The 72,089-nt window shown below is 42.3% G+C and overlaps 1 protein-coding gene across 3 annotated transcripts; it reads right to left on the bottom strand.

Moving 5' to 3' along the window:
* Positions 1-27,736: 27,736 nt before the first annotated feature.
* On the bottom strand, positions 27,737-68,994 carry LOC308307113 (uncharacterized protein). Of its 3 annotated transcripts, none has more exons than XM_080752258.1 (9): positions 68,651-68,994; positions 68,016-68,223; positions 51,559-51,692; positions 50,190-50,307; positions 49,595-49,665; positions 47,476-47,551; positions 41,018-41,080; positions 39,179-39,248; positions 27,737-29,589 (listed from the first exon to the last, which is right to left on the bottom strand). In XM_080752258.1, the coding sequence occupies exons 2-9, from the start codon at positions 68,145-68,147 to the stop codon at positions 29,507-29,509; spliced, it is 747 nt and encodes a 248-aa protein (XP_080608384.1). In that variant the 5' UTR covers positions 68,148-68,223; positions 68,651-68,994; the 3' UTR covers positions 27,737-29,506. The 3 variants fall into 3 exon arrangements, with proteins under 3 accessions (XP_080608384.1, XP_080608385.1, XP_080608386.1); XM_080752259.1 differs by having other exon boundaries at positions 68,016-68,220; XM_080752260.1 differs by lacking the exons at positions 27,737-29,589; positions 39,179-39,248; positions 41,018-41,080 and adding an exon at positions 43,707-44,182.
* Between the last annotated feature and the right edge of the window lie 3,095 nt (positions 68,995-72,089).

The raw sequence follows: 72,089 nt of genomic DNA, 5'->3' as shown, positions 1-72,089 counted from the left end.
ACTCATCCTACTGTGCATGTGTGTCCTGAAGTGAGAACTGATAGGGTAACTAGGCCCAGTAGCTCGGCCAATGCGGGCGGACTGATGCCATCACTAACCAATGAGGGCCCACTGGAGTGGAGGGGCGGCCTTTATAAGTAGAGCCTGAATCATTCTGTGAGAAAAAACGGCGAGGGGGACAGACGTGTGAGCAGAGCGGACCGAATGATGTGAGCGCAGCCGAAGGGCGAGACAAGCAGCCGGCTAGAAGTGCGAGCATGGGAACCGATTGAACTGAACTGAACCTTAAGTGTGCGAACGAGTACTTTGTACAGAGCGACACGATTGAATCCAGACAACGGAGTATCGGCGAGACCGGGCGGTGATCCGGGCCAACTCCAGGGAACCGAATCCAGTGAGCGGCGACGGGGTCCAGTCCAGGCCGTTCCAGCCAGACGAAAGAGAGGGGTCCGCCGTGACTTCAGTGGTGCGCATGCGCCGTGCGTAATCCACGCAGCGGCAGCCACTCGGCTGCCCGGGTGTGAGTAAAACTTCTGTGCACCACTGTCACCTAGTCACCGACCTGCAGTTTTGGCAATGCTTTAGAAGAGAACAAAGACACTGGTCATTTGTTCTGTGTCCGCAGATGTGGGGCCAGAAGACGTAGCTGTTACCGAAGATTGACCGGGTCCTTCTGCACGCACCACACTGCTGTCTATATATACTGTATATCTGAATTCTATATAGAATTGTCCTGCTCTCGATTTATTAATTATTATTAGAATATCGCCTTAGATTATAACTGGTTATTTATAAGTCCTCCTAAATTGCATTTTGCACTTTAACCACCAAGTGTTAACGTTAAGGGAGGGGAGTCAATATCCGGATTTTATTGTTATATTTGGTTTTGAAGTTTTAGATTAGAGGCGCCGTAGGAGGGATAGGGTTTTCTTTCTTTTATTTTTGGACTCTGTTTTTATTGGCGTGATAGAAGCCCTTGTAATTAGCAAATAAAGTTGTTATACTTTTCTATGGTGTCGTGGTCCAGTCTCTCCAAGGGTTATATTGCTCTGGTTTCCCCGTGTACGAACCTGTGGGTCCTTACAAAAGGTATTGCTTATTCAGTGAACCTTTTCCTCTTTAATAGAGGTGGCGTTGTCGGAAAGTTCTATAATTATATGTGGTATGCTAATGGTAATACATAAATACTACACTTTGACAAAGAGGTGTAACCTTAATTATTTATTAGCACAACTCAGTAATTCCATTGAAGTGTTGACAAAGGTACCAGTTTTAATACTGGCTGTTAATGTGAGTCGGGCCAGCCTTACACATAGAATGGGTTTATTTGCCGATCTGCAAGCTCAAAACCTGAGCGTCCGCGTCGCGTCGCTCTTGACTGTTTAATAAGAAAGGGAGTATGGACATAACATGAGGCACTTAAGCCAACTTACTTTTATCAAGTGATCTGACATGTTGTTCGTTGTGGAGTGGTACAGTAGGTCATAGTCAGATCGCAGATCCTGCATCTTACTTTAGTTGTGTCCTCTACTTGTTCAAAGTGTTTCCACACTTGAGACATCTTTTTTGCAGGCATTGAGAGCGATCAGCGATTTTTATTTTGCAGCAAAACACAACAGATTATTGACGGTCAGGACGGAGCCAGATTGAGTGCTCACACTCACACAGCACAGCTGTGCAGGTTCTGGGGCAACACACACACCCAGACAGGGCTGTGCCTCATTGATTGATTGAAAGCAGCCAGTAGGCTATGCATGTATTATTGGGAGAAACCAAGCAAGTATATGTTAAATCATCAGAATTAAGCACCCCCCACAGCCGCCCCCAAAGTAATACCTTTCAGGACGGGAACCCCTATTGGGGTTCTTGTTGCTATGAAAAGTATATAGCGACATATCGTACTGTTGTCAGGCAGAAACCTCGTATCTCCAGGTTTCAAATGTGCATGTTTTTCATAAAGTAAAGCCCTGCTTCATCATAAAAGACAGTCGCACAAAACTAGTGGAAATAGCAGACCTACAAGCACACAACGCCTCGCGATGCGAGTAAATGGTTCTAAGCATTGTGTTCAGATTTTTGTGAGGCCTGGCCTGGTACTCTCTAATATAGTATATTTGTAATTCAATAAGGCTAAGATATCTTACATTATAAATGATGTAAATGCTTTCCTATACAGTACATGATGAAAACATGCTAGTTTATAATCATAGAATGATGGCCCACCTCATCCAGTTGGACTGAGTCTCGTCTTTTCCATCAATGTAGTCATAACACTCTGCCTTCCTGTGGATCTAAAGAAAAAGAAAGACCCTTTATCTTTGTTTACAAAACATCAAACTATTCCTTTATCTTTGTTTACATAAAATGATTTCTCTATATTAACCTACAGTATATATGGTGAGGTGTGTTTGAAAAACCAGCACGATTGAAAAAGGAGCACTCGTTTTCCATGACGGACTATGGCGGAGGCGCACCGTCTCAGGCGACCTTGATCCACGCGAGACACCGCCGAGCGAGCTAAAGTGAGCGCCGTTAGAAGTTGTAAACCAGGGTAAACCAATCGTACTGGTTTTTCAAACATACTGGAACATACTGTATACGTCATGTGTCTATATGATATAAATAAATATAATCTATTTACCATTAACAAAAATCATTATTATATATCTGACAAAGTAAATTAATATACATTCAGTGGCAGCAGGGCTCGAAGGATGGCCAGGTCTGTCTGTTGGTCCATCACTTCTTTCCCCAAGCAGTAAATCTATGGCCGCATACACACATTTAAGGCACATGCTTTATGCTTTACCTGGGGGAGGCTGTCCTTAAGCCACAGAGCAAGCTTGCCTCTTCAAAACATGTGACTTCCATACGGAATTGAATGCTGCTTTAAAAGCATGTGCTTTAAATTACAATTTCAGTGACGCATTACAGTCTCCAGTTGAGAGAAGCGTTTAGGTCAACATATCCAGTTGGGTACGAGGTCTCATTTTGTTTTATTTCAAGGACCCCCAGTTTGGTACGCATTAGGCGACGGACCCCTAGCTCTGAGTGTTCAAATGGAATTTAGCTAGCACCAAATCTTTGTGTTATAGAAACTTTTTTTCTCCTCTTTTATATGAACCCTAGTGTCCTCACTCTGAGAACTTAAGCCAATAAGTAGCAGATCTACAAGCTCACAACGCCTCGCGCAGCGAGGTGTTGTGAGCTTGTAGATCGGCTATTTTAGGCGAAGAGGTTTGGTGTAGAGGGGAAAAAGAGCAGACCAATTACAGAGTGAAAGGTCAAGTTTATTAAGTATTGATGGTTAGTGGTTACATATCTGAAAACACAAATTGACATGAATCCAAAATATACTGATGATCGTGCTGTCAAACAATGAAGGTTACTGGTTGTGGGGTTCCCTGCTTCATCTTTCTCTCAACTAAGGGGTCCTTGGCCTGAAAATGTTGAAGACCCCTGCTTTAGACAATTACTTTTGTTGATATGGACAAGACATGCCACACGCACATACGCACGCACCCACACCCACACACACACACTCACCGCCCAGGTGTAGCTGCTCTCTACGGCTTCCTCTTTGTCGGTCTTCACTCCTTCAAACGGACCAAAGTGGATCCCGGCAGGAAGCTCCGTGTCTCCACAGTAGAACACTCCTAGACCTGCATTAGGAATGCCTGACCGTTTGATCTGAAAACGCACACACACACGCACGCATGTATGCATCATCGCACGCACACAGAGATAGATGATGTCAGCCAGAGAGACGGAGACCGATATCAAGATGTTAATACATGTAATGTGAAGTTATTAGATGTGTAATGTATATATCGTCATGTTATAAAAGCACACACCAAGTATTTCCAAAAATAGCACAAAACAAAAATGGCAGGTCCAAAAGCTCGGAGCGCGTCACATTGTGGCACGTTGTGAGCTTGTTTGGGCTATTTTTGCTACTTTTGTGGGAAACTGTAGTATGATGAAGTCAGGCACTCATGTATGGAAAAAAAACATTCAAGTTGAAATATTGAGATACAAGGTTTCTGCATACGATATGTATGTATGTATGTATGTATGTATGTATGTATGTATGTATGTAAGTACGACGTACGTACGTATGTACTGTATGTATGTATGTATGTATATATGTATGTATGTATGTATGTATGTATGTATGTATGTATGTATGTATGTATGTACTGTATGTATGTATGTATGTATGTATGTAAGTATGACGTACGTACGTACGTATGTACTGTATATGTATTATGTATATGTATGTATGTATGTATGTATGCATGTACTGTATGTAGTTTTACCTTAAATCTAGGAGGAAGGGTCTTCTTGGCTCGGTCAGTCTCCCCCAAAGGTACTTTAGGGCCCACCCAGAACACGGGAAGTCCGTGTTTCTCACATCGAATTAAGAACTGCTTACACTGTTCACAGTCTGGAGACACACACACACACACACACACACGCACGCACGCACGCACGCACGCACACAAGCGTTAACTCTCTTTAACTACAAAGTGACATGGAAAGAAAAGATGGGATACACAAATGGAATACAGAAAAATACAACGTGAAGCCCCCCCATTCATTACTGTAAATCGATCTTAATCCAGAGCGATTTACAGTAAGCAAGGTAATGTGTGCCTTGAATAGAATGAAAGCTGACTGTCCAGAATAACACCAAGGTTCTTAGCCGTTGGAACCGAAGCGTGGTGTATAAATTAGGCATGACAGAGAGAGAAGAAGATAGATTGATGTAAACAGAGACAGAGAGTATAGTGATGTGGCTTACAGAAATACTGTTCCTCTTCGGGCACATACATCTTCAGAACAACTCTGGGTTGTTTTTGGAGCTTTCTGTCACTGGAACCCACAGCTGATTCTGTACGACTACCTGAAAGACACACATGCATGTGTTTATTTTTTACTTGAGTTGTGTTTATATTTTACTTGAGTTGTGTTCATTTTTTACTCGAGTCGTTTTTATATATATATATTTTTTTAAATTTTTATACCACGATTTTTGTAACCCATTTTTTCACCCGGTGCCAATTGCCTAAGCTGTAATCCTGGGCTCTACTCTCCCTCTGCCAACCTGGGGAGGGCCCCGAACTGAACTCATGCTTCCTTCAATGCATGAGGAGTGAGCAGGCCGCTTCTGATCACCTGACAGGGGGAGCTTCCCCGGTTGGACGTAGCGCGTGGAAGGAACACGTTATTCCAACCAGTTCCATTCCCCTCCATCAGGCGCCCCGGCTGGCCAGGGGGAGGCATTATAGAGACCAGGATTACTGCATGTTTTTGTGAGGGTATCTACCCTAGGAGACACGGGGAGAACATGCAAACTCCACACAGAAAGGCCCTTTTGCCAACCCCACCTAGGGTGTAGGCACTGATATTTTGAGTTGGAACAGCACAGTTACCGAGAGCGCAGCTGGGGTGAAATGTGACTCAAACGCTCTAGAAGCATGTTACAAATTGCCACACCGATTGTGACAATATAAAATTGGCTTAAAAGGACAACTTTGTTTTTTTACAACAAGGGTTCATATTTTAGATTGTAATTAGAGAAAAGAAAAGATGTGTGTTAAAATGTTTTCATTTACTGCTTTCTATTGGTTTAGCGATTTAAATATTTTGATTTCAGCGGGTGGGGGCATGCGTACAAGTGGCTAATTATGTCTTTTTAGACACAATAAGCTGGCAAAGTCTTTGTTACTATTTACACCAGCCCCCATACATCACCTCTGTCCACTGAAGATTGCGGTGCATCTTGGAAATGGGCTTATTGTGTCTAAAAAGACATATTTAGCCACTTGCATGCAAATCAAGTGTTGAAAATCACTAAAATGATAGAAAGAAGTAAAGGAAAACATTTTAACACTCATCTTTTCTTTTCTCTAATGACTATCTAAAATATGAACCCTTGTTGTAAAAAAACTAGACCAGGTCAACCTGGTTGTGCCAGACCCCCTGTCTGTCATCATCATTTATGACATCATGCCTTTTGTAGGCATGTCATCATCATATCATCATCATATATACCCTTTATATAGAAAACCCGGACAGACCGACATTTGCTTATGTAGGTCTACCCATTTCATGGGTCTGGCAACAAAGTTGTCCTTTAAGGGAGGACAGGCCTTGCCATCAGACTCATGTCAAACTTGACTCAGCCATAACCATATTAAGGAGTTCCCAAAGCAACGTCCAAATTATGTGTCATCATATGGCATCAGGCACAAACAAATCACTCAGCTCCATATATGGCGACAAAAGGGGCCATGCCCATATATGGACATATACTAATGACATCAGGCATCTTGATTTATGCCCATAAACGGGACACGGACAGACAGACAGAGATCTCCATATGAGGCCATATCAGTCGGATCTGCGGTGCAACGTAGGAGTGGGGGCAGAGTAGCGGCCCGAACTCTAGACGTTTGAACCTCTAGTGCAGGGGTGCCCACACTTTTTTGAGCGGTGCTAACCGCTCCTATAGACCGCTTTTTTACCAAAACTATGATGTCACAAATGATGATGACATGAGTTCGCTAGACCAATGAAACACTTCGATTCTGTTGATCTGTCCATGATGTCATAGTCACAGAGGCACCCGATTGGTTCACCCTGATTTAGAACGCGTTTAGGCCGCGTAAAATACGTCATAACGCGTTTAGGCCGCGTAAAATACGTCATAAAAAATTATTGGGCGGTGCTAACCTTGAATTTCAAAATTATATTAGATGAATATCACTTATAAGCGATAAAATAACCACACTTTTAGACAGACTGTGGAAAATCGTACAGGTTATAAATGATAGGCAGCTAATACAAGTTTAAAATACAAATGAACAGACTTTGAAAAACTAAAATATTCATCTTCTGGCCTCTTCTCGCCTCTCTGGAGGCCTCTCTGGAGGTAAATAAGGTCACTTATCATTACACTATGACACTTTTACAAGTTACAATCCGTAGCTTGGTCAACTAACTGATGAGAAATGACGATAAAGACTTATATAGTCTGAGCAGACCTCTAGACTGACATCATACACAACAAAAAGAATATTGCCATGCATGCCTATCAACACTGATTTGCGCAGGAATTAGTTTGCACCGCTCACTTCGCACTGGTGCGATTTTTTACTTGAGAGCTACTTTTAAAATGACCAGCTCGACAAGGTCTACTCACCCCAATAAAGATGTAACACAGGGGTTTCTTTGGAATAGCGGCAGTGGCGTTACATAAGACAAACGTACTTGAAATGGGAAATAGTGGGGAAAAAGGTCATACCGTTCTGTATGGAAGTAGTATGTTTTGGGGTTATTTGTAATGCTACTGACTCTTGAAAACAAAGCATTGCTTTCCGTGGTTTGCTTACTTTAGAAGCCATGAAGGGAGCTGACAGGCCCCTTTTTATGTCAATCAATCAGCCACCTTAATTCAAGTGACAGATGTGACAGAATTTTTCATGAATATTTTTCTTTACATTTTAATTATATATTTTTAGGACATGTCATGTGATCTACCTGCACAGCCTTTGTGATCTGCAGGTAGATCACAATCTACCTTTTGGGCACCCCTGCTCTAGTATTTCTAATAGTCAATAACAACATCATAAGTGTCCTGTTCTTCAAGAAATAATGGATAATACTGCTCCAATGCGGGGCTGCTAATCAGCGTACCCGGAAATACCTTGCACTGTGGTGGTCCCGGACGAGGAGGGTGTGGCCTCCACACCCTCTGCTGGTGATCCTTGGAGGGTCTCGTCTCCAGCCTCCCCCACCAGCTCTGTGGGGGCGTCTGTGTGGGTGACAGAGACGGGGATGAACTCCTCTGCCCCCCGCGCACCGCCAGCCAGGCTCGCTCTCACCTCCTCCGACGCGCTGCCCCGCGGCTGACAGTCGAAGGAGTCTGCCAGGCTGCATTCTGTCATACCTGGAGAGAGAGACCGTGCTATGTGTGTTACTGACACTAGGGCAGGGTTTCTCAAGAGTGGGTGCCGCAGAGTATTTGTCACATCGGTTTAACCACGGTGCTTTTTAACACTTGGGATGCGATTATTTTGGGAATTATTTGGCTATAGAGTGCCACCATTCACTTGCGCTTTATTTTGAAGAGCCCCGGAAGACACAATCAAGTCCATGTTGTGGAAATCCGGTGCCATGGCATTGGTCAGAAAGCTCATTAGTCAGAAAGCTCATTAGTCAGAATTTGGTGATGTTAACCTGGTGAAAAATACTATGCCTAAACCTAACCCTAACCTCAGTAAAACTATGCCTAAACCTAACCCTAAAATCTAACCCTAACTAAATTCTGAGTAATGAGCTTTCTGACTAATGAGCTTTCTGACTTATGGGCAGTCCCCGGAAATTCACGGTCTAAAATGGCGGCTGAGTATGTTTATTTTCACACGGAAAAGAAAAATCCTAACCGCGGCTGATCCTCACGGCCCAGTGCCCCGAAAAAAAGCAGTTCACAGCGTTTTTGGAAGTAGATTCCGAGATAAATCTGTTTCTTTGCATCAGCAATGAATAGGAGCCTATATAGATTAGACACTTACTGATGCTGGCGGCCGAGTTGCATCATGGGATATTTAGTGTATGTTTTCGCTCACCAGTGGCCGCAGCAGTGCCTGTTTACCTGGTAACCATGGTAACCAGGTAACACGTCCCTGGACGAGATAACAGGGCCGTGGCGCCACATTTTATCTTTGGGCAACATCATCCCACGATAGCCAATCAAATTCACGTGTTGCTTTGTTTACCCAATGGGAGGACGTACGGTAATGACGTCAGGAAAGTCCACTACGGGATTTTCATTGCCCAGAGTCGCCGGCTGTTGCCCGCTGTTCAAATGTCGGGTCAGGTATAGAGGGTCTGAGTTGCACTGTACTTGGTGCAATATTTTTCAGCCTACAGTACTCTAAAGCCTCGATCAGAGTCGGGTCTGCGGTGGATAGCCACGGTGTAGTGCGGTTTGAGTCATAAAACTACAACGTTAACGCTCAAAAAGACTACACCGCACTACCGCGGACCCGACTCTGATCGAGGCTTTAGTCTCTCCACCTAAAATAGCACATCTACAAGCTCACTTGTAGATCTTTTGGTTGAATGTTCCCCCAGAATAGGGATGCTGGGAATTAGTCGCCAGGTATAAAAGTTATTTTCAGTCTGTCCATGGAAATGGATATTCTCTCAGGTTTTCCTTGTGACATAATACTGTATCTTAGGGGGAAATAGTTAACACATTTGACATAAATGTAAGGTACTGTAAAGTAAGGGTTGCTGTGGATGAAAGGATTATTTACAGGGGTGCCCTGAGCCAAAACACCACTGCACTATGGGGTGGTGAGACAGTTAATCGTACTAATCAATTTAATCAATTATAAATCATAATCAATAATCGATAACTTAATGAAATAATTGATTCGTATTCCTTTTTGGGGCATATCATTATTAGGCAAAAAGTAAAGGAAAAAAAAGGGGGGGAAAAAAGTGTCAATCTACAAGCTCACAACATGCGACACGTGAACTTGTAGATTCGTTATTTTCAGTAATTTTGCATGACACTGTTATGCGATTAAGTATAAGGTGGTTATAACGGATTTGTGATAAAAACAATTATTGTTATTATTCGACTAATCAAAAAAGGTTTACAAACAGAACATAATGAAAAGTTACAGCCCTAATTGACACACAGACCTATGACCATTTATCAACTGAATTCTTTCAACCTGCCATCCATGTTTTCAGCATGTCATTATCGGCGAACATTTTCACACGTTTTCATTTCTTTGAAGCTTGTGCTCTTCTGCTGTTATCAACGATGTCCCACTTCAGATAATAGCTGACCTGCTATATTCAGCACAGTGTATAAATTAGGCGTGAGAGAGAGAGAGAGAAGATAGCTTGATATAAACAGAGACAGAAGAGTGAAGTGATGTGGCTTACAGAGATACTGTTCCTCTTCTGGCACATACATCTTCAGAACAACTCTGGGTTGTCTTTGGAGCTTTCTGTCGCTGAAACCCACAGCTGATTCTGTACGACTACCTGCGCGCGCACACACACACACACACACACACACACACACACACACACACACACACATACACACAGAAGGACAGTCTTCAACTACAGAAGGACGTGAAAAGATTAGACAAATACATACAAAGACAGAATAAAGCTCCATTCATTACAATCTAGTCTAAACAGTATAATTATTAAAAAAATATGTCTGTACATTGAAACTATACAAACTATAGGATTCAAGGTCAACAAATGAACCTGGCATATGTCTACTCTACATAAATTGCTATCTAAAGGGAGAAGAAGGGAGAAGAGTCTGGGACGTGTGGAGTGTTGTCCCAGATGTTTTAGGGAAGGTTCTGACAGCTTCCCTGTGTTGGCTGATTTGAGTGAGCAGGAGTTGGACCAGGTTTTGGAGATACGGGGTGCCATACTGTACCTTTGGTTGCTCGTCAAACAACTATGTCTCACTTTGGAAATAGCTAACCTGATAATTTCGGCAGTGTATAAATTAGGCATGACAGAGACAGAAGAATGGATGTAAACAGAGACAGAGTCGTATGAGGTAGCTTACAGAGATACTGTTCCTCTTCTGGCACGTACATCTTCAGAACAACTCTGGGTTCTTTTTTGAGCTTTCTGTCACTGGAAACCACAGATGGTTCTGTACGACCATGACCACCTGAAAGGCATGCGCGCGCACGCACGCACACACACACACACACACACACACACACACACACACACACACACACACACACACACACACACACACACACACACACACACACACACACACACACACACACACACACGTCAAAATGTATTTAGAAAAATCATGAAAATGTTATCTTAAATCTTAAAAAGATAAAATAGCACCAATTTTCAAACTTATCCTCATATAATGTGGTCCCACTAATGCTCATTATAATATGTAATTTGGGGCTGTAGACAGTTTAGAATCCAGTGACTTCATTGTTTTTTTTTTAAAATACATTTCTTTATTACTTTTTGACACCTGTACAATTTATGCTGTGGTATTTTACTTAAGATGTCAAAAGGTTTTTCTCCCCCCCCCCCCCCCTTGTGCACGCCTATAGTTTCTATTAACTTGAAATGTTGACACGATATTCATATAATTATATTATATATGCTTAGCCTGTGAGCTCCAGGCAGGAATAACCCCACAGTACTGAGATCTCTAAGCACCCATATGTCACCTCAGGACCTCAGGAGGGACCCATTGCCTCCCCAGAGGAGCCTATTGTGGGTTATAGAGTAGGAGAGGCCTTGGCCAGGAGGAGGAGATGGGCTGTGATTTGGCACATTGTGTATTTCAATTACTTTTTGTCATTTATTTGTAATATATATTATTTCAAATGAATAAGAAAAAGTACAATTACAAAAATGAAAATTAATTAATGAAAAAAGGTTATAGAAAAAACATGGGCAGTATGAGTCACCAGAAAAGAAAAAGAAAATGAATCCAACATGGTTAAAATGGATTTTGCAGTTACAATGGGTTTTGTATAGGAAGGGTGCGTGTCCGATCAAATTAACATCAAATATATTTTAAATATCAAATAGAGCAACTTAAAAACTGTCTGGGGTGTTCACAAAAACCTGAACATGACCAAAACCTTTTTTTTGAAAGTGAAATATCTGTTTAAAAATAGAAACAAAAAAAGAAAGAGTAAAATAAAGAAAATGACAGTAATGAAATTCATTTGTACCATGTACCAATTAGGCCTACTTTGAGATGGATTGAGAGGATTGAGAGATAGGGTCTTTGCCATATAATAATAGTTTTTTATAGGTACACTACAGGTTTATTCACTACCTTCCTCTGCCAACATGGGCCATGTGTCTCCAATGGTGCTTCTCATCTTGGCGATGAGCTCAGAGTGAGTCTTTGCCTGTTGAATCCACTGGAAATAAGATGGAACACATGTACATGAGCTGATAGCATCTACAAGGTGTAATGTTGCTCCTATAGCATGGCATTCATGTCATGTGGAAATGGAAGCATCATGAATATGTAATGGGACATTTCAAATAATGGTTCAACATAGAATATCCTATAAAATATAACCAGTTTTCACAACCAATGTTTCTCTGCTGGTTACCATGACAGGCATAACACTAGAATAGAATATAAGACATTGAATCTTTAAAAAGTTTGCAGATTTCAGATCAATCAATCAATTCTACAACTTGCATAAGTTGTACTGACAAAATCTGTGGATATATTCAATAAGTTGAGGGGTTAGGTCTGACAAAATGATGTAGGCTACCTACCATGCATGTTGCAATCATGGTAGCCCTACATGACATGGTCATAGGTCATACTCGTCATTAAACGCATAACTTATTTTAGACCACTTTCAGAAGCATAATTGGATTAATGTATCGCATTTTGGGAAAGAAACGTCAATCTCGCATTGAGGTGACCAGACTTGTCAGGTGCGGTGCCCAGTGCCCACTCTCCATGTATGCTCGGTTTTGAGCAGCCACCAAACTTAAGAAACTAAAAACGTCTTCTATACAAAACATGCGGGGCAGTAACACGATAAACGTCCCGGCATTGACCTAATATGTTGTCCAACAAACATGCCAATTAAACCATGCATTTTGATTCATGATGATGAGAGACGTGGATCTCACTCCTTACCTTCCATCCGTGCAGAGGAAAACCCGCGCGCGGTGTGAATGTGAACCCCAGCTGAACTGAACCAACGAGACACTACAACAGCTGCACCCGGAACAGAAACATCACAGCGCCCCCTGTGTGTGTGTGTGTGTGTGTGTGTGTGTGTGTGTGTGTGTGTGTGTGTGTGTGTGTGTGTGTGTGTGTGTGTGTGTGTGTGTGTGTGTGTGTGTGTGTGTGTGTGTGTGTGTGTGTGTGTGTGTGTGTGTGTGTGTGTGCCCCCTCTCCTCCAAACTGTTATACTGTAATTTAATTCTTAATTAGCCTACTATCGTTTATAAGATGTGTTTGCATAGCAGGCTATTGTAGCTATATTATTGTCTTGAATACATAGGACCCCAATGGAAACAAGCCATCAAGTGCTTTCTTGGGTTTAATCCTTTTAGCATCCTTTATGGAACTGTTACTTTCTGTGCTCTTTTTGCAAACTGTTAATAAAGTAGGCTATTCATTCATTCAATCAATCAATCAATCAATCAACCAATCAATCAAAAAGTGAGTGCAGCTCTGGATAAAAGCATCTGCAAATTGATCAATTGTAAATTATATAATTCGCTGTCTGATGATGGGTGTACTGTAGCCTACACTGAAACAATGAAATCTCAAACATTTCCCTTTTAAATGACAGATTGGCATGCCACTAGGTGGCAGCAGAGCCTCTTTTATAACAGGGCTTTTTCACTCTGGTCTCACAAAGAGGTTCTCAAAGTGGGGTCCACCGTCAAGGGACCCCTCTCCCTTTGAGAGGGTTCCAAATAATGACCCCTATACAGATCTGTACCTCTGAGAGTGTGCAAATGGAACCAAACGGACCCTTATGGGTCCATTTGGTTCCATTTGTACAAAAACGTTTGAGTGTGTGCAGGGACATGCTGGGCCCCTGATTCAGCCCGGGAAAAAGAGTTGGAGAGGCCCTCATTGCGTGCTATAGAGAGATCTCTCTCTATAGCGCTGCTGTGTGTGACAAAGTAACAAGCCAGTGGGCCAATTACATGAGTTATATTTCGTCGTTGTCGGGTGGAAACCACTTGTATGTCCAAAACCGTTTGTTTTGTATTTATCATTTTAAAAATGATTTAAACTAGTGAAAACAGCCGATCTACAAGCACGTTGTGTGCTTGTAGATCTGCTGTTTTCACTACTTTTGTGCGACGGCCTTGTATGATGAAGCAGGGCTTTGCTTTGCTTTGCGAAACTTGGAGATACGAGGTTTCTGCCCGACAGTGACGATTTACTTTGTTGGCCGCCCAGCCCCCAAAATGGAACAAAGGCCAACATTTTTTTTTTTTTTTTCCCTAATGGCCGGCCGGGAATGATCCGGCCGTTCGGGAGTTGTCCCGCTTTTCCCAATGGCCAGCACGTCCCTGAGTGTGTGTGCATGTGTGTGGGTATGTGATAGATACCTTTATACAATCAGTTGCCCAGAGGCAGCACAGCAGCTTATTTACAAAGTTACAGAGAAGTAAGAAAAATATGTCATTGTCATAGGTCATGGATGATGCACATTGTAAAGGACGTTGGATAAAGGCACTGCAATGCACACTAATTTAACCAATTTAGTAGGAGAGTGAACATGTTGTAATGTCTACACTGTAGCCTACTGTATCATGTTGCAACCTATAACTGATTGACAAGGTTCTTACAAATGTCTACTACACCTACACACAGTAGCCTTCTTTACCATGTTGTACTGTAGTAGTGACACTGTTTTTACAGTTGTTGTGTTGTCTACCTGCATAATAGAACAGAGTCACATTCCCTTTGTTTTATTTTATTGATTGAATACTTTATTAATTTGAATATCAAAAGCACAGGACAGTACTATTTAGATACAAGGTCTACTACTAGGATTTAAACCCAAGCAATGCTGGCTTGTTTGCATTGGGGTCCTTTTGTACGGTGTATTGCAAAATTATAGGCTATCTGAGTCTGACATAAAAATACCAGATGTATTTAAAGGATATCAAACACTCATTCTGCTGTCTAGGTTATGGAAAGGGCTTATGGCTGCCATTCTTATTTTGAAGTTTCACAAAATGTTAACTTGAGCACAAAACACACAGAGGTGAAGTTGAACCATGTCCACTATATGTTAAAATGTGAGTTAAAGACTCAAATATACACAGATCAAACACTCTGATATCACTTGTTTTTAATGTGTTAAATGTTTAAAGGTTTGCAACATAGCAAGGAGTGACCTGCAGACCAATAGAATGGCCAGATTATTGAATACAATAGAATCCAGGAGGGCAGGGGAAGGCAACCTTATGGGGCTGTTAAGTATGACATCATTTTGTAGGCAGAGGAGAATTTCTGCCCCCAGTTTCCGTGAATCTTTTTACTATTTTTACTATTTACACATTTTTCTTCTCTTTGTTGTTGAAAGGAAAGTGTTAGAATTATACTTTAGTCGTTATTTTTGTCTCGGATCTGTTGAAATAGCGAGGGACAGAAAATGCTCTGGGGGCAGAGTTCTCCTCTGCCTACAAAATGATGTCACGGCTTACTGTAAAAGCCCCATGGCATGGGTGCCAACGCTGGCACACTGGAAGAAGTGTGAGAGAGAGGATTTATATTTTAAAACCAAATATTGTTTTAAACGTGGTCAACATTAAAGGAGTAGTTCACCTTTAACATATACATATTTATTGTTTTGTGTGTGTATTTGTCACATTCCTAAGACAATAATTTGATTACAATAAATGTACCCCCATTGATTCCGGATGGGGACCCAAATCCATTTTGGGGTGAACAACTCCTTTAAGTCACCCAATTTGCTGCAAATTACATCCTGCACATAATTCTGCATTCATTAAAATTCTGAACTTTGACTGGGGAGAGAGTCTGGGAGATAGGTGGGATTATTGAGTCTAATGCTTGTTGTAACAATGAAAATATGACAGAATGTTGATGGTCAGACAAGCCTGACATGGCACTCTGACGATCTAGAAAATAAAAACATGGCACTTCATTACAAAAAGGTTGCTGACCCCTGTTCCAAGACAACACAGATAACACATTAATTTTGTGAGAGTGAACACTTCAGATTACTCTAGGAGTTTTATCTTTATTGATTTACTTTTCTAAAAATCAAAAACTAAAAATGAATTTTATTACAATTTATTTTATTATAATAATAAAAAGGGATGGTTTTGAACATATACAGTTCAGTTTGGTTTCAACGAAACAGTGAAGTATTACTGATGTCTTTCATAAAGCAGATGGTCTATGAATAGTTTCATGGATCCTATAGGCCACTGGTTCCCAAACAGTGAGTCGGGTCCCATTTGTGGGTCACAGACCAATGTTGTCACGACTCGACTAAAAATCTAATTACGTTTTCCTGCATTTAACAACATTGTGAGCTTGTAGATCTGTTGTTGTCACTAGTTTGGTTCCCGGGCAAAAGTCTAATTTCTCTTTTGGGTCTTGAGCTAAAACGTTTGGGAACCACTCCTATAGTTTAATCCATAATGGACCTTTCAGTTCAAACTCAAAACAAGAAAATCAACCCATAAATGACATGATACATACTGTGCAGGGAAGACATTGCAAACTATACTAGGAGATCATAAATCACTCAAATAAAATCAATCTACTAATACGGCTCAAAGCTAAATCACACCATGGATGCAAATGTTCAACAAAAAGACAGGCCAAGTTGTTCTTGACAGTATAATATTGCCACTTTATAAACAGATCCTCAAAAGCAGAGCTTAATAGGCTTATAAAATGACTATAAACATAAAAGTGTTTCGTAAATGACAAATTAGCTTTAAAAAACAATGGGCTGCATAGGCATGCATTGTGTACAGCAGGATCAATAGCTCTGAAAGTTAATTACTTGATTGAACATAATCTATTCCAGACCTCATTTGATCTTTCTCGCACATTTAATTGTGTGATCAGTGTCAAAGGTCAGTGTCAATGTTAAAGATCAATGTTCTATCTCTTCGTACAGGTGGTATTCTGTCTCTTCACTCGCTCCAGCTTCAGCGTCTGCATGCAGATCCACCTCAGTGTACAGGTGGTATTCTGTATCTTCACTGGGTCCTTCAGAACCTCCTTGCAGATCCATGTCTGTGTCCTGGACTCCTGCCTCAGCACCCGAACCAACAATGTCATAATAATCCATCTCGGTGTTGTCCACTCCTGCACTCTGCCCTCTGGTGGCCTGGAGAAACACAGCATCACCCAACATTAACTGGATCTTTTTTTTTTTTTTTTTTAATTTTTATCCCACAATTTTGTAACCCATTTTTTCACCCAGTGCTAATTGCCTATGTAATCCTGGGCTCTGCTCTCCCTCTGCCGTGCCTGGGGAGACAACGGACTGACCTCATGCTTCCTTCTATGCATGAGGAGTCCAAGTTGCTTCTTTTCACCTGACAGTGGAGATTTCACTGGTTTGGACGTAGCGCGTGGAAGGAACACGTTATTCCAACCAGTTCCTTTCCCCTCCATCAGGCGCCCCGGCTGGCCAGGGGGAGGCATTATTGAGACCAGGATTACGTGCATGTTTTTGTGAGGGTATCAACCCTAGGAGACACGGGGAGAACATGCAAACTCCACACAGAAAGGCCCTATCGCCAACCCCACCTAGGGTGTGGGCGCTGATGACGCGGAGGAGGAACACGCCGCCAGCGCCCACAGCGTCCCCCGGCGGGAATCGAACCCAGGACCTTCTAGCTGTGAGGCGAAGCGCTAACCACTGCGCCACCGTGCCCCCCTCTTTTAACTGTATCTTAAATAAAAAGAGCTGTCTAACTCTCATTTACATTCCAGTCGTGTATTGAATAAAGATGCATTACCATCCATAGATGATAGAGGACTCTGATTAACAGCAGCAGCAGCACCAGCACTACGAGTGTAACTCTGATGATGTCAGCTGTCAGACGATAGGCTGTGAGAGAGAGAGAGAGATGTTGGAATAAAAACGTCACTGAACATCATGTAAGGAACATCTTTCAGCTTTCAAGTTGATTTGATTAACGTTTCTGAATGCATGCGTCATATTGAACAATCCACTTCATTCAGACTACCTGTGACAGCGAGAGAGAGGAGCTCGCTCTCGGAGGAGATGGCGTGATTAAAAACGTTGAGGTGATAAACGCAGCTGTAGTTCCCATGGTGGCTGTGGCTCGCTGAGGGAAACAGGAAGTCGGCAGAGTGATTGACAGCTGGCTGGTTGTGTGTTGTGTGGGATCCAGTGAAGGTGAGGTGGAAGGAGCCTCCTGGGTACTGTGGCTTGATGGAGCAGCTGATGGTGAAGTTGGATCCCTCCACCACCTGCAACCCCTGCTGCTGGCCCTCAGAGAGCAGGTTGATGGAGAAGGAGATGTTTGGCTTAAACAGCAGCTCTGTATCAAGACAGAGGTGATTGGATGAAATAACAGTCTGCATGTGACTGCCTGTTTCTATTGAATCGTCCTCCCTGGACTGTTCCTGTGTTATTATGTTTACTGATTCTGCAAGTTGTCAAAGAGTTCCTCAGTTTAGGATCGGACACAATGGTATGACCTTCATTGTACAAAGTTCAGAGCAAAGTATATTTGTAATTAACTTTGATGTTGTGATACATGTGGACAACTTCACTGTAAACTGTGAGTGAGTTCTACAAATAACTGCATTGTTAATACATATATAATTATACTTTAGCCATAAGGAAGGACAGAAACAGAAACAGACAGATAAATGGACACACACTGTCGATGGATGGATGGATGAGTGGGTGGGTGGGTGGATGGATGGATGGATGGATGGATGGATGGATGGATGGATGGATGGATGGATGGATGGATAGATAGATAGATAGATAGATAGATAGATAGATAGATAGATAGATAGATAGATAGATAGATATACTGTCATTGTTGAAATCATTATCATAATATTATTGTTACCTAAGCAGGTCAATGTCAGTCTGACAGGGGATATAAGACGCTTCTTTGATACACAGTCCCTCAGTGAAGTCTCAGATCCACGACAGGAAGACATAGTACTCCATAATGTACTTGGAAAACCAGAAACCTTCCCTATTGCAACTGCAGAGCCGCAGTCAATCTGTCTACACACTACAGATGACACCTTCAGGTTCCAGTCAGACTGACCATCCACTGGTCTCCACTCTTTCTTGTGTTTCATCTCCAGTCTACCAGCACAGTTACTGGTTCCTCCCACCAACCTGACATCAACAGGCTCTATAGAGACAAGAATAAGCAATAACATAATAATACTTTAGTTATAAAACTGTCCAAACCAAAAGTCTTTTTCTTTTTTTCTTTCCTTCTTCTTTTTACCTGAGCAGGTGAGTCCAACAGACTTGTAAGACGAGCAGGTGTTGTTTCGCTACAAGCTATCAGGAGACCTGATGATGAGATAAGGACAGCTGACGTATCAAAAATGAGTAGATATAAGAGAGTCTGTGTGGAACTACAGCACCAGACAGTAAGTGTTGATCCGTGAAGTACCAGACATCTACAGTAGTGTTGCTCAGTGTAGGTCTAGACAGTAAGTGTTGATCCGTGAAGTACCAGACATCTACAGTAGTGTTGCTCAGTGTAGGTCTAGACAGCAAGTGTTGTTCAGTGTAGTTCCAGGTCAGACTTAAGTGTGACTGAATCCCAGACATGGGTGAAACGATGGTGGCGGTGCTGTCCATTCTGCTCTGGAGCTCAGGTATGACTCTGTTTTAATAATACACTACTTGTTGGTTGAAGAACACTGGTTGAGAGAATCTTTAGCGGGCTACAGATTTAGATTAAAGGAGAAGTTCACCCCCAAAATGACTTTGTTTCTATTGATTACTCACGCCACGGAGATCACAGATCAGGGTTCGATCAGGCTTTGAAGGCCATATACCTTTCACTGCTTTGAAGGCCAACATCAGTGTTGTATAGTACTCTGTGCGGGCAGCAACTTAAAGGAGTAGTTCACCACTTTTCAACCTGTCTTCATATAATAGGTCCTCACTAATGTTCATGATAAAATATCACCATTTCTTTCTACTCAGTCCAAGTCTCCTAGGAGAGCTGTGGGAAGTTCAGAATCCATCGTCTTGTGACATCATCATTTTCCAAAAAAGATTTTTTTATCAATATTTTTGAAAAAAATATTTAGATTTTTATTATCGCGAGAACAATGGCTTCCACTTTAAAATTGCAACTTTTCAGGAATAGAAAGCCTGCAGTTTCTATAAGCTGGATTGGCAATCGATGATGTCACAAGACGATGGGTTTCTGACCTGCCCACAGCCCTCCTCTGAGAAAAAAAAAAAAGAAAACGCTATTTTTGAGTGAGGACCAATTATATGAACATAGGTTGAAAAGTGGTGGAGTGCCCCTTTAAGTGTAGGCCTACATTCCGGGATTCCCAGTAGTCGAGTTTTGATGTATGACTGATGTCTGGATGAGGAGCTGGGCTTACTCTATATTGCAAGAACTAAGTAAAATAAATGTATACTGATGTGCTATCGAGTTGGCATTGTAACACTCTGAAACTATGAAGGATATTGATGGACAATTAATATATGTATGTGCAGATCCACATACTTTGTTAATCTAATTTATTTTATGTATTTTCCTCCTTAGCTCTGCAGTTGAAGCCAACACAAAACTCACCAGGTAAATAAATACGAAAGATAATATTAGATATTAATTAGCCTAGAACATGTTCTGCTAATGAAAGTAATATTACTGTTTTTGAGCTTGCTCTCTTGTCTCTGTACAGATCCTGATGTTGTCAGGTTGGGGGGAGGAACCAGTAAATGTACTGGTAGACTGGAGATGAAACACCAGGGAGAGTGGAGGCCAGTGGTTGGTTTGCCTGACCTGAAGTCATCATCTGTAGTGTGTAGACAGCTGGACTGTGGCTCTGCTGTTTCAGTGAAATTTATGATCCAAGGGATATGCATATATGGACCTGCATGGATGATTTTGCCTTCCTGTGCTGGGACTGAGTCTTCATTGACAGATTGTGTAGCAAAGGAGTCATCCTGAATGTGAAATGTTCAGGTAAAGCAAACAATCTATCCATCTTTGTCTGTCTGTCTGTTGTGAGAGCCTGGCTCACAAGAGGTGTTCAACAAAATGAGGAAAATGGGAAAAAGCAGAAAAGTGTAATGGCCAAATGTCAGATTAGCCAATTCATTAAGCCACTTGGTTTTTCAAAGTGAGCAATTGAAAGATTTTGACTTGTATAAATATCTATATTATATCTATCTGATTTCTTACACTTGCGTCCGAATCCGGGCACTATGATCGCACATTATCAGTGTCACACTGTGTTGAACTGATTGTTTTTCTTAGGTATAGGAGAGAGGCGTTGCCAGTTCTCAGATATCAAACTAAATAACACATACTGATAACTAATGTCATAAAATATAAGGCATCTCAGGAATGTTTTCTACTATTTGTAGGTAGGCCTATTGTACCATTTGTACTACATTTGGTGAGGTAATACAGTTGTTTTATTGTTGTTGTTATTATCATATACCTCTTTGTATTCTCCCTCTTTCTGTGTCTCCAGAGTCTGTGAGGTTGGTGAATGGGACTAGTTTGTGTTCAGGCAGTGTGGAGGTGAAGTCTAATCAGTCGTGGGTCTCAGTGTGTGAAGGTGACTTTGACCAGCAGGATGCAGAGGTGGTCTGTAGGGAGCTTGGCTGTGGGGCTCCTTCACTCCTCCAGGGGGTGCTCTATGGAGAAGTGAATGCATCAATGTGGACCAAAGAGTTCCAGTGTGAAGGCAACGAGTCTGTTCTGCTGGACTGTGGAACCTCAAACTCAACTAGAAACATCTCGACGTTGCCTGACAAGACTGTTGGACTCACCTGCTCAGGTAAAAGGCAAACAACAGTTTTGGTTTGGGTTATTATTTTATAATGAAATTAATAATATTACCTTTTGTACTGCTTATACAATCCTCTCTGTACAGAGCCTGATGATGTCAGGTTGGTGGGAGGAACCAGTAAATGTTCTGGTAGAGTGGAGATGGGATTACGAGGAGGGTGGTTACCAGTGGCTGGTTGGTCTGACTGGAACCTGGAGACATCGTCTGTAGTATGTAGACAGCTGGACTGTGGCTCTGCTGTTTCAACAAAAAGGAGTTTCAGTTCTAAACCTGTCCAATTGTTTTTTTGGATTATAACTACGTGTGTTGGATCTGAGTCTTCACTGCGGGAGTGTGTAACAAAAAGCTACGAAAGGTCCAATGTCAGGCTGGAGGTGAACTGCTCAGGTAACACTGACTAAAGCCCCTATCATAGTAGGCACCGCAGGCGCGGTGATAAGCTATCCACCGTGGTGTAGTCTTTAAGTCATAAAACTACAACATTATGTCATTACTCGCGGTGAAGAGCTATCCACCGCGAACCCCTTTCAGACAGATCGGCCCATCACCCTGTTCACTGATTGGTCGATCTAGACCAGTCAGTCACAGTGATAGGACTTCACCGTGACTGACTATGATGGCCTCCACTTGTTTTCTCACTTTAGGTGGATATCTTATCACCTAAAATTTGCTCTTCACCGCAGACTCTGATAGGGGCTTAATCTGTTTATAAATCCACTGCATGTGTCTTTCTGTCTGTCTCAATGTCCATCTCTATCTGCATGCGTCTTCCTGTATGTGTGTGGGATTTATACTTTGCTTGAGTTGTTCTATTCATTGGGACTTTTATTCCACTACAACCCTTTTTCTACGTGACACATTGGACTCCTCATCACTTACCAAGTAAAATCTGAATACAACTTCTCAAATTCTGCCCGAACCCGACCATACCCGAACCCGACCCGACATTAGGGTAGGGCCTAAAATGTATGCTAATTAGTCGGGCTGGGTAGGGCCTCGGGCTCAATGAAGAAAAAGAAATATATATATATTTTTTTATTAGTGTGGTTGCCAGGGCAACCACATTATTACTCTGGGGAATTTTGCATTTTTCAAAACTCTTAGTCTCATTGACTTGAATGGGAAACTCCATATATAGTGAGTAACTTTTATGACGTAACTTTTCCCATTGACTTTGAATGGGAAACTCCATATATAGTGAGTAACTTTTATGACGTAACTTTTCCCATTGACTTTGAATGGGAAACACCATATATAGTAAGGTAACTTTTTTTATGTAATTTTTTATGCAACCACACTCGCAATTTCCCAAATTGCAATTTCTCTAGTTACTATTACTCTGTGATAGAGTTCTCAAATTCTTTCTAAACCCGACCATACCCGACCCACCCTGACGTTTTCGGGCCGGGTAGGGCCTAAAATGTTTGCTAACTATATAGGGCCTCGGGCCGGCCCAATTAGGGCCCAGTTAGTGCCGGGCCTTAATTTTCAGGCCCGTTTAGAACTATAGCCGTGGGATCCTGTTTTGAGTTTGGTGGCAGCAGGAACTGTACCTTGCATAAAAATGATTTAGATGCTGCATACAAGCAGTATAGCATTGTTTGCTGTTACAGGAAAACAGTTAATGCACAATGCACTCCAGTCCTTTGATGCAAACACATACCTTTACCTCATAGATGTAAAGATCCTATACCCCTGTAAACCCTTCAGCACCACAGCAAAGCACTTCAAATTGCGCTCTCTCTCTCTCTCTCTCTCTCTCTCTCCAGAGTCTGTGAGGTTGGTGAATGGGACTAGTTTGTGTTCAGGCAGAGTGGAGGTGAAGTCTAATCAGTCGTGGGTCTCAGTGTGTGAAGGTGATCAGCAGGATGCAGAGGTGGTCTGTAGGGAGCTTGGCTGTGGGGCTCCTTCACTCCTCCAGGGGGTGCTCTATGGAGAAGTGAATGCATCAATGTGGACCAAAGAGTTCCAGTGTGAAGGCAACGAGTCTGTTCTCCTGGACTGTGGAACCTCAAACTCAACTAGAAACAACACCTGCTCACCTGACAAGGTTGTTGGTCTCACCTGCTCAGGTAAAAGACAAATAAACTTTTGGTTCGGTTTATTATTTGATAATGAAATTCATATTACTTTTTTATTACTTAAAAAAGTCTCCTGTCTTCGTACAGAGTCTGATAATGTCAGGTTGGTGGGAGGAACCAGTAACTGTACTGGTAGACTAGAGATGAAACACCAGGGAGAGTGGAGACCAGTGGTGTATTGGTCTGACTGGAACCTCAAGATATCATCTGTAGCGTGTAGACAGCTGGACTGTGGCTCAGCTCTTTCAACAGAAACTACTTCTGGTTCTCGAGATGAACCTGCATGGTGGATTAAATCTACCTGCCGTGGATCTGAGTCTTCGCTGACAGAATGTGTAACAAAGAATTCTGCTACTTCCAATGTCAGACTGCAGGTCATCTGCTCAGGTTTGTGAGGTTCTGGTCATACAGGGGGTCCACAAGCGCAGTGCTCACGGGCTACTGTCCCATTTGTGAGGATTAGGTTTATAGGGCAATTCAAAAAGACCCTGCAGACTTATTTTAGGACATAAGTTAATACAAGCGAAGTGTCTCATGTTACATTTGAGTTATATGTTTTAATTCTTTAGATTTGTATTATTAATTAATTACCTTTAATAATGTGTTTATTGCTATCTGACTTGATGTCTTAAAGGAGAATTCCAGGTCCATTTTATTATCTTAATCTGATGCTATGATATCCCACAACAAGTCCACCACAGCATGTGAGCAGTGGGCATTACGCTAAATGACTAATTTGTATCGCTCAGATTTTTTTAATTTATTTGTATTTGTGTTGTTCATAATGACTTAAAGGGGAAAACCACCCATATTGAACTATGTCATTAATATACATTAGAGGAGTTGTGTGGACATTTTTGATACATGATTTACAATGCAAACCCCAAAATCAATCCTCCTATTCTAGGCAACACAGAAGGGGGGAACTTTAAAAAAAAAAAATCTTCTCTAAGGTAGGCTATATTAATGACATCGTTCAATAATGAAAAGGGTGGTTTTCCCCTTTAATACTCTCCATAGTGTACTTACTGAAGTCTTGCAAAACAAGTTTTCTCCTGTGATTTCATCCAAAGTCCCCTTTGAGCCACCGTAGTCCACTGCGGCGGCTCATTTGGGACACAAATGCTGTGGACAGTATTGTCATTGTGAACGTCACATCTACAATTTCTTTTTTCCAAGCGATACAATACACAATTTAGTTTTGTACCCCACCGCTCGCGGTCGGAGCTGCAGTGGAGCCAAGATAAGAAAAATAAAAACATATTATAATAACATCAGATTAAGGATTATATTTTACTGTTATCCTGCAAAAATGTATGAGGAGGAACCAAAACAAAATAATCCTATGTGTAAGATGTACACAAATCTTAAATCTTGAACACACGGTACATACTGTAGGTTCTAAAACTTTAAAACTTGTCAAACAATGCTTAACCTCATTGACCGGAGTCCCCTGAGGTATTTAGGTCTACTAGACCCCTTATTTTTCCCTCAACACCGAATCTCGTCTGTGAAAGATTGACGATCTACAAGCTATGATTTAGGGAGAAAAAATAGTGAGTGAATTGAATGAAATATACATTCTGTCCTTCCTCCGTGTCTTCTAGGTAGGGACGTTTGGGGGCCCTCACTTGACTGGCCTCTGCCGGTCCATCCATCGGCCAATAGAACACGGCCAATACAACACGTTTTCAACTTCATGTTTACCAGTCAGCTTCTAGCAAGACAATTGTATATGATACATTCAGCATAATGATGGTTAAATATATATAGACTATTTGGCTACGGACACGTACCCATCTCAAAATATTTAGTTCCAGGGACCCCCCCCCCCCCCCACCCCCGAAGCAAAATCCCCCCCCCCCCCCCCCCTGTGACGCCCCTGCCTGCCACCTGGCCCGTTTGGGTCCTAACCCATTAAATGGGTTAGGATCTTGTTTCAGTTGCCTTACACCACTTTTGTCACAGTGAGCGCGATCACATCAAGCTCAGAATAACGCTGCTTATAGTTGCATTTCCTGGCGTCCCTTTAACTTTGACACTTGAGCAGCCGATGGGAGGTTTGTCCTATTACATGTATTTCATTTTACCATGCACTTTAGATGCATCCTTTGGACCTTATCTTATTGTGCAGATGCCATGCAATTTATGCGTCTCCTAATCCCCTCTCCTTTTCCCTTTATGCTCCATTCCACTCTATCTTCACTGCAATGATGGGTCTGCACAATGAAGAATTTAACCCATATGACCTGTAATGTGACGCGGATGTGACAGATAGAGATGGATTGACTGATTACTAAATGATGTATAACCACGTGTTTGAATTGTACTCAGCTTGAGAGATGTAAAGTATGGATCTGTTTGGTCAGCAGTGATTAGTGGAGCAAGGGGAAATGGGAAATCATGAAGTTTCCCAATTTCAAGGATCAGCTTCAGAATAGCGGAATTGGCTGTGTGAAAAGGGCTGTGGCCAGAGGTTGTGATGTGATGTGAACTAGACATGGGTGAATTTCTAATACCAAATTACAGATTAGATATATATTATATTCGATTCTCATTTCTTCATTATGTTTTTGCCACTTCTGTGTGTGTGTGTGTGTGTGTGTATTGCAGTAATATCCTGTCCGAGTCCGCCAGACAGGCACATGCACACATAGACATCAAAGGGGGCTTGAGCCCCTGCCCTTTTATCCATCTGTTAAAAGTGCCCTCTCCAGACCATGAATGCAGTTTTTACTATGGTGAAAGAAATGCAAATGCTATCTTTCCATGCCATAACTGACAGCATTCAAGAGAATTGCCTTGTCCAAATGGCGAGTATCGGAAGTAGCCACTGCTGCACTGAACTGTAGTCCCACTGGAAACATAACAGAAGCACTCGCACAGACAGTCATTCGAGCGGCAGAACATTTTGTCAAATTCTCAAACAATAAACTTGCATGTTTGGACTCAGAGGAGCAGAGGAGGGTGCATTGATATTTTGTGTTTTATAAAATTATATCTGGCTAGAAGAAGTTAGCGTTAGCCCAATGAGAGAATAGTTTCCATTCAGAATGTGGCCTATTGGTGGTATTCTATATGAAATCTAACAACAAACAACATTCTCTTATTGAGGTCTCTTGTGGCACAACATATTTTCAAGAGGGAAACGGGGTTCTAATGCATATCAATTTGGGGATCCTTGACCTTACATGAAGCTGATGATAGTGCCTTAAACTTGTTTGGTCATGGCGCCATCTACTGGTTAAGACGGCAGATAGCAGTGGCCACTATTGAAGTGTAAGAGTTATACTTTTGTCTTGAGTATACAATATTATGTACTATACTAACACAAGACAAAGATTTATTGATTCCAAAATTCAAAGTAATTTTTTGCAGCCAGGATACAAAGTATTTCAACAACAGACAGACACACTGCAGGCCAGACAATGAAATCACGGAAGCTTCCTAAACACGTTGTTACATGCATTTTACTAAATGAAATTGGTAAAATAAGGTATGTGCGGTCATGGAAATTTCAATGTGTGTCATGGACATGTTTTGGATCATTATTATTATTATTTAGTTACAGCTGTGGAAAATAAGGTCATTCACTTTCAGAAAATAGCCAGCAGTTTGACTTTAAACAATGATAATTGGATTTGGAATGTGCCTGAAGAACTTGATTTTCTCTGGGGTAAAAAAATATAATTCAGTGTGCTTTACACTTTGATCATTAACCATTGAAATTATATAAACAATTCACACCATCAGAAAAAAAGGATATTAATGTTGGAATCATGTTAATTTCGATATTCTGGCTCAATCAACATCAGTTAGTTTTGGCAAGCAACACACATCAGAAGTCCCTTGTCTGGATAGTGTTCAGTGAAAGTGCGTACAATTGATTTAAATATTGTGGGTGTTTAGCGTTAACTACATATTCTTACACTGAATGTGTAATTAAGTTTTACAGCCATGTATCGATGGAAACTAAGTGAACTACCTCAAACTCTGCATTAACCAGAGAGGTGCAAGGAGAGGTTCTTTTTTGATCAAATAAAAAACAACAGTCTGGAATGTAAATACCAATCATGGTGCTTTATTTTTTTAAAAAGAAAATCCTGTGTCAATTACTTCTGTCATGATTCTTACAATGAGAAAATAACTGGTAACAAAAAGGCTTTAACTCGGCCATGTTGAGGGCAAGCTTCCAGTTAAAAACATGTTTTCCATGCCATACATCTTTACTTTATTTCATTTCATAGGGTTCATTATGCAGACAAAACAAAAAAGTTAAATCATCCATCCTGATAAAGAGGCGGGTCTCCCTTCTCCATAGTTGCCCGTCATTGGCCCCGCGGGCTGTCCGTTTTGGCAGTGGAATGTGTCGATGTGATTGGCTGATCACTCCCCTCTCCCCTACACCCTGACCACACATCACCTCATAAAAATAACTGATAATAAAATCACTGGCAAACCCAGATAAAACAAAAAAAACTAAACATGGTCAATACATTTGTGGTTAACTTCCAGTTGCAGATATGACATTCAGCCTCATCTAAACAGACAAACTAAATCAATTCCCCCGTGTTAAAGAGTTGAGAAGAACAAACAAACCGTTCCACATACAGTCATGCGATGGCGAGCCATAACCACTTACACCATAGTTTATACATCGATGTGCGGCGGAAACGGCCGAAGGAACGAGCTCGCTAAGAGCTCGTCCGTCGGCTATTTGTGCCATTTTCTTTTATTTCGAAAACTTTGCCTATAGTGACGTGCCCGAAATAGGGCCGCCCAGGTTTGGAAGTGGTTAATGAAACGACCTAAAATGTTAAACATCTCCCTTATACCAGATAAACCAACAGGTTTTTATCTCCCAGTCTGGCCTCTCATATCAACATTAAATACTGAGGAGGAGGAGAAGAAAAGGGGGAGGAGCAGGGGGTTGGCACAGTCAGCTGACAGGAAGAGAAGGTGTGGTTTCGGTGGGCGTCTCTGAGAGGGAGGATGAGGCTAGGATGGGGTGAGGGTTTAGGACAACTGGTGTGTGTGTGTGTGTGTGGGGGGGGGGGGGGGGGGGGGGGGGAGAGACAAAGATGATTCAGCTTGGCAAGGGACGTGAACAAAAACCACATTAGTGCTTGTCATCTAAACATGTCTCCTGTGTTGTTATTTAAAAAAAAAAAGAAAAAAAAAAAAAAGGTGAGAGGCGTGCCATTCAGGCTCCTCCAGAGATGTTGTGTGCATACAGAAGAGCGCTAGTTAAGCCCTGTTAAACAGACCACACTTGGGACGTTTAAGGCCAGACAAGACAGACAGGAGGAATGTAAAAGCAAGGAATCCTCTCAGGGGAAAAAGAACAATTGCACGCTCGAAGCAGGAATGTTTTAGAAAGCAATGGGAGAAAACGGTTGAACTTGGCTAAATTAGGGAATGTGGAGATGGACAAGTCCTCTCGTAGAGCAGAGAGAGGCGAGGAGAGGAGAGGAGATAGTGGCCTCGTGGGGAAAAGGAAATAACATTTTGGCTAGGTATGGCACGGCCAAAGAGAGCTTTCCTCTTACTCAAAGAAACAAGGATAGAGGACACACATGGGTGGAGGAGGAGAAGGGAGGGTTCGAATGAGGAGAGAAGGAATGCCGTGGTGACAAGATTGCTACCTCCACCGGAACAAAAACAAAACTGACTCGAATGACATCTCACCCCCCGAACCCCCGTTAAAGATCTCACTCAACACACTAGTGACAGAGAGAGGTGGAGGTGGAGGGCGGGAGGAGGAAGGTACATGGATAGAGAAGGAGGAGGTGGAGGAGGAGGTGGTGGTGGCAGGAGCAGCAGCTCAGCAGGAGTTGAGCTCCTCCAGGGTCTGGTTGAGCGTGGCGTTGAGCTTCACGTTGGCTTCCTTGGCCGACTCCAGGGAATCTGCCGGGAGGAACAGAAATGGAATTTTAGTGATTAAAATGCTACATTTATGCTCCCGTTGCAGGTGGTGTTGCATGCCGGGAAGAAAGGGAGATCTAGAAGCTCACGGACATTTTCGGCGAGCGACACCGTCATACGACAAAGTATAAATCGGGCTCAAAGTTCCCCACACACAGGTTGTGTTTGTTCGTGCAATTATTTCACACAGGAATAAAACATAAGAACAGAACGCAAGTATTACAAATATTCTTTTAAAGTTTTATTCATTTTTTAATATTTTTTTCAGAAGGCCAATCTTTCAAGTAACATGAATAAAAGTCTTAAGTCAAGATCAACTGATATAAATACTTGTTTACCGTCACATTTTCATATAGTTTATTTGTCACCAGGACCGGACTGGGACATAAGGCCCTGACATCTTGGCCCAGACCCGGCAACCACAACTGGCACGAACAGAACATAGAACATCTACAAGCACACAACGCGGGCTTGGTAGCGACACGTTGTGGGCTTGTATCAGCTGTCATATGTTTGGGTGGGACTCCTGAGCCACTGTGATTGGGCTACTAGGCCCGGTATTCAGATGATAGACAAGCCAGTGACAACCATGTAATTCTCTCTGCTTTGTGGGCCGGCCCGGTGCTACTGAAGGACTGGCCCTCTCCACTTAGTGGCCGGCAGGACCCAAAAAAAAATCCTCTCCATCCTGAAACGTGGTACGCCAGATGCCCAATCCACCCGTTTGTCACGCTACCAGTGTCACACAGACCACTGTCATTACCATAGGTTTGGCAGGGAAAAACAACTGTGCAATCTTCTTTGTGCAGCACAAGTCTTTACAGGGTTCCCACACATTTTTACCAATTCATTTCCAAAACTTTTCCAGAATATTTAACCCAGTTTCCAGGACTATATAACAATAATTCAGCTCAATAACAAGTCACTTATTCTTATGCGCAATGCCCAAAGACAGGTAGTGTATGGCAGTGGTTCTCAACCTTTTCAGGCTGTGGCCCCCGAAATAATCATGTTTTAACTGGGGACCCCGGCACCCTGACAAGCACTAAGAGTTGAGGAATTTTGTATAACGCCGTTCTATTGTGAAAATAGCAGATCTACATGCTCACAAGGCGTTGTGAGCATGTAGATCGGCTATTTTCACAATTTCTGCCTCTAATATTTGACAATTTGGCACATTTGTAATTTCAGAGGTATTAACAAAATCAATAACCAAAGACAATGCATAGCTATTTTTTCCAGGACCTTCCAGGACCCTTGATCAATTCCAAAACTTTTCCAGTACTGGAAAAATATTTTTTATGACCGTGGGAACCGTGTACTTTGGTGGTCGCTGGACGAAAACAAGCCTGCTCCAAGCGAATGTATTCAGTGCAGCCTGGGTGAGTGTGCAGGTATGCGAGCTGTGGGAATACAAGTGAGGTTGGACTAGAAGAGGACGAGGCTATTTTTAAACTACAGAGTGTCACCTTGGAAGCAGCATCTCCTTGGCCTTGTTTCGTACCTCCAGTGGCGTTCAGGACACCGACTAGGAACAGCCTGATACGGGCCTTTGCTTGAACCATTTGCGGTTGTTTACCAGCCAAGCGGTAGGGGCCATGCTACTGTCAACTGGAGCATTTCCCAGAGCTCGGTATGAATGACACGCACATTTCCTGCACCTTTAAAACACATTACAAAACACAATAGCCAAACGGCTAGGACCGCCATTACTACAGGGGCACAAAATGCACTGATCAGCAAGTCCCTGGTTCGATTCCCTGGTACTATTTGCTGTATGTCAATGCTGTCCCCTTGCTCTCTAGCCACAAATTAGTCTGTACTGTATAATACTTAAAAATTACAAATTCTAGTTATTTATGATAAACGACAACAATAAAACACATTGGCCGCAGGCAACCACCCAAAACTAGCTTGATATTTTTAGATGTCCTGAATTCAATGGTGTTCCCTTAATTCCTGTCCCAGCATGTTCCTGTCATGAGTCAACCCTCCCATTCTATTTTGTTAGCAGTCCCTCAACTCAATTTAAAGCTCTCTGCAGGCCTAGCTCGTTCATATGCGTCTACTCTACTGACAGCATCCACTGCAGCAATATGACTCAAGAGTAGACCCATCAGTCAATCACGGAGGGGTTCAGGTTAACTCCTTAAAAGACAACTTTGTTTTTTTAAAACAAGGGTTCATACAAAGAGCACCACAGACCCTAGACCCAATTTTGTATTTTGTTTCTGTGCTTTTACAATCTGCAAACATTATTTTGTTATTTTATTGATTTTGATTATTGACTATGAATCTGTTTAAGTTATATTATTGACTTTGATTATCTTTTACTATTCAGTATGTATTTTCCTTGCAATGTATGTAGCACTCTGAGATTCACTGAATGAAAAGTGCAACACAAATAAAATGTATTATTATTATTATATTTTAGATGTAATTTAGATGTAATTAGAGAAGAGAAAAGATGTGTTAAAATGTTTTCATTTACTGCTTTCTATTGTTTTAGCCATTTTAGCATCCATGCGTACAAGTATCTAAATACTTTTTAGACACAATAAGCCGGCGATTTCTTTATTACCATTTACAGAACTAGTCCCCATAAGTCACATCTGCCCATGAAAGATTGCAGAGCATCTTGGGAATGGGCTTATTGTTTCTAAAAATACATATTTACATAAAATGACTAAAATGATAGAAAGCAGCAAATGAAAACATTTTAACACTCATCTTTTCTTTTCTCCAATTACAATCTAAAATATGAACCCTTGTTGTAAAAAAATGAAGTTGTCCTTTAAACCATAAATACTCTGCTGTACTGCACACCAAACAGCAAGACCTATAAGCTCATAACAACACAATGTGACAGGTTGCAAAGCTTGTAGATGCACTTCTCTTTTGCTGGATGTTGGGCCATTTTGGCAGAATATCCTCCCATGACGACATGAGCAGAATAGGGACGCTGTCGGGGTTCGCGTGGTTAATGCACAGCACCTGTTATGTTACCAAGGTGTAACGGAACAACATGTCCTTTCTAAAATCAGAAGATGGACCGATTCCACCACCCTGCCGTCCAATAAAAGCTGGGTTAGAAGGCAGAAGTGGCTCACGGTGACATCTCTGACCGCAGCCCATGCGAGGAGGTTCAGCTGGGGACATTTAGGAACACGACTCTGCCCAGAATTAGTAGCACTGACCCCAAATGCAAATTCAAACTGCTGGTTGGGAATTTGTTCAGCATTGAAATCACAATTCAGGATTCTTTTCTTGTGGAATTATTATTCATATATTATTTTAAGGCATATTTCTACGAGGGCGAACTGCACAAACTAGATTAAATGGAAATTGACTTCCGATTTGACAATCTGTGTTGTCGTGTCACACTCTTATTTTGAAGTCGGCCTATTATCCAAAGGATATATTGACGCCGTTTCAACACTGGTGGTGGGGAAAAACAAAAGCTGGATCAAAAACACGATTTTGTATAAACCTCAGCATCGTTTAGAAACACTGGCATTGGGGCAGTATTTATGCAGTGAGCTCTCGCACAGAACTGGAACAGAGAGACAAACACAGACAGGATGAGACAGACGCTGGGAAGTGTTTCACAACAAGAGAGCAGGACACAGACGGAGAGACAACACAGAGAGAGACCATCGCCGTTGCCAGTCTAAATGTACTGAACCAGTGCTCCCAACGCTGTCCAGTCAAGTTATTCTCAAACACACCAGCGGAACAAACCACTTCATGTGCATGACTGCAGTGACGACCTTAGCAAACAGCTCCACACACAGCCTGTGTTAAATCGTGTGTGTGGATGTGCCTGTATATACTGTGCATAACAAAATGTGTTTACACAATGCTGTACCCATTCCAACTGTATATATGTAAACGTATGTTTTCTCATGCCAATAAAGCTCCTTTGAATTGAACTGTGTGCGTGCGTGCACAAGAGAGAGATAGTTTGCATCTTGTGCCAACAGTAGGGCAGCACAATTAAAAGCTAAAGTGCAACAAGAGGCTTTAGTCTTTCCAATGCTTGGCCCACAAATCAATGTTCACATCAGAAAGCTAAGGCCCTTCAACTGGACTCTAACTGCCGCCGTGGCCGAGTGCTTTCTCATGGGTGAAATGTCTGTAAAAGATCAATTCATGCTTTGTGTCACAAGTGTTGGAACGACACGTGGCACTACTTGGTCTCAGGACATTCCGAGTTGGCCGTCTCTCGTGTCCGCGAGTCGCAGACAGTGTGGACACAAAATGTAAACAGGGAAGTGAATGCAGTCTCGTGAACCGTTGTGGAAACAAGAGGTTACGTTGCATTTCACAAAGGCATCGGCCAAGCATTCATTCATTCAGGATCTGACGCGTTGTAAGCTTGTAGATCTGCTGTTCCTGCTATTTTTCAACATGCCGATTATGACGAGTATGCAAAATAATTGCGATTATCTCAAATAATTGCGATTACACGATGATGTAATAATTGTGACAGGCCTAGTTACTGGATGGTATAAATAAAAGACAGAAGAAAAAACATCAACATGCTGCCACAGAATCTTTTTCTAAGCCAGTTCTAAACATCAATTCACAATACAAAATGAAACGGTTAACGGCTCATTAGGGGAAACACCAGTTGACTGAAACTAAAAGGAGCAGAACTTAACGCAGCCCTCCTGAATGTGACTCACACTACTTGTCTTCCTGTTTCTGATCCCTAATCCCACGATTTAATTGTGTTTTTGGAATTGAACATTGGAACATACAGTACCAATACAATTTTAGTTTGTTTGGTTTTTAGGCTTCATAACCACAAATTACTCAGGACAAGTATGACAAATATCTGAAATACGCTAAGAAATTACTGACACGTTTGGAAAGTTAAAGTAAAGTTGCAGAAAGAGCCGATCTACAAGCTTACAACACTTCACAAAAGTGTTGTAAGCAATTTTTTTTGGAAAATGTATGGAAAAGTATGAACATTTTTCAACATGGAAACACTTATGAAGATTATGCAAAATTGGGATTATGTCAAATAATTAGGCGACTGTGTAATAACTGACAGGCCTACTTAAGGCCGATCTATTGGCTGTGTCTGTGTGTGTGTGTGTGTGTGTGTGTGTGTGTGTGTGTTATTTTTTGGTAGCAGGGTGTGTGTCGCCATGGTGACAGACCAATAGCAGTTCCACAACAAACTTGACTCATCAGAAGGGGAAGCAACGCAGCCAGCTTGAGAGCTGTGCTCATGCGGGACAAGCCTGCAAGGTGAGGATGTTGTTCTGGTCCTCAATTCAGCTTGGCATCACATAGCCCCACATTTATGTAAAGGCACTGTGTGCAGCACTGTTGTTTTTGACAGCAAATTTTGATTTAGTTTTAGTCATAGTCTTTTGAATAAAATGTCATTTAGTTTTAGTCACTCTTTTGAATAAAATCTCATTTAGTTTTAGTCATAATCTAGTTTCCTGAAAAGTTTTAGTTTTAGTCTAACTTTAGTCGACTAAATATCACGAGATTTTAGTTGACTAAATCTACAGTTGATTTAGTCAACTAAAATGTATTTTGGCAGGCCTTGATGGCATCGTAATGACTGATTTTACACTTGGTTGCATGCTGAAAATAGCCGATCTACAAGCTCACAACGCGTCGCAGCGCGACGCGTTGTGAGCAACCAAACATAAAAGGTGTTGCAAGCAACACCTGAGAGCAACCAAACATAAAATGACTTTCTCCTCCACTAGTCCCTCCCTAACGTTTTAGTCCTGTTTTTATTTTGCAGACGAAATTGTCAATATATTTAGTCTTAGTTTTAGTCATCACAGCTTAGTTTTTATTTAGTTTTTCGTCAGTGAAAAAAAACCCAGTCGACAAATTTTTCGTCATAGTTTTAGTCGACAAAATCAACACTGGTGTGCAGACCAGCCTTTTACAGCCACGCAATGTAATTTCACCTTCCGCACACTAGATGGCAACCTAAACATCGCTGCTTATGAGCTTACAGGGTAGACCGGTCACAATTATTACATAATCGTCCAATCACAATTATTTGACAAGTGATCGCAATTATTTTGTCATAATCGTCATAATAGTTTACACGTTAAGAATGTTCTTTTTTTTTAAGTATAAAGTTGTCAAATATGTCCTTAATTTCTTTGTATATTTAGGTTGTGTCATATCTGCCATGTGCAACTTCAAAGCCTACAAACCAAACAGAAATGTAATTTCCAATGACGAAAAACACAATTAAATCGTTGATCTCATGTGAAATATCATGATCGTGACAGCCCTACTTACAGGTAAAAAATAAACTCCGATGCAAAGTGGAACCGTCCCACTTAGGTTAGCTTGCACCCTAGGGGTGGGATGATAAGCCATATTATCGTTTATCGTGATAAAAAGAAAAATCACACCCGTGTGAACTGAGCGGTGGTCGTGGAGGCTGTGCAACAGCACTACTGGGTGGGTGCAGCGGGGTTAGTGTGCTTTACAATGCTGTAGTTTCTTCACACACTCTAATTTATTTGACCCTAAAACATTCAGTTTGTTAATAATAATAATAATACTTGACCACACATGCTGACCCACCCTTCCCCCCTGTGTGTGTGTGTGTGTGTGTGTGTGTGTGTGTGTGTGTGTGTGTGTGTGTGTGTGTGTGTGTGTGTGTGTGTGTGTGTGCGTGTGTATGTTTGTGTGTGTGAGAACAGCGCCCCTCCCGGCTGGACACACACACGGCCACGTATAGGAGACGGTGTGACCACCGCTCAAAAACAATAAAAAAAACAGTGGTTAAGTAGTTACGTTATGAGTAAAAAAAATCAAACCTCGTTTGAAGTGGAGCGTGTGTGTGTGAGCTTGCAGATCAGCTATTTTCGCCGTGCAACACACATGACAAAGTAGTCAGGCTTTACTTGCGAGAGGAGGAGATTCACAGTGCAGCTGCAGACAGCACCGCATAATCAACGTTCACGAGGAGCTGCTTGAAGTGCGTACTATTGGAGCATGTGAATGAAAAGAGAGACGAGAGGACAGACGACCACACAGAGGCGCGGACCGCCGCATGAACGGCCGCCGAACGCCGCCGAACGCCGTTCACGGGCGTCAGAATGATCGTGTTCGACAATTCGTTCATCAAGCGAAAACAAAGGACGTTCAGTTCACGTTCGCCCTTCACTGCGTGTGTCTGTGTGGAGCTGCTGCTGCTGCTCTATATCTCTTGACTGAGTGTGTGTGTGTGTGTGTGTGTGTGTGTGTGTGTGTGTGTGTGTGTGTGTGTGTGTGTGTGTGTGTGTGTGTGTGTGTGTGTGTGTGTGTGTGTGCGCGTGCGTGCACGAGAGAGAGAGAGAGACAGAGTGTGTTGTCTTCCTGCCCTGCTCAATAGCGCCCCTCCTTTAACGTGTGTGTGTGTGTGTGGTCTGTGTGTGTGGTCAGGAGAGGTATGGCAGGCGACAGACATACACGGCCGGCCGGCCAGCCAGCCAGCCAGCCAGCCAGCCAGTAACATCTTGAAAGCGAATCACAGGAGCGGCGGGACCACCGCTCAAATCGTATCGTGGAGATTGCGATAATATCGTAAATCCCGATTTCTATTGTCACAATAATCGTGATATGAAATGTTCAATTCGTCCCATCCTTATTGCACACATCAGCTACATCAATCTACTGCTACGTCCATGTACTGTAACAACTGGAATGTACCCTCCAAAGATGACACTGTGTATCGCCCTGGGAACCAGCCAAACTTCCCCAGCTCTAATAGAACAGATATGAAGTATGGGACCAGGGGTGGTGCACTAAATTCTGGGCCCTGGGTACAAGGATTCACTGCGCATTATTTTGTGCTTTAACCTTTGATAAATAGCAGCTTGTAGATCTGCCATTTTATAACGTGAACATTTGTGCAAGTCTTTGAATATTTCAAATCCTTCTACAGTGTTTTTGAAAAAACTATGTTTCTATGTCAGTGGTGACATGATGTGAAGGACCCCCAAAATGATATGTATTTGGCCATGAACCCCCATCTCAAAATATTTCGTTCCAGGGACCCCCCAGAAGCAAAATTTGAGTTACAAATGTAAAAAAAAAAGACATTCAAAGATTTGCACACATTTTCACGACTTTTTCAAAAAATAGCAGATCTACAAGCTCGCAGCGCTGTGAGCTATTTTTCAATAGCTAAAGTATAAAATAATTAAGGCCCCTCCACCTTGGGCCCTAGTAACTCACTACCAGCCTGATGCGTTGACGATTAGGCTTTAGAATTAAGGTCAGGTAAAGTCTAGGCATGCAGTGTGGTGAGGGTTGACATTACCATTAGGGGTTGTCTTATCATAGGCCTACTCATCCTTTGTAAATGAACAGCAGTGACTCACATTCTAAATCTGTCTACAACAGTCTATATTAGATTGTTCAGACTAGAGAATATGAAATGAACTTGTGAACACAAACAGTCTAGATTAGATGTCAGGGCATGTCAATCTAAGATCTATTTCATAAATAATGGCCGATCTACGAGGTCAGAAAAAGTTGCATCGCAATGCGTTGTGAGCTTGTAAATCAGCCATTGCTGCCATTTCTGTCAAACAAATTTCAACGATTTTTAGAAATGTGTTCTATTATGGCCAGCAGCACGGGGCCTCCAGGCTTAAAGTGGTTCAAGTTTCTGAAGGACTTCCAAGGCAAAAAAAAAGAAAGAAAGTTATACAATTATATAGGCAACACGCCACATCATACCAAACTCCAGGCCAAGTCATACTGCATTCCGGGGCAAACCACACTCCATTCCACAGCACACAAGTCTCCATACGTGTACAAAAAGCATTACAAAGCACAAACTGCACTGCACTCCACTCCACTCCACTCCAGTCCCAAGCAAAACAAGCAGCACCTGAGGAGAGCTGCTGTCACAGAAGGCCGGTGACACAGAGCAGCAGGGTCCATGTCCTGTCTAACAGCCTTGTGCTGCCGAGTGGGACAGACACGCCGTCTGACCACACACACTGGCAGCGGACTGGAGGAAACAACAACTAATTATTACTGGTAGGGACGGGCTATTAATCGGTCATCATATCGATATCGAACGATGTTGGCCTTAAAATGCAATATCGGCGTCGAATCGTTATCAACATTATATTGGTTTTATTTTATAATAATTATATTTTTTAAGCCTGAAAAAGCCTTTTCGTGATGAAGAAAGCAGCATATTCTAACAGTGTTTTCTGGGGAAGATTTTTAAATAAAACTACTACTCAAGCCGTTTATGTTATGGGCCAACGTTTCAATAACATTTGAATCCATAGTTTTGGAATAAAAGGCATTGCTTTTTTAAATTCAGTGTTTATATGCCTTTTTTCAGAATGAACCAATTATACAGAACGAGATCATATCGACATCGGTTTATATCGGTTATCGGCCAAAACAGCAATTCATTATACCGGATATCGATATTGGCCAGAAATCTCATATCGCCCATCCCCAATTATCAGACCAATACTGGGTCAAAGACAGAGCGAATACTGGGTCAAAGACAGAGCGAATACTGGGTCAAAGACAGAGCGAGACAGTGAGAGACGCATACCTTCCAGAGTGTCGATGGTCTTCTCCAGTTTGGCCACAGTCCTCTCAGCAAACTCAGCTCTGGTTTCAGCCTGACACACAGAAACAAACCGTTAATCACACATGATGAACCTGCATCAACATCCTTCTGTAAATACCAGGAATCTCTGTATGCCTGCACAGTATGAACGTCCTTCACATACACTGTTCATTTTCAGTCTTTTGAATACAATTTAGTTTAGTTTTACTCATATTTTAGTCATCTGAAAGGTCTTAGTATGTCTAGGTTTTAGTCAAAAAAATGTAACATGGCAGGCCTTGATGGCATCGTAATGGCTGATTTTGCACTTAGTTGCAGGCAGAAATACAGCTCATAATACATCGCCATGTGAGCTTGTAGATCTGAGCTGTAGATTTGTGTTGTAGATCTGATTTGAGCTTGTAGGTCGTCATAGTTTTAGTCAAAGAAATGAACACCGTTCTCATCATCTCAAGAGCTGTTAATCTATTCAAATTCACAACTTGACGGGTGTTGCACGGAGGACCCAATTTACTGAAGTGTGTATTTGGGTCATTCAGGCTTTTCATTAGGTAGTGATAATAAGTGCATTTTATAGATGGATATTTAGGTCACCCACAACCTTTCCATTCATTCATGGAGCTTGTCTTGTTTCTACAGGCAGGAGCAGCTCCCTTAGCTCTGATGTAGACACATTACTGGATGTAGAAATGATTGGGTTTGTTTTTTTATGTGAGGATCATCACTCAGACATTGTGTTCACTGTAGATTCCCGTCACCTATCTGTCTCGTTTGTTTTAAACATTTCACGAGCATTTGTTTTGCTTGCATGTGTAACCCAGGGCCATGTCCTGATTTGAATTTCCTAAATGATTGACTTTTTATCAAGCTTAAAGGGGAAGACCACCCATTTTCAATATTGAAATATGCCATTAATATACCTTAGAGAAGTTGTGTGGAAATAGAAAAAAAGCTCCCCCCCTTCTGTGTTGCCTAGAACTGGAGGATTGATTTGGAGGTTTGTATTGTAAAGTACAATGTGTGATGTCATCAAGTTGTACTTTACAATACAAACCCCAAAATCAATCCTCCAGTTCTAGGCAACACAGAAGAGAGGGAACTTTTTTTCTATTTCCACACAACTCCTCTAAGGTATATTAATGACACAGTTCAATATTGAAAATGGGTGGTCTTCCCCTTTAATATAGAATTATCATAAGCTGTTAATATTAGTTTACGTTCATGCTAACCTTTTTGTCAAAGCCCACACTATCAAGAGACATTTGATCAAAATGACTGATATGTTGTCCACATCACACCCAGCCCAACCTGTAAGTCAAACACAAAAGTGTGCCGACAGTTTCTTTTTTTGAGTAGCCAATTGTTTTCTTTACCCTTTCTCCCAAATTCTGTTGTTATTCCAATAAATTCCTCCCCAAACACATGTCTGTGTAGTAACTGCTGTTGCATCCTACTGACTTTCCTGCCAGTGAGGAGCCCCCACCGGGACGAAGAAGGGACTTCGCCCTAAACCTCCCACCCAGCGCCTCCTGCTGACAGGTGCAGCCCGTAGGATTACATACAATGACCAATATTAGCCTCCCCGCCCGGCTGCCCTCCCCCGAAAACGGGCCAAGTGTTCGCATAGTTAGGCACGCGACAAAGCCGGATGTACCACTGTGGATTCGAACCCACAAGCTCCGGTGGTGGGCAGGGACTTTACCACTGCGCCACCTGAGTGTGTGCTGGCTGTTGCATTCTTTGCATTCTAATGTCACAAACAACACAAGTTCCGGTACAGTGACCGTTTCTTAGTTCCTAAATCCGTGACGCTTGTCTCACCTCCTTGAGTTTGTCTGTCAGATTCTTTATCTCCTCCTCATACTTGTCTTCTTTTGTGGAGTACTGCAGGTGAGGGGGGGAGGGAGGGAGGGAGGGAGAGAAAACAAAGCAACCAATCAGAGAACCAGACGTCTGAGAAAGCAGGAAGTACCTCCACAGATTTGAACCCCACGAAGGCTTGAATTGAAAATATCCATGAATTCAAGGCTTAATGTGGTGTGTAATTGATAGGAAATAAGTCAGTATTTGAACTACTTTTTTAGTGAGACACTTTTACAGTTTAGCCACTCTGAAAAGATTTCACTAAAACTAATACACCTAAACCTAATACAGTATGGTCTTGAAATCACAGCCGCTGAACAAGCACGCTGGATTTGAAAATAACATCTTTAGGGTGATGTGATCACGACATCCCTGGAGGAAGTCAGTAAAGATGATGTGCAACTGGTAATCACTCAGAGCACTGCTCTTTCATGGCTGTAAGTGGAAATTTGACCGAATGCATCACCATCATTATTAGGGTATGCCCCGTTCTACACACCTTTTTCTCGTTTCTACATTGAGAGCCAATTATACCTTTAAAACAATGTATAAATACATCAGCATAACAATATAAAATACATAAACACAACACAACTAACAAGCCTATGACAGCTTGGCAGTCTCTCCAGGCTATGGGATCTGGACTTCCAACTAGGGCTTTCACTTCTAGTATTTTTTACAGATCGACTAGTCAAAGACACTGGTAGTCGACTAGTCGACTAGTCGTTAACGTATTATGTCATAATAAAGAGCGCAGTGGCACGGCTTTCCACAGCAGCCATGTTACCATGACAACAAATACCCACACAAACCCACGTGTGTATCGTTACGTGTGCAACATACGTGTCCAACATAACAAGACCAGCATAGCTGCTACAGTTAATAAGGCATGGAAACCCATGTACTCACCAAAATCTGCTGTGTCTCTCAAAGTCCACAATAATCCATTCTGCCCGTTGGCTAGGCTAGGCTTTAGGCTAGCTCGCTAGTCACTACACAAACAAACCACGTCTTTTAATTACTTCTAATCAAACGAACGTCGGGCAGTCTGTTGTGAACTAAGGCTATGTCTTCATTCTTCACTTGCTGCTTTGTTCGCGCTACCATTTTAAACTGACAACTATTCTGTACTGTAGCGTAGCGTAGTCTCTGTAGTGGACAAGCTGCGGTGTGCAGCAATGACACTGAATGAACTTTGGGTGAACTCTGAGATTAACCCCCGCCGGTCAGGGAGATGCTGCTGGATGCACTGTGGGGTGACTGGATAACTATATTCCGTTTATAATGGTTGTTAAAAATAAAACTATAACTAAATCGAATTGAAATTAGCTTGCTAGGCCTACATAATGTAGAAAAAAAAAACGAAAATGTATTTTTTTTTTTTTTTTTTTAATGACTAGTCGACCAGTACCTACAAGATCGACTAGTGGTTTTACTAGTCGACTAGTCGAATAGTCGACTAGTTGGTGAAAGCCCTACTTCCAACACTAATAAAACTGGGGGAACAAATATGATATCCAGGGACCAAATGTCATTGCTCAACATCACGTTTCTCTCCCACTGTCAGGACCTGCCCTGGCAAAGGCAGGATCACACAAAATTTGAAGCAATAGAAACGGAAGATACTTTTGGCAAATTATTGTCCCTGACATTGTTCAAAACTACATATTAAACTAGAGATACTGTTCCTACAAAACAGTGTGGGCTCGCTCGTGACAATATTCTCCAGCGAGCTCACTGTCATGTGAAGCTCAACCAATACTCCAGCTACCACCACTCCCAGATGTTTTTCCCGCAACTCAATTGCACCTCATTGGCTAAGGGCCCTGCCTTTGTACTGTCTGCGACGGAACTCACTATGCGGCGGAACTCACTCTATAAATAATGAAGATAACATAGTGTTCTCGCTTTCAGCGAGCTTACAATAAGAATGATTTTGATCAAAATATTGAAGTTTGGTCAATTTGTCAGTATAGCCCCCAATGTATATACGTTATGTGAACATTTAAGCATTCATTTATTTTCAATCAGTGTTGAACTGTTTACTATGGCATAGCGAACTGAATGAACGTCTTCCACCTGAGGAATAGTATTATTGATACCCAAGTGAATAGCATATATTGTTTATGGGTATGGTATGAGCATGTAAGTGTATCACACGTGACAAAACCATCTAAGCCATTCATCAGGACGTAAAAAAGGCACACTGGGAAGGCCAGTAGTATTTATTGGCAGTGCACTAATGTCCTTAAGGCCCTGGGGACAGCCAGTAGTAATTACTGCTGTATACACTACCATCACTAGTACAGAAGTGTCCGGTCAGCCCAGCCTAGGGTGCTGCTGTGTGTGTGTGTGTGTGTGTGTGTGTGTGTGCGCGCGCGTGTGTGTGTGCAGGGGCGTCACAAGGGGCGAAGAGGGACTGAGCTACTAGGGCCCAAGGTGGAGGGGCCTTAATTATTTTATACTTTAGCTATTGAAAAATAGCAGATATACAAGCTCACAGCGCGGCACCAAGTAGATTGTAGATATGCTATTTTTGTAAAGTCGTGAAAATGGTGTGCAAATCTTTGAGTAGGCTATTTTTTAAGCTCATAACTCAAATTTTGCTTCTGGGGGGGGTCCCTGGAACTAAATATTTTGAGATGGGGATCCACGGCCAAATACATATCATTTTGGGGGTCCTTCACATGAAAAACTTTGAGAAACACTGACATAGAAACATAGGTTTATCAAAAAAAACTTAGAAGGATTTTAAATATTTAAAGACTTTTTAAATTATCACAATTTAAAAAAATAGCAGATCTACAAAAAGTACCCAGGGCCCAGAATTTGGTGCGACATCCCTGTATGTTTGTGTGCGTGTTTTGGGGGCCTTGGGAGGAAAGCAGCCTGTCTCTCTGAATGACATCAGTGGCAGGATGCATTGGTCCAGCTCTGTCTGCTGTAGGAAGGGAATGCGCTGATAAAAGAGCCTCTTTCTCTGAGCCACAAAGCTCTGGTGTGTGCTGGGGAGGCTCAGCGTTGTCCAGCCTTTCAGGGACACGGCTTTATGCGCCCGTTTCCATTCCTGCAGCTGCTCGGGGCGGCCCAGGCAGGGTGTGGCTGAGCGGCTTCAAGGAGCTGCTGGAAATAACACACACCCCGGCTCACAAAGAGTCCCACTTAAGACATTTAGTCCGGGCACGCATTATTACGCATTATTTTATGCTTTAAACTATTGAAAAATAGCATATCTACAAGCTCACAGTGCCGCGCTGCGAGTTTGTAGATCAGCTATTTATTTATTTTTTTGAAAATGTATAAAATTCTTTGAATATTTTGATCGGATTCTATAAGTGTCTTCTAAATCCTTTGTAGAAAAACCTATGTTTCTGTCAGTGGTGATCAAACTTTTTCATGTCAAGGACCCCCAACATGACATGTAATTGGCCCACGGATCCCCATCTCAAAATATTGAGTTCCAGGGACCCACGGAGGCAAAATTTGAGTTACAAATGTTCGCTTTAAAAATACACATATTTGCACAAAGTTTCACGACCTTTCAAAAATAGCAGATCTACAAGCTTGCAGCGCCGCACTCGCGCTGTGAGCTTGTATATCTGCCATTTTTCAATAGCTAAAGTATAAAATTATTCCAGGCCAAAATGGGTTAAAGCTTAAATCGACAGTACTGAAGGCTCATCTTGGATACATTACGGGTGAAATGCGCCTTTAAGAATTCCGTGTGGCTCATTTCTGTATTTGGGCCACTGGAGCCTGTTCATTCATTCAGGCAGTTGAGCAATGACAAACAGCCAGGACATAAAGAGAAATGACAGCAACCCCAACTGGTTCTGGGGTATGTGTGTGTGTGTGAGAGTGTGTGTGTGTGTGTGTGTGTGTGTGTGTGTGTGTGTGTGTGTGTGTGTGTGTGTGTGTGTGTGTGTGTGTGTGTGTGTGTGTGTGTGTGTGTGTGTGTGTGAAAGCAGTAGAAACAAAGACTTGAGAATGATTTATGCTTTGTCTTAAGACGGGGTTGCGCGCCCAAAATAGCTGACCTAAAAGCCCCACAATGCGCTGCGATGTGACGGGCTGTGAGCTTGTAGATCTGCATTTTGTTTTACTGGCGTCATCGTACGATGGTGCATAAATTAGGTGATACCGCACTTCCTTTGAGGGTTATAGCACAGTCAGCTAAAGAAAGCAGGCCGAGAATGCTGAAGCACCCAGCATCATACAAAATAAACACATTTATTTTAGTGGTTCTCAAGTCTGATCCTGAACCTTTAAGGACCTGTTGTCTCAGATCTAGATCAGTTTCTGATAAACAAAGCCCCAGGAAATTAAAAACACTGTATTGGGTGAACAACATGGATCGTGTTGCTGGCAAGCTTCACTGAGACCAAAGCAATCACTGCTATAGTGGTTCTCAAAGTGAGTTTTAGAGGGTCTCTCCAGTAAAAAACAGACATTTTTTAGTCATGCATTGACTAGAAGTCTGAATCACCATTGAATTGGAATGATCGCTGTTGTGGACAGACATTGTGAACTAAACAGCATAAAACTACTGTGGATACAAAAATAATAATTCAAAACAATAATTCAAATAAGTCTCTCTGTTATCTGCTTGTGGTTCGAGTTGTTTCACAGATAATTAGGGGTGCACCAACACCACATTTCCATTTGTTTTCACAGTTTTTAAATTGCAACAGTAAGCTTTGGAACTACGTATATTCAGAGACATATTCCTGAGGCAGCAGAAAGGGTGATTTATAATGAGATGCCACCAGTGCTACGGCCCAAAAATAGACGATAGACAAGCTCACAATGTGCTTGTCGATCTGCCATTTCCGGGTGCGACACGGCACACGACCCAGTATTACTGAGGCTTTAGCCATACAGTGACCGCAGAGCTAAGACATGGTGGTGACCCACAGTGAGCAGTAGTACATGTAGTACGTCTTCACATTGTCTGATGTGTAAAAGGCATGCAGGGCCCTCCATCCCCCGTCCTACCTTCTCAGCTTGGGCTTCCAGGGACTTTAAGTTATTGGTGACATTTCTCAGCTCCTCGTCCAACTCGCCACATTTGCTGTCGGGGGGGTTTGTCGCGTTTTAACGTGGAAGTTTTGTTCGCGGAGGGGGGTGGGGGGGGGTAAAGAAGAGGTTTTCGCGGTGCGTGGAGAGAGGTGGGAAAGAATGGGAGGAGGGGGAGAAGGGGGGGGGGGGGGGGGGGGGTGGGATGGTGGTGGGAGGGAGGGAGGGAGAAGAGGGCAAAGAACAACCCAGGGTTGGAAGGGAAAGAGGGAGGACAGAGACAAAAAACAGACGTGGAGAGAGATTTACAACGAGAAACAACAGGGGGGAGCAAGGAATGACCCTTGAGCTTTTCTCCACTGACCAGCGGGGAGGTGCTGTGGCTCCTATAGCTAAACAGTGGATGAGTTACACCAAGGAGAAGAGTAAAAAACCCCTGCAAAACGCTAGCTGAATAATGCACGGCCTGTGGAAGCCGGGCTGTGGAGACTAGAGGAGGTTAAGGACATGCAGAGGATGCGCTTGGTGGACAAGAACACGAGGGAGAAGGAAGAGGGGGAGGAAGGAAGGAAGGAGGGCGACGCGAGGAGTAAAGAGGGGGAGGCGTTTGAAGCGGCGGGTGCTGGGAGGAGGTCATGCAGGGAGATATCCTGGAGGCCGGAGCACATGCAGCGCTGAGGCGGTCGAGTCCCAGCATGGAGCGACTAGAGGAGTACTGGGGAGAGTCCGGTGGAATCGTGAGCCACGTCTTCCCGTCTGAACGAATACCCTTTTTTTTTTATTTTTTAAGTGCCATCTTTTACATGCTGCTTTTGTCCGTCTGGTCTGAGCTCTTAAGTGTTGTATTTTATGCTCGTGTTTTGGCAATTTATACAATTGTAAATCGACAATATCCCGTTTCTACGAATGCCTTCTAAAAATCGGGTTTGTTCTCGAACTTTCAAAATGTTTCAAGAACGACAGATGTACAAGCTCACAGTGCGCCACAAAGTGACTCGCTTTGAGCTGGTACACCTGCCATTTTAGAATAGCCAACGCGCAAATCTAAAATGACACGCACACTTGACTCGTTTTTAATGGAATATAGAGCCTCTTCCAAGAGGCTTTTTGGAAAATAAATCTGGATCTTTTCCGGTCTACGGTGACAAAGAATGTTAACCTAACGTCGGCATGAATAACGTTATCGATCAGAAATCCCTTCTTGACTTGGGGCAATACAACAACATTACTTTAGTGATATATATATCGAGTACGTTCCCGGGTGGGCGGGGACTTCACAAAAGCCACTTAACGGAAGGGGGAGGAGTGTTTCGAGCAAGACCCTTACCCCCCGGCCCCCTTTCCCATTGGCCGTCTGGGTTTGAGTGACAGGTGGCAGAAGAGTGGGATAAGACCAGTACCTTGTCCTCAGAGGCCTGCAGACTCTTCAGTGATTGGTCGAAACCTCTCAGCTGTTCCTCCAACATCCGGACTTTACTGTTAGTGATGCGATGGGAGCAACATGAGGCACAAGACACAGCGCATGCAGAGAGAGTGTGAGAGAGAGAGAGAGAGAGAGACAGAACGAGAGAGTGAGACAGACAGACAGAATTTACAGAGTCAGAGAAGGACAGAGAGACAGGAAGACAGAAGGACAGGGACAGATGCATGGACGGAGTTGGACATAATTGGCAGGACATGCAACAGGCAGGCATAGTTTACATGTAAACACACAAGGGGGGGAGAAACGATGCATGTTATTGCCACGCTACTTAAAGCAGTCCCACCTTTATGGGATTTATTCACCACCCATTATTTCCTCATACAAGTAATTCAACCTTGGCATTTTTTACTCTGAAGTAAATGTACAAATCACAATGTTACATAAATCCTAACAAAAGAATTATACAGTTCGGTCGGATTTAGAACAATGGTTCTCAACCTGTGGGCCGGGACCCCCCAGGGGGGATCCCCACATGATTTTGTGGGGCTTCCCCTCTTCCTAGATGACAGTGAAGTGACAATTTAAGGACTTTACTTGGAGGTATTAAAAAGGTCTGTAATCAACAAACTGGTCAAATATTGGACAAATTATATGAGAAAGAGGTAGGGCTGTCACAATTATTACATAATCGTCTAATCGTGATTATTTGACATAATCGTGATAATTTTTCATAATCGTCATAATCGTTTCCATGTTGAAAAATGTTCATATATTTTTAAGAAAGTCAAAAATAGTGGAAATAGCAGATCTACAAGCTCACAACGCGTCGCACCGCGACGCGTTGTGAGCTTGTAGATCGGCTATTTCCACTATCAAAGTTATTTTTTAAGTAGTAAGTTGTCAAATATGTCAGTAATTACTTTGTATATTTTGGTTATGTGTCATATCTACCATGTACAACTTCAAAGCCTAAAAGCCAAACAGAAATGTAATTATCAACGACAAATACACAATTAAATCGTTAATCGCCAATTATTTGAGTGACAATTAATCGTCATGTAAAATGTCATATCGTGACAGCCCTAGAAAGAGGCAAACATGAAACGAGTCGATCTACAAGCTTGTGGGTCTGCTATTTTCACAGTATTTAGCTATGGACTGAGTCAAAGGGGTCATGGCCTGAAAAGGTTGAGAACCACAAACAAATAAACAGAAAAACATTGCTACATGTCTGATGGCACAGAAACTAGCATGAATGTAAAAATGAAGGTGTGGCGTCATGAAAGCGGGCGTGTGGCTACGGATGGCGTGTAGTAAAGCTGTCAAACACAACCCAGTGATCACACTATGCATCAATGCTTTGCTTTCTGTTGGTGTGCCTTAGTTCATTTACTTGGACCAATTGTGTTTTATCTCTGTTAATATGAAAGACAGTCTTCATATGAAATAATGTTTTCATGCATTAAATTCAATTAGAGACGCAAATTACTGATCAACAAGCTCTGAACAGATTGTGACCTATACGCGTTGTGAACTTGTAGATAAGCTATTTTCACCACACGACAATTCTAAAAAAAGGGCTTCAGAGGTTCAACTTTAACCACATTAACCCGGACGTCACTATTTTGGGCTCATTTGTGCATTCAAATTTCTTTCCAATGCCAAAATAAGCAAACATAGCCGATCTCTGCCCTTACAAAGATATTGGGTTTCACTGGTTAACACAACAGATGCAGTGCATTGCAGACAAAGTGTGATGGTGGGGGGGGGGGGGGGGGGGGGGGGGGGCAAGCAATAACAAGACTCAAGGATGGGTGTTTACCTGTTAACACCTGCACAGCTGAGCTACATACGAGCAGACACTATGGTGGAGACTAGAGGGCCTTCCAACTGTTCAGTTAAGACTGATGCTTGGGAACGTGTGTGTGTGTGTGTGTGTGTGTGTGTGTGGGGTGGGGGGGGGTTAGATGCTTTAATGACAGTGTCTGTGAGGCTGAACTGAAGCTGGGAAGAGCTTTTGGTCAACGTAATGACAGAGCATTTGAGGATGTGTGTGAGTGTGTGCGCGCGCGTGTGCGTGCGTGTAATCGACTCACGATTCAGACTGCTCCGCTCGCTCCTCTGCGCGCTCCAGTTCCTGTTCGATCACCACCAACTTCCTGGCCACCTGAGGGTGGGGGAGGGAGTCATGACTCATGAGCCAGCATGTTCACTGGCTAGTGTTCATATCCGCTAGGGGTGCAACAATACTGAACCGAACCGGTATAACGAACCGAATGGCCCTGTCCCTAACCGAACAGCCCATACTGAATGAACCGAATGTCTTCATTATTTTGGGTGTGGCCACATAAAAACATCATTTTAACTATTTCTGTACACTTTTTTGGATAAAATCTTCCTCCTAGTATAATCATAATACCTCATAATCATGTTTTAGGGGGAAACAAACCCCATCTTTAAAATAAACTGAACATTTCTTTTATTTTTTTGAGTTTTTCAATTTTTACTGTACCGAAACCGAACCAAAACTGTGAGCCTAAAAACGAGATACGAACCAAACCGTGGGCTGACTGAAGCGTTGCACCCCTAATATCCGCCTCTTAGGCCGTGCACAAGGAGGGGTGTGTGTGTGTGTGTGTGTGTGTGTGTGTGTGTGTGTGTGTGTGTGTGTGTGTGTGTGTGTTCACTGACCTCCTCATACTTGCGGTCGGCCTCCTCAGCGATAAGTTTGGCCTCCTTCAGCTGGACCTCCTGCATCTCCATCTTCTCCTCATCCTTCAGGGCCCTGTTCTCAATCACCTTCATACCCCTGAGAGACACACACACATGGTTCAGATCTTACAGTATGGGCAATGGCCATGTCACCCCCTTCACCCATTTAGACCCGAGGACCCCATTCTACAAACGTCTTCTAAATCCCAACACTTTTCTGAAAAACGTACGTTTCTATAATCTGTGGTTCTCAAACTTTTTTTTAAATCAAGGGTCCCCAGAATTATATGTATATTATATCGTCACTGTCGGGGCAGAAACCTTGTATTTCCAAGTTTCAAATTTGTATGTTTTTTTCGCGAAGTAAAGCCCTGCTTCATCAGACAAGGCCGTCGCACAAAAGTAGTGAACACAGCAGATCTAGAAGCACACAATGCTTCGCGGTGCGAGGCGTAGTGTGCTTGTAGATCGGCTGTTTTCACTAGTTTAACTCAATTGTAAAGTGATAAATACAAAACAAACGGTTTTGGACATACAAGGTTTCCACCCGACAACGACGATATGTATTTTTGCCTATAACAACATGCCAAAAACAAGGATGCCACGTTGAAAGTGGTTGACATTCAGAAGAGTCAAACACTGTGTTTCACACACTGATGCACATGAACACTGAACACCATGTCCCATGTACGATAACCTGGCAATGATGCACCCATCCCATTTATGAGAACCGGGATAAGATTATAGATAAGCATTATTATCACATTATTCATGAGACTGAGACAGGGACACTCAGTGAGCAACGGGTTACGCCGTTGAACGTTGAAGACTTTGAGTTTGTGTAGTTGCTTATTTGGGCTTGCTTCCTAAATGTTGTGTAAACCAGTGGTTCTCAAACAGTTTTATGTTGAGAACCCCCAAATTAATAGGCATTCATTTTGTGCAAAGGACCATATCAGATTTGTGGTGTTAAAATGTTTCAAAAAGATATTCAACATTTGTCATCCTTTCTGACAATTTATTTTGAAAATGGTAGATCTGCAAGCTCACAACGCGCCACGTCTTGACATGTTGTGAGCTTGTAGATTTCCTATCCAAATATCCCGATGCATATGTTTAACTCATTTGGACCTGAATCTAAAAACGCCTTCTAAATCCTGACCCAAGTGTTCTAAAAAACACATTTTATGCCAACAAAAAGAAAAAGGTTTCTCTCTGAAGGGGGACACACGGATTGAAAGGTACAACAACGAAAAGGGGTTCCCGGTCTAAAAGTCCTCATGTGGCCTGACTGGCCTCGCCTCTTTTGGGGCTTATGTTTTGGTCAGAGCTAAAAAAAAAAGGTTACCTCTCGCTCTCGTCCGCAGACTTCTCGGCCTCCTCCAGCTTGTGCAGGGCCGTGGCCAGCCTCTCCTGGGCTCTGTCCAGCTCCTCCTCAGACAGCTGGATACGGCGACCTAGACTAGACACCTCCGACTCCGCCTGCACACACACACACAACCACAACACGTGCATTAGCATAGTCTTTTGAACCAGTAAGACTCCCTAATCGGGAGATAAGCGACCGTCAGGTTGCATACACAAACTTTAGAAGGCAATGGTAGCCAATCATGAGGACATATGGGAAATGGGACAGATCCATGTTGATGACATGACTTTAGAGATACTGTGTACCGCTTCGCGTGATTTTTTGTCAAAATCTGTAGGAGCAGTGTCCAAAAATGTGTTTTTGAAGAATCGGCCTAGGGGCAACGGTGGTGGAGATATGAGTAGGGCAAAAGTGTGACAGACAGCCGGTGGAGGTTTGAATAACATTTAATTTAGTTTGTCATATTTTAGTCAGTCTAGTTTTAGTCGACTCATATTTTGCAGATAAAAATGTATTTTGTCAAGCCTTGGTGGCATTGTGATGTGTGACTTTACACTTGGTTGCATGCTGAAAATAGCCGATCACTAACACAAGAGAGAGAGACGCATAAGGGAGAGGGGGACAGAGAGGGATGGAGAGAGAGAGAGTCAGACAAGGAGAACGGGAGAGGGGGACAGAGGGACGGAGAGAAATAAACCAACAGTGGAAAGATAAGTGGGATAGGAGATTGTGAGGAGAAAGGGATTTATCGTCTAATCAGGCTTTTATGAACACCCTGAACAGTTATTAATTTGCTTGATTCAATATTTAGATATTTGATGTAAATGTTACCAGGCCCTCCTCCTCCAGGGCTTCTCCCCATACACACCCATTGTAACTTCAAACTCCATTTTAACCATGATAGATTCATTAAAACACCCATTATTTTTTCTGATGACTCATATTACCCTCCGAATACATAAGGCTGTGTTTTTTTTCCGATAACCTTTTTCATTTATTTTTAATATTTGTTATTGTATTTAATGTTTTCCATTTTCCCAAAGAATTATTCAAAATAAATGAAAAAAGTTATAAAGCTATTGCTATTTGTCAAAGCAAAAACTAACATTTTAAACTGGCTCAAAATTAGCCGATGAGTTGGGGGTCAGTTCAGGACATGTGCTATTGATTTTTCACATCCTTGCCAACGACTTGAAAACTCACCAGAATCCATCTTTAGAAATAACGAAAAGCTTATTTGTCGAGTCGTCAAAAGCAAAACAATTCATATTGGGCGTAGTTAAGAGACTGTCTTCCATTATTTATTTATTTTTTACATTAGGCTGATCCTTTATTTGGGCAACAGGATGACAGCCCACTCATGTATGAAGCAGCAAGCAGGGAGATTAGACACACACTGTCTGGGAGGAAGCACGCCAGCCTGCCCTCCATGTCAGGGGCGTCAATCGAGTATGGCAGGGGTATGCAGCTGCCATACCCTGGGTCCCGGGGGGAAAATAAAAGTTACTTTTAAATAATAAATCCATGAATGTCTCTTTGTCTATCTGCGCTGGTTTTTATGTTGTTAAATTACAGTAAAATAACTACAAATGCAAAATCTAACAACATGGTCACAAGGTATTATAATTATATTTTCCCCATCTTGACAAAACGGTATATTCCCAGGTTCCGCAGGTCAGCTACAGGTGCAATTCATTATTGTTAATTGTGTCACATTTACTAACATGACAAGTTTAGCTGCACTTGAACAACCATTCCAGGCTGCCATTATATCCAGCCCAAGAAACCATAGAAACGGGGGGGAAAATAGAATGTATAAATGAATGTATCATGCATGCTGCCAAGGTATGGCAACATGACTGGTGTCTTGCACGCGCGCGAAGCGTTAATTGTGTCACATTTACTAACATGACAAGTTTAGCTGCACTTGAACAACCATTCCAGGCTGCCATATCCAGCCCAAGAAACCATAGAAAGGGGGAAAAAATAGAATGTATAAATGAATGTATCATGCATGCTGCCAAGGTATGGCAACATGACTGGTGTCTTGCACGCGCGCGAAGGCGCGTGTGCAAGACACCAGTCATGTTGCCATACCTTAGCATTTTCTGAACTGACGCCACTGCTCCATGTGGGAGAGAGACAGGGAGGACACACACACACACACACACACACACGCACACACACACACACAGTGAAAATAAACTATGAAAGGCAGAGTCCAACTCCTGACAGCAGCCAGCAGCCTCTGAGAGAACACACCAGGGAGGAGTAGAGCTGTGATGTAACAAGGGAGGGAGAGAATGAAAGAGAGAGAGAGAGAGAGAGAGAGAGAGAGAGAGAGAGAGAGAGAGAGAGAAGTCTCCAGAGTTTCAACAGAGTTGGGAGTGACGCGTAATAAGAATTGTTTGCTTTTGTGTTCATTTTAGCCCCGATAGCGGCGGGACTACAAGGAAGCTATTGATTGGTTCAGTCCAACACATAGGGCTGTAACGATTATGACATTTTGCATGACGATTAATTGTCACTCAAATAATTGCGATAACGATTTAATTGTGTTATTTTGTCGTTGACAATTAGCTTTTTGTTTGGCTTTTAGGCTTTGAAGTTGCACATGGCAATCATGACACATAACTTAAATATACAAAGAAATTACTGACATATTTGAAAATGTTATACTTGAAGAACATTGATAGTGGAAATAGCCGATCTACAAGCTCACAACGCGTCGCATCGCGACACGTTGTGAGCTTGTAGATCTGCTATTTCCACTACCTTTTTAGTGTTTGTAACTATATTAACATTTCTCAACATGTAAACGATTATGCAAAATAATTGCGATTACCTAGACGATGTAATAATTGTGACAGCCCTACCAACACATGGAGAGAAAAAAAAACGATATCTTGGAAACTACAGGCTGATTTCCTTTGTTGCTTTAATAGACTCTTAAGTCTTGTTCAACAATCGACGCAAACATGTCAAGGAAACCATTCATGCCTGCGTAAACACTCAGGTGTGCCGGAGTACCGAGTCTAGTGCTGCGACATTTCGTGAGTGTCAAAAGTCGGATTCAAGTACATTTTTTAGGACGTGCTTTTGAGTTCAATCATTTGTGCAGCACTTTCCAGGGCATGCCGATTGTAATAGTTACAGTAATTGAGGACAGCCAAGCCTGGATTAAAAATAACATGCAACACAAAGGACAACTGGAGGGAGAGAGGATGAGACTGAAAGGGCAGAGTGCAGAAGAGCAGGGAGAATAGAGGCCAACTGATGCCAAATTACAGATCCACCTCAAAAAGTGTCAATATTGTGTAAAAAGCAGCAGATGCCAAAGCACCCCAACAAATCACTGACTGTGGGAACTTCACACTGGACTTAAAGCAACTCCGACTTCAGAAGGTTGACATTTTGGTATTATAAATCCTTGTTTTGAGTGGTCTTGTGCAATATTTACTTATATAATATATAATATACTTTTTGATAGTTAAACAAACTACTATATATGTATGTATATATATAAAGTTGAGAAAACCTTTGGAAAACTTTAACATTTTCGCCATGCCCAAAATAAACACGATGGGGAAATAATAAATAGAACTGCACTCTGTCGAGGAATGCTGGTCCCTCATTGGCTGTTAATGATGACATTGCCAGAAATGCTGGTCCCTGATTGGGCTACGGTATTAAACACAGACAGACACCAACATAGTACTGCGTTCGGCTGCGTATGTATGTAGGATACATACGCAGCCGAACGCAGTACTTGCGAGGCTCTGCTGGCGCAAGTAATAATAATAGCCGATATATGGGCCAAAACTGATGAGCAAAAGGGCTGGATCATTACAGGTATTTGGTGCATCAGACAGAGCAGAGGCTAGCAGCCACTAGACCTCCACTGTACGAGACTACAAAAATCACTATGAGGGAGGGTGCACTGTCTGTTATCTTGACTGATAGTTTTTAAAAATAGAGAGAAACTACTCTTGTGTACGTGTTTCCTGATGCAGACCTGATGCAAGAGCAAGGAGCAAATGCAGTTCAGCTCATGGAAGAAACTGTCCACTCACTTTACTATATGTCATGCAAAGGTCTGCCTGAAATTCTGCAGACAACAGGACAGGTTTTGGGGATTGCCATGGCCTGCTGCAGTAAATAGTGCATATTATGTAATGTGCCTTCATCATAAGAACCACACACACACACACACACACACACACACACACACACACACACACACACACACACACACACACACACACACACACACACACACACACACACACACACACACACACACACACACACACACACACACACACACACACACACACACACACACACACACACACACACACACACACACACCAAGAGCAGTTAGTGGTTCAGTGTCTTTCTTGATCAAGGGCACTTGAACACTACTAAACCAGCAAAAAAAAAAAGTATTAAAAAACAATTCAATTGTACATCGCAATTATTTGTAAGACAATCATCAACTTTAAAAAAAGATCTTGACAGACATAATTATGAGGCAAGATTCAACAGTTGCTGTACATGTTTCTACACTTCCCGAGGTGAACATTTGTTTCACAATGACCGTGCATGATGCTGTGTAGACTTGAAAAGGTGTTTCAGTGGCTATAAGGAGTAGAAGCCATTGCTTCCCAACTGTGACTTGCTACGTTGTGAGCTTGTAAGTGTATCTATTTTCCTTATGTCTTACTTTTCTCTTTTTTACCAATTTATTTGAAAATAAATACTGAAATGATTTAATTTATTTCTGATTTATAACGTTTTAAATCGTTCCAAACAAGGAAAAGAATTGTAGGGGAGGGAAAGAAAAGCGCCGTTTAAGAAAGCTCCCCGCCTCCAGACAGACATGTACCATTCAGATGGCCAAGAATTGAACCCCAGTAGAGCTTTCCTCACGGTGTTGCTTGCCATTAAGCTCTAAGCTATCTAAACTACATCAAAAACAAAGCTCACAGGAGAGAGGGCCACCCACGCTGCATTCCATTTATTTTATTTTTTAATAAAGCATTATGTTTTGTTTTTTTAAAGGTGGGGTTTAAGAGCCTGCCAAGTTTGCATGCAAAAACATACCCAACCCTTTGGGGAATAGCAGCTTGTCTATCAACCGTTCACGACTACTGGGTTTCTTAAGTGCAACCTCTAAAACCAGAAAGGGTAGGCTCATTTTATGGCCAGGTTGACATTTGCAGGTTGCAGCATCTAGGACCCTGATTAGGAGGAGAATTAACCAATTCCTTCTTCTTTCACTTGCATGGATGGATATAAGCATACATACACACCATTATTGCGACCGTAGGTCGCATTTACTACCAAAACCTCCACGGGCTGTCTGTGCGTCCGTCAGTCAGTCAGTCAGTCAGTCAGTCAGTCAGTGAGTCCGTCACACTTTTGCCTTGCTCATATCTCCACAACCGTTGCCCCCATCCATGCCAAATTTTGCACACACACTCCTTGACTGCCAAACTACAACCTCCAAGGACCCCCGGAGCCCCAGGGACCTGACCCCCAGATGTAAAAAATGACCAAATGTGCAAAAATGACCAAATGACCACCCCAACGGGGCTGCTCACGGGGAATTCCCGGGGACCACCGACTCCTGGTGCTCCAGAACGGATGCAAAAGTGGTGGCGCCCCCAGTGGAGGACCCCCTGCCACTGCAGCGCACATAAAATGCCATAACTCGGGCTAGGAGCGTCCGGGAGAGCCGGGGCCGGTACCTATTCGTCCGCCAAGGCAACGCGGAGACCCCACCCCTCATTTCTCACATGGCCCTATTCTAGCGCCACCTTCAGGCCGATTTTTAAAACACATTTTTGGACACTGCTCCTACAGTTTTTGCCCTAAAATCACGAATATCACTACACAGCATGTCTACACTCATGTCATCAACATGGATCAGGAAGATTTGGGAAAAACAAATTTTTGCCCTATTTGTGGAGATAAGCCACCTACGGTCGCTTATCTCCCGATTAGGGAGTCTTACTGGTTATATTACAGTATTCAATACAGTACCTGAAATAATTGTCATTTCGCTTTACATACTGAAAACAATTAACATCACCTTCCAACTTCTCAGAATGTAAACACGCCTCAAAGCCACACCTCAGAGGGATGTTTCCTGACAGCCGCAGGCCATGTGGCAGTGCTGCTCAGTCACGCACCTTAGGCCGGCTTTACACTGCCACTGAAATCTAGCCTGAATCAAATCTGAGTCACATCAAAAGCGGAATCCGATTTTTTTTAAATAGTCTAAATCCAGACAGGTCACATGCAGGTCACATGAAATCCGATTTTGAAAAACCACATCCAGAGGTGGTTTCAAATCCGATCCATATTGGATATGAGGACATCTGTCTCAGTCTGAAAGCAGTAAACACATCCACCCCATTGAGTTATACGCAAGTCACATCAAACTGTCCAAACGTCACTTGCTGCGCGACCCGAGAGCGGAGCTCCGAATGACGTCACTACAGAGCGCGAGTATTTATTACTATTTAATTACAGCGCTGCTCTGAGCACTTAAGAAAAACAAGATAGAAGAGAGAAAACACGTGGGATAAACAGATAAAACAAGAGAGAAGAGCGAAACACAAGATTAAAGAAAAGGGAGAAAAACAATATTGTAACGTGTGCTTGTTTTTGCCTGTTTGTTTATGTCGCATTTCCTGAATGTAATCAACTACGTTGTGACATAACGCCATGACGCCTACGTCATTACCACGGTAACCAAAGCAGATATATAGACGCAGGGCAGCTTTGGGCTGACGCTGTTAAAATCAGTCTGAACGCACAGATCAGATCTGTGTCACTTGCAAATGGGAGTGTGAAAAGTCGGGCCAAAAGATCGGATTTGAGAACCAAATCGGATTTGGGCTGTATTTGACTGCAGTTTAAATCCGGCCTTAGTGGGTTCATTATAACACACTATTGCAAACTTTGCAAAGCTGTGCACAGAGCACGTCAACAGTTGCTACAGAAAACCAGGAGGATCTGAGTGTTTGGAATGTTCTGTCAGTGGTTCTCAACCTTTTCAGGCCGCGACCCCCAACATAATCCTAGTTGAGTTGGGTGGGGATCCCCCACCCTGACAAGCACTTGGAGTTGTAAGAGTTGAGGGATTACATTTTGCATAACACGGTTCTGTTGTGAAAATAGCAGATCTACATGCTCACAACGCCAGCATGTAGATCGGCTGTTTTCACAATTACCCTGCCTCTAATATTTGACAATTTGGTCAATGTTTAATTTGTTATTAAAAGGTCCTTAATTTAAAAATGTACAGATACCCTATATACACTTACACTTTATGTTGGTTTGTTTACTGTTGAGTGACAAAACAATGTTGCACATTAAGTTAGTCATATGGGGACCCCAAAAAAATTTGGGGAACCCCATGGGGGTCCCAACCCACGGGTTGAGAACCACTGCTATATGTGATGCACGTGCATGCTTTCCTGATGCAGTGACAACTCTCTTAAAGTACAGTTGAGTTTTGTAGTCTGGTTCAATGTTTCAATTGCATCATTATCTCATTGTTTGAAACGGGGACAATGACAAGTACATTTCAACACTTTTCTCCCTTGTCCATTCTCCTTCACCAAGTGAAGTGGGCTGGTTATCCAAGTAAGAAGAGCGTGCTAAAGGTTGTACAACTATAACTCGGTGTTCTCTCACTGTCTCACACACGCTATATGACAGCTATCGTTTGTAGATTTTGCACATTTAATATGTTTTATGAAAATGTTTCTCCATCCATTCACATCTTTTCATTTAGAGGAAGCTCTGTGGTGGGATTGGTGTTACAACTGTAGATTTGTTAAATTCACAGACCCATGTTATTACCATAAATCGAGTTTTCTGTGGATTTTTCAGAGCACCAGAAAACCACGCCCACTGCTATGCCCCATTATCGTCACTTCATCTAAGAATAGTGTCAATGTAGCATCAAAATCTAAATGAGCTCTGCATCCATTAGGTAGGGGATTGTGGTCAATGTAGTCATAATTGCCTCTGATCTACATGCGGTTTTACACAACCTAATGAGAATGTGTAAAATAACTTAAAGGCTCTTATACTGTCAGATCCAAAATGCTAAAGGAGACATGGTAGGGGAAGAATGGGGCTAACCTGTCTGATCTTTGGCTAGCTGGTCTGAGCTCAAGGAGAAAACAGTAGGAGGAGACCCAGGCTGTCTGAGCTGGCAGAAACAGGTGGCCAAATGACAGACAGGCAGACCACTCCTCCTGGCCAAACTAACCTTGACAAGGAGGATTTGGTCCTGACAAATCTTCTGTACAAACACAAAGCAGCACTGGCTGACCTTCATGCACTTGAGAAGTCTCAATGCCATGACCAGGGTGGAGCTTTCTACAAAGAATGACAGCTATTATACAGTGCAGTCAAATGATATGCTGTCCACTCTGTAAATACATGTTCCTTTATCAGCACAGGACATTATTAAGCGTTTCGTGCAGTTGCTGTCATTTGTAGGAAATAGCTTCACTTAAAGACAAGCCACAGCAGGAAATATAACCATTCATAAAATAGAACAGAATTATTTTTTAAATCAAATTTCAAGTTTAATACCTTTCGACCCCCAGTGAAATACTATTATCTCTGCAGAAAACAAACTAATTAAGCATTTACAAACTAAGCATTCTGGGTTCATTAAGATGAAGGGTCACGTCTCATTGAGCTGTAAGCCATTCGTCACATCCACCACAGAGTCCCATATCATCGTCATCATCATGACCACTTCCTCACAAGAGGAGAGCTCTGTCTGTCATTTGTGCAAATATAGTCCATTGTCTGCTGTCTACTGAATGCATGTTCTCTGCAATGTAATATTGCGCTTAGGTCAATCCTGTGTCCACTCCCTGCTTTTTTGCTTCTTATTTGTGTTATGTTGTCGCAGCAACAGATGCAAAAGAAAATTCCTTGTACAAACCTCATATTGTACATGGCAATAAAAGTGATTATTGGCCAACTACCAAGTGTGAATGAATCGGTTCGTTCTGTTCAGTTAAATCTGGGATTGATGCGTTTCCAGCACAGACATAAAACGAGTGCCTGACGACTAGCTTTGTGAGTGGGGCACTAGCTGTCCAATCCACAACTTACTGAAGTAGCCTGTAATAACTCAATGTGTCCTAAAAGGTTAATAGTGGACCCTTGTTTAAAAAGAAAAGAGCCGGGTGACTCTAGGAAAAGCTGACGTGTGCATCAGCAGTTCTCCGCAACCATCTCTCTGTCTATATTTGAAACGAACCGTTTCCTCCAATCCGCTGTCTGTCGGCCCCTGCTGTCATTTCCTGCAGCCGCGCTGAGCGGCAAAATGAGGCCTCGCCACAATCACTTGGCACTCACACTTCCTGTGACACCCGGGCCTGACACTGTGATGTCTGCCTTCTCACCAGAGCCACAGAGAAAGCCCCTGTTAACATATTATTTAGCATCCAATACAAAACTAGACGTTTACAACTCCAAAAAGAGATCAGCTATACTGTCAAACTAAAAAACACACACACACACACACACACACACACACACTAGGGCTGTCCTCGACTCAGGATTTATGAGTCGATTCGAGTCGCGGGGGTTAATCCGACGCGTCGACGAATCGTTTTATAGTCTACTTTGTATAAATAAAAAATAAAAAAAGTGTTGCTTTAAACCACATCAACATAATACAATAATACATTAAGAGATTAATTGAATACACTGTGTTTTCGGTGATATCGGTGCGCGAGCACAAATGTTATCTGCATAGCAGTCTACAACCATAGAGTTATAACACACCGTTAAAACAAATAAAACATCTCCGCTGTTTCAACTCTGCCCCGTCTCTCTGCAGCGTGCAGTAGAGATGAGACATTCGCGAACGATTCCGCTCTCTTGAACGGCTCTTTTAAATGAACGATGGGATCCAGTCCGCAGTCGCGGGACACAGAGCACTGACAGAGTAATGAGTCAGTGTCGAGAACGGATTCATTTCAGAAACGGATCATAAAAAGGTGGAGGCACAGCTCCCGCTAGAGCCAGAAGTGTGGACATGTCATGGACGCAAACACAGCGAAACACAATCATTCATCATGGATTACAACACTGGAACAATTCAGAAGCACTTTAATTAGAAAATGTAACTTGTAGCCTACACTTGTGTATGTTAATTTGACTTTAGAAGATTGTTTACTTCGTGGACGTGCGTTTGTGCTGTGGCAGGAGGTTATTTAATATGGGATTTTGACAGCGTGCCTCCTCCTCTTAACGGAACACCGTCCCCGGCTCCGAATGTTTTAACGAAGCGGCGGTTCTGAACCGTTCTGGCCGTTCTGTCTCACTTTCACCCCTACGCTGGTGCGAGACAATAAATAACTGTTCGCCAATTGCTACTTCTCATTGGAAGTACATGACACCAGTCCAGCAGTGCACCGCAGTAGGCTAACTGGTGATATAAAAAATATATATATTTTCGCTTCGACTCAAACAATTGGCGTCGATTCGCGGGGCTTAAAACGACGCGTCGATTCGTCGATTTTTAGAGGACAGGCCTAACACACACACACACACACACGTTACAAAGCAACATACAGACGTAAATCTTCATAGGTATTTAATTAACAAGTTCCTTGGATGCTTCACATACTTTTGCCTTATTTGAATCATCAATCATTTTATTCATACTTGAGGCCCACCAGGTAGCTAAATGGTTAGGACCCAATAACAAATGGGCTCTAATTAGGGGTGGGCGATATGGCGATAATTATCGTCTCGGCGATACAGCTTTGCCACGATAGGCCATTTCAGAATATCGTTTCTCTCGTGATACAAACAGTCATTTAGAAAAGGCTCTGGATACAGCGAGTGCACGTTCCATGAGTCGCAGCTCTATTGCTTAATTTATACTTCTATAGTACTGTGGTGTAATTCGCCAAAAAGAACAGATCTACAAGCTATAACGTGTCGCGGCTCAACGTGTCATATAGTTTGAGGATCTGTCCCCTGCTTTCACGGCCCCTCCCCCGTGCAGCACGCAGACAGGCTACAGAGTGTCTACAGCACTGACTGAGTTGTGATTGTGTGCAGGAGCACGGCACAGTGGTCCACGATTTAGTTTCACTTTCACGGGACTTTAGTAAAGCAGTGATGCAGCTTGGCCTGCATTCTTTGAAGCATATTTTTTATAATGGATGCATTAAACTAACAGGACGCAAACTACTTATCCGTCCTGCTATCGCTATCAGCCATCTCACTGCTTGCAAAGCTGAACTGTGCTGGAGTCTCATCCATAGCTGTGTGTTCTGGCAGTATTGATGAGATGATTTAGATCACCTTGTAAATCCATGCATCTGTTTTTATTAACTATAAACAAGTAGCTATTTGCTGCTATTTGTAAAGTGCTTATGTTTTCACCATTGATGCATGCGTGTGTCGTCGCGAATCGCGGTGAAATCGTCGCGTCTATTTTGCGTCTATTTTATCTATTACATAATTGGCTTAGTCATAAAAACCATGCCATTATTGTTAGTAGAAAAGCGAAAAGCTAGGATGATAATGAGTGAGTAATTCTCTAAAAATAAAGCTTGTATCATAACAAACCTCCTGACTTTGGTTGGTCATAAGGTAATTTGTTTTCCCTCAAGTTTCAATGGTAAGGCATGGGTTGTTGTCAACCTGTGGGTCGAGACCCCCAGAGAGGTCCCGCCAAATTGTTTTGAATATAGCCTATCTACAAGCTCACAACACTCAAAAAACATTTCAAAGGAACCCATAAAACATTTCTGGGACCCATTTGAATGACCTGAACCATCATCACACCAACTAGTAAATATTTTGAGGTAAAAGATGATAATTGTTTAATCAAACATCTGAATGTTATCATTAAAAAAAAAACTATCTTTCTATCTGCAGCATAAAAATGAATAGATTATCTATAGAATATCTGTCTAATAAACCAACCATAAGGTAATTTGTTTTCCCTCAAGTTTCAATGGTAAGGCATGGGTTGTTGTCAACCTGTGGGTCGAGACCCCCAGAGAGGTCCCGCCAAATTGTTTTGAATATAGCCGATCTACAAGCTCACAACACACTGATAACATTTTAAGGGAACCCATAAAACATTTCTGGGACCCATTTGAATGACCTGAACCATCATCACACCAACTAGTAAATATTTTGAGGTAAAAAATGATAATTGTTTAATCAAAAATCTGAATGTTATCATTAAAAAAATCATAGATTAGTCTATCTATCTTTCTATCTGCAGCATACAAATGAATAGATTATCTACAGAATATATGTGAGGGTCTAATAATCATAATAAACCTAAAAACCCGCATAAAACAGTATCGTGATAATATCGTGTATCGTGATACTGCATGAAGCATATCGTGATAATGCTTTTATCCAGTATCGCCCACCCCTAGCTCTAATGCCTGACTGCGAGTCCCCGGTTTGAATGCTGGCCCGCCAAACTATATTTGGTCTTCCTTTGTCACTGCAACATGAAACAATATTAAAAAAGTTCTTCTTCAGGAAATTCAAAGAAATGTGTAAATACTTGAAGATATTTGACCTCAGCTTGCACTACAAACAGAAAGACGTGTCTATTAATTTTGCATGTTCCTGTCACAACTAAGATTAATTTGGAGTCTCTCCGGGACCCAAACGTACAAAAATACATTATGAATTAATCTCATAAGCACTGTTGAAATAGTGAAAGTGACACACAATGGGTGCGTTTATATGCTCATTCAGAATGGCATTCAGAATGAACTTATTCTGAATAGAGCTTCATACCCAAACGTTTACATGGGACCTGAATACAAGTATCCCTCATTCCACAGTCGTTTACATGACCAAAGGATTCATTCGGAATAGAACTGTGGGCATGTATACTTCAGTATACTTCAGGTCGGAGAAGGGGGGGGGGGGGGGGTACTCGGTGCAACATACTTCATTTATTCCAGACAAATGTATCCCGATTGAAACGGCATATACCACCCCTTCAGACCAGAATGAAAATTCATTCGGGTCAGACCGGAATGGCCATTCCTAAATGTTTATATGAGCATTTCTATTCTGAATGAGCAGTCATTCTGAATATAAGTGGAATACATCTGTGCATATAAACGCACCCATTGAGATCCATCACACAACCACCTATGAACATTCAGGAAAGGCCACTGTGGTAATGACTGAACAACTCAACTGAATACTTAATCAGAGTGTATTATCAATCCGTCACCTGTGATTGCACAGACGACGCCCTCGGGCAAGAACCTGCTGGCTCTTCCCCAGAAGAGGTTTAAGACTATGGGTGACTGTACCTTTGTCATTAGGGCCTCATCGGCCCTGGAATGACCTGCCTGAGGAGCACAGCACATGCTTCCACATCACTATCTTCTTTTAAATCAGTGGTTCTCAACCTTTTCAGGCCACGACCCCCAAAATAATAACATTTTAACTGGGGAGTTGAGCCATTACATTCCGTTTAACACGGTACTATTGTGAAAATAGTAGATCTACATGCTCACAACGCCTCGCAGCGAGGCATTGTGAGCATGTAGATCGTCTATTTTCACATTTTATGCCTCTGATATTTGACAATTTGACCAAGGTTTAATTTGTCATTTTAGAGCTATTAAAAAAGAGTCCTTAAATTGTTACTTTAGAAATGTGCAGATACCCTAGATACACTTAAACGTTATGTTGGTTTGTTGACTGTTGAGTGAGAAAACAATGTTGCACATTAAGTTAATCATCTGGGGACCGGCCAAAATAATTTGGGGGACAATTTCCTGACCCACAGGTTATGAACCAGTGTTTTAAATCACGTCTTAAAAACACACTATTATCATAGTCTTCATATTGTTATGAATTTGAAATATCAGTTTTGTTTTTTTATGTGAGGCCATTTGTAATAGCTGGGTTTTTTTTTGGGGGGGGGGGTAGTACTACTGTGAATTTCCATGGGGCATTATGACCGACTTCCCATTCTTTTCAAAAACGTTACCATTCCATAAGGAATATTTGGATTGCGTGTTTAAATAAAGGGCAGTGTTTATAAAGGCTTAGTCACCTCTGCCTTGAGTAAGAAGCTTCTATGGGCCAGTTATCAGTGACAACACATGTCTTGAAAGACCCTTATCGTAGTCTAAAAAAGAAAACGCAGTCTACCATATGGCCAGCCTGATAGGGCTTCAGTGTGAACCAACTCTAGCTGAGGCTACAGTATTGCAGTAGACTGCTCTCTCCAAGGACACACAAAGAATAGGAACGGGGTCAAAAGAAGTTGGCCATAAAAGAGCAATAAAAGCACACAATAAACACTGCACCTTGTGGCCACCAGGCGCTTACATCCACACACTGGGGCTGTAAGAAAAGGGACAGGAATTTTGTCGAGTTGTCACGGGCCTTGCCCGACATTCCACAGCGTGGGAGATTGCAAGTTCCTCACACAACAAAGAGTTCAAACTATTCGTGGCATCTGACCTGACATAATTTTTCAACTGCTTCGTCACGGCATTCTAATAGTCCTGGCTGCTGTCCACAACTCATGATCATCAACAGTTGATCCGTGCCAATAATGTTTTCTCAACTTTACCTTAATGATGCAATTCAACCATGTTAACTCCATGTAGTATGTCTTTAATTACAGACAAGACTTCTGAATTTGCAGCCCTAAGGATTTCACTGGGCTGTAGAACCCAGCAGGCCAGGTGAGTGTAGAGAGAGGTCCCAAGCAAGGCCAAAGTACAGAGCATTACATCACCACAAGTCACACAGTCTGTCAGCTGTGGTCTGATCTGCAACACAGGCAAAACCGGAAACACATTAACTGTGTCATAAATGTGTGAATCCAGCTCAAATCTGCTGCTGAAACCAATCAAGACAAATTATAGGAAACTGGAAACAGGAATTAATTGATATACACCACCTTCTGGAAACCAATACTATACACAAGGGCCAAGAGTCCTAGACTATACAAGCCAGGATGAAACATATATGTTTCTCTGGTTATATCTCCAACACTATGCCAAGATGAAGCATCATGTAAAGTTATGTTACTGGGGTGAAGCATGTTAACCACTTAATAACAGGAAAGCATCTATTATGTAATTAAAATGTTTGGGTTGGGCCCGTTCAAAAATAGCAGATCTACAAGCTCACAGCGCGTCACTTTGTGCCGTTCCGAGAGCTTGTACATCTGTTATTCTTGAACATTTTTGAGAAATCTTGGAAAAAGTGTGAGAACTAGTTATTTCAATTTTCAAAGGCATTCGCAGAATCGGCCTCAGGTCTCAATGGGTTAAGTTACATGTTCTAAGAGGGTGAAACATGTAAAGTTGTTGTAAAGATGTTCTATGGTCATATTATCTGCAACTAAAGGCCAGGGTGAAACATGTAAATACATGTTATTGGGGTGAAGCGTGTAACATAATATGTTCTATGGCAATGGTTCTCAACCTTTTCAGGCCGCGACCCCCAAAATAATAATATTTTAACCCCCCCACCCTGACGAGCACTAAGAGTTGAGACATTACATTTTGCATAGCACAGTTCTGAAATGCGAGGCGTTGTGAGCATGTAGATCAGATATTTTCACAATTTAAGCCTCCAATATTTGCCAATTTCACCAATGTATAACTTATCATTTTATAGGTATTAAAAAGTCATTAAATTGTCACTTTAGAAATGTGCAGATACCCTATACACTTAAAAAACTTTATTTGGGTTTGTTCACTGTTGAGTGAGAAAACAATGTTTCACATTAAATTGATCATCTGGGCACCCACCTGGGGGGTCCCGACCCACAGGTTGAGAACCACTGTTCTATGGTGATATTATCTGCAACGCAAGGCCGGGATGAAAACAGTAAAGTTACATGTTACTGGGGTGACGTGTGTAAAGTTACATGTTACTGGGGTGACGTGTGTAAAGTTACATGTTACTGGGGTGACGCGTGTAAAGTTACATGTTACTGGGGTGACGTGTGTAAAGTTACATGTTACTGGGGTGACGCGTGTAAAGTTACATGTTACTGGGGTGACGCGTGTAAAGTTACATGTTATTGGGGTGACGCGTGTAAAGTTACATATTATTGGGGTGACGTGTGTATAGTTACATGTTACTGGGGTGACGTGTGTAAAGTTACATGTTACTGGGGTGACGCGTGTAAAGTTACATGTTACTGGGGTGACGTGTGTAAAGTTACATGTTACTGGGGTGACGCGTGTAAAGTTACATGTTACTGGGGTGACGTGTGTAAAGTCACATGTTATTGGGGTGACGCGTGTAAAGTTACATGTTATTGGGGTGACGCGTGTAAAGTCACATGTTACTGGGGTGACACATGTAAAGTTGCATATGAAGCCAGTATAAAGTTGTTATGGTGTTACCTGTTCCCTGGCCCTCTTCTCCTCCTCCACCTGTCTCTGCAGGATCTCCGCTCTCTCCTCGGCCTCGTCTGCCTGCTGCTGTAAAACTTTGATTTTTCTCTTCACCGCCTCGATGCTGTTGACTCCAGCCATGTTGGGGTTGTGTTGTGTGGGTGTGAGGGTGTTGTTGGGGGGGAAATCTTCCTCTTCTTGATCAGCAAGGTCGCTTCTGGTGAGAGAGGGTCAAAAAGGGTGAAAAAAGGGGGTTTGATTTGAAGTCAAGAAGTCAAGTTAGAAATAGAATCCCCTCCCGTCGATCCTGGCTGATGTCTCCCGAAACAACGCCCTACTGCCGTCTTCCAGAGTTATAATATATCCTGTCGGTGTCAACAAGCTCCATGTAAAGTCTCTGAGAGGCCCTTCACGTCGAAATAGTAGATCATCAAGCTCCTAAAAGAAAACGAACATGTAGATCGGCTATTTTCGCCGAATATTCGCCCATTTTCGGACAAATGATCACAAATCCCAAACGTTCACTCATCACATGCCCCCCCAGAACACTACATAGTCGGACTCTGGAGGAGGAACGCCGTGGGGGGTTCATACGGTTAAAATAGTTGCTATGAACTTTCGGTGAAAACACGGGAGGGTCTTACCTTGCAAAAAGTCGACGGTGTTTTTAATGCGGTCGCGGTGTGGTCTCCGGTGGTGCAAGTTACAGAAGCCACTCACACACTCACAGCAAGTTTGTCCAGTTTCTGTTAGCTAGCTAACGCAGGCTAACTTACTAGTGTTCGTCGGTGGCACACGCTTAATTTCTACGCTAGCGACGACCGCTGCTGCTGGATGTGACGCTGATAAAGTGAATAACAGTTGAGTTTGTGCCGCGGTGAGGTTTAGTTCCACGGCAGAGAACAGCAGGAGCGGTCGGGAAGGCGAGGAGAAATGAAAGAGGTTTCTAGAATAATGTTGGAGGGTAAAGTTAGACACGGCCTCTCCCTCTTCCTCTCTGACTGTGTCTGCTTCCTCTGTGAGGGAAAACACTGCTTCCGCTGAACGACTTCACAGTAAAAGACAGACACAACACAATTCAAAATTCAATTCAAAGGAGCTTTATTGGCATGAGAAAACATACGTTTACATTGCCAAAGCAAGTGTCACAAATACAATAAAAACAGTTGAAAATGGGGAACATATATACAGTTGGAGGGGGTACAGCATTGTGTAAATAGAGCTTTTATACAGGGTACAAATAGCAGCATTAAGGCCAATTCCCACTGGGCCAGATAACAGATAAAAAAAAATATTTTTCTCCAGATATTTTTTCCATTCAAAGTGGATGGTAGATACAGATAAAAAAATATCTGCCACAGATATTTATTTTATCTGTGGCAGATATTTTTTGATATATTATCTGGCCCAGAGCAGTATAATCAGAGAGTGGTGTCACCGCGGGGTCAGAAACAGCGCTGGTCACGTGGTTCATTGTCACTTTACACCTCATAGACTTCAATGCATTTTGTAAACTTCCGGTTCGCCGTTTGTCACTATACGCCAATAGATGTGTGCGTAGAAGACCTGGCCCCATGAAGTGAACGGGAGTGACGCAACTCTCCATTCTAGGGCTCTGATCTGGCCCAGTGGGAAAGGCCCTTTATTTTCATACTCATACAAAAGAAGCAAAATGTATTGTAATCAAAGTATTGTCTTCTTATAGACGGGTTTCTTGTTTACAAACATTGAGACTAAATGCACAGCTGACTGTATCATGTAATCAATTCCGTCCAATCCCCAAACCTGTTGTTTTGGGGAGCGCTGGTTTCATTGGCTAATTTTGGTACGGACCCTGCGCACAGTGTAACGTGGACCAGAAACCCGTCTATAGGAATGTGACAAAAAACTAAAAATATTGAACTCAAGTCTCCATGGTGTGAGTAATCAATAGAAAACATTTTTGGGGTGAACTACTCCTTTAAGTACACTTTTGAGTTATTTGTACTTTACTTGAGTATTTCCATTTTACCATACTTTTACTTTTACTTTTACTACATGTATTTGAAAGGTTTAGTTACTAGTTACTTAGATTTCAGACATACCAGTAGGCTATATATATTTCGGCCATTTGAAAATAGCTGATCTACTGTACGATCTATGTCGCGTTGCGATGCATTGTGAGCTTGTAGATCTGCTATTTTCAAAAGATTTGTATAGGCCCACATTCCGAACATGTGAAATGGGAAATTCTGCACAATGAGTAGGCCTACTTTCTACTTTTTTACTTTAAGTAGGAAATGTGAGTACTTTTCCCCACCACTGTGTATGTATGTATCTACCGGTATATGTATGTAGGCCTATCTACTGTATGTATAGGCTACATGTACATACATACAGTATTTATGTATGTATTTATGTGCAACTGTAGCAGAGTGACAGAGTGACTGCCCCATCCTGGTGGCCTCAAAAGTCTAATATCTCCCCCTGTCCATAGGGATATCATATCCCTTTGGTATAGTGGTTAAGATGTTGAACTTCCACGCGGGAGACCCAGGTATGAATCCTGGGTGTTACAATGGTTGCGTGACCCAGATTTGAACCGGGGTTGCTGTGTGGGGAGTGTAGCAGAGTGAATCCCCCGGTCCATAGGGATATCCCTTTGGTCTAGTAGACTCTAGGGTTAAGAAGTTGGACTTACACACCGGAGACCCGGGTAGGAATCACGGGCGTATGGACCAGGGGAGATATTAGGCTTTTTGAGGCCATGTATGTACCGTATGTACTAATGTATGTATTTAGGCCAATAGTAAACACCGTTGATCGTAAACGTTTTAGCCGTGCTTGAGACTGGATAATGCCAAAATGTCAAGCCATGTCAATGTTATTTAGAGACCATTTCTTACAAGTAAACTCAATGAGCTTCACATTAAAAGAGAATAAAAACAGGCCTGTACAAACAGATACAGTACATTGTACACACACACGCACGCACGCACGCACGCACACACACACACACACACACACACACACACACACACACACACACACACGCACACACACGCACACGCGCGCGCACACACACACACACACACACACACACACACACACACACACACACACACAAAAGCATTAGATATTCCATCCATCCACACATTCACATGGTCAACATTTATGATCCCCTAGCCACAACTCAATCACACGTGCGTGCGTGCATGTGTGTGTGCGTGCAGAGAGAGAGAGAGAGAGAGAGAGAGAGAGAGAGAGAGAGAGAGAGAGAGAGGGAGGGATTTCCTAGCATGGCTGTGTCATATTATCGTGGTTATTATTAAGTTATGATGTGCAAGGGAATGGGTATTGAGTGTAATGTGTCATGGGGTAAAGTGCCTTGTGTTCTTATCTTATGAATGTGTATTTGTAACCGCGCTAGTAGTTGAGAAACTTGAGATGAGCCCTATCCCTTCTACACTTCCTAATTTTTACTTTGGTTTATAGAGACATTCTTTTTGTGCGAGTGTTACAGATAAAACAGATTCCATTTGCCAGAAGCTGCCGGCATTGCTTCATATACTGTACCACCGGTTGTTGCATCGCCCTCAGAAGAGGGATGACATCAGTCAAGCAGATCACCACTCCCTTCTTCAGTGTGTCTTCATCAGCGAAGGAGCAAGTCAGAACAAGTGTACAGACACTCACTCACCGGCCACAGTAACTGTGCAGCAAGAGCAGCTGATGACGGGCAGTGACGACTCTGTGTTGGGAAACACACTGCCGACATCTAAGAGGAGCCGCCGTCAGAGCATCACTGCTGTGGGAATCACTGTCTTACCCTGTCCCCTTATGGCTAAAATGCCATTCTCACTGGGTACGATAACTATAAAGATAACTATAACTATATGTTTTACCATATTTGTTTTATAGTTGGTGTGAACACTGCCATGTACTTGGCTTAGAATGATTTCAAAACTATATTTTGTATAGTTATAGTGCCAGCTGCGAATGGCCCTTTAACCTTTTTGCCTTTTTTTACTATATTGAAAATAAATACTCAAATACTATAAATAGCCTACATCGACACGTTGTAAACTCGTATATCGGTTATTT

This window comes from Nannobrachium achirus, assembly GCF_963921795.1.
Source record: "Nannobrachium achirus genome assembly, chromosome: 2".
Lineage (NCBI taxonomy): Eukaryota > Metazoa > Chordata > Actinopteri > Myctophiformes > Myctophidae > Nannobrachium > Nannobrachium achirus.
Note: the sequence above shows the minus strand (reverse complement) of the source record. Positions and strands in the feature narration are given on the sequence as shown.

Coding starts and splice junctions, on each gene's coding strand:
- LOC308307113 (XM_080752258.1), bottom strand. CDS start 68,147: ATGGCTGGAGTCAACAGCATCGAGGCGGTGAAGAGAAAAATCAAAGTT. Junction 41,081..47,475: donor TGCAGGCCTCTGAGGACAAG/GTACTGGTCTTA, acceptor CCTCACCTGCAG/TACTCCACAAAAGAAGACAA. Junction 29,590..39,178: donor GACCATCGACACTCTGGAAG/GTATGCGTCTCT, acceptor TCCTCCCGGCAG/ATTCCCTGGAGTCGGCCAAG.